General features: G+C 34.0%; 1 protein-coding gene across 1 annotated transcript; it reads right to left on the bottom strand.

Annotated features, from left to right (window-relative positions):
• Positions 1-3825: 3825 nt before the first annotated feature.
• Positions 3826-45628, bottom strand: CYLC2 (cylicin 2). Its single transcript, XM_040631338.1, has 6 exons — positions 45564-45628; positions 7659-7699; positions 6328-6449; positions 4737-4935; positions 4408-4607; positions 3826-4275 (listed from the first exon to the last, which is right to left on the bottom strand). The coding sequence occupies exons 1-6, from the start codon at positions 45626-45628 to the stop codon at positions 3826-3828; spliced, it is 1077 nt and encodes a 358-aa protein (XP_040487272.1).
• Positions 45629-51457: the final 5829 nt, after the last annotated feature.

The following is a 51457-nucleotide window of genomic DNA, read 5'->3' as shown; positions in this document are numbered from 1 at the left end:
GAAATACAAAATGGTACAGCCATTATGAAAGACAGAAGTTTTTTTTTATATGTGTGTGCTATATCTATATCTATAAATATATGACACTCAAAAAGCTGTGCAAATTTAATGTATGCAACCTGATGACCTGATTATTTGGGAAATAAGTATACACATATATACCTGTGAAACCATCCCCACAGTCTACACCATAAACATATCCATAACCTCCAAAAGTTTCCTTCCACCCTTTTTATGTATTATAATCATTTGTGTAATAAAACTTAACATAAGATCCCCTCTTAGCAATTTATTAAGCATAAATACTTGTCAGAAAACTAAACATATTCTTATCATATAATCCAGCCATTGCACTCCATGGTATTTTCTCAAATAAGTTGAAAATATATGTCCTTTCAAAAACCTGCACATGAATGTTTATAGCATCTTTATTCATTATTGCCAAAATTTACAATCAACTAAGATGTCTTTTGGTAGGTGAATGGATAAATAATCTGTGGTACATCTAGACAATGTAATATTATTCAGCGCTAAAAAGAAATGAGCTATCAAGACATGAAAAGACATAGAGGAATATTAAATGCATATAACTAAATGAAAGAAGCCTGCCTAAAAAAGCTACCTATTCATGATTTCAGCTGTATGACTCTGGAGACAGTAAAGAGTGGTTGCCAGTCATAAAAGGGAAGGATAGAATGAAACAGTAAAGCACAGAGGATTTCTAGGAAAATGAAATTACTCTGTATGATACTGTAATGGTTGATATGTGTCATTATACATTAAAAAAAAAAACATAGAATGTACACCACTAAGAGTGAAACCCAATATAAATTATGTGTTTTGGGTGATGATGATACATCAATGCAGGCTTATTAATTGTAACAAATATACTACTCTGGGTGGATGTTGACAAATAGGAGGAAAGCTATGCATGTGTGGCTATAGGGGATAAGTGGAAAATCTCTGTATCTTCTCATCAATTTTTCTGTGAACCTAAAAATGCTCTGAATATAAAAATTTAAGCTGAGAATAAATAATTTGGAGTCAGCAATATGAAGTTCTAGAAGAATTGGGTTATAGGCACAGGGAACAAGTTTGAAGCCTTGAAACCATCATGATCTGTAGTTAAATATAGAAAGAAATCCAGTGTGACAAGAGCCTGGTAGACAATTTTGCTACCACATGAAGGCAGATAAGTAGTCAGAAGCCAGATTATTAAAGCTAGAGCAAAAGAAAAGCTATGCTAAATGTAACATCTGTACACTAGAAGACTTAGAGTAATGGAGGAACATGATGATTTCTGTGTTGAGAATGGGATGCTGGGTGGTGGTGAGAAATGAAGTAGGTGTCTTTCCGTGCATGTAGCGAGCTTTGGGATTTCCAAGTGAAATATAATGCCTGATTGGACTTTCTGGTGTAGGAGTGATAGAAATGGAGTGAAGTAGACCAATTCAAATATTTTGGTGATAGCCAGGCAGGACTTAACAATAGATAAGCATGGTGAAAAAGAAAAAAAGAGAATTATGAATGACCCACAAATTTTTGATTGAATCAAAAGTTAGATATCAGCATCGTTTACGGGGTTGGTAAAAACCTGGGGAAAACTGGTTTGGGTGGAGAAGTATTGAGTTCTCTTTGGGACATGTCAATTTTGAGATGTCTGGAAGACAGTCAAGCAGATGCTTTAACTTAATATTTGGACACATGATTTTTAACTGAGTGGAAAAATCAGTACTGGATTCAAAATGTAGATTTCAACATAATAAGAATTATGTATAAAGCCATGGGAATGGAATGGAATAATTTTAGAGAAATATATAGACAGAAAAGAGGGGTTAGGGTAAAAGGCACTTCAGTTGAAACTCCAAGAGGTTGGGGGGACCTTCGTGCATTTCAGTAGATCAGTAAATGTAGGAGCTCAATTATTCTTACACTATACATTAAATTTTAATCTAAAACTTGATTTTGAATACCATGTTAGAAAATAAGGTAAGGGCTTTTTTGTTAGAGGAATAGGGTTTTTTTAAATGATTCCCTAAATCCTCATAGAAATGCTAACATTTCCAGAAAATTTTGAAAATCTGAATATAGAATTTTACTTATAAGCAGAGGGAGAGGAAGAATGAATTCTCAGAAGAGGGAAAGAATATCAGGGCAGGATTTGACTCTTGTCATTACAGCTGATTCAGATCTGCCAAGTAGGGCCACCTGGATGACCACAAATTACAGATGGCCATGAATCCTTCAGTAGTTGTTGTAGGGTAACAGGGGCCAATGTTTAAAGAGCAGCTAACCCAATTATACCTCTTTATTCATAGAAAGCCAGTTCTGGAAAACACGTGGAACTAAGAGTATCAAGGAGAAGCTTTATTTTGCATCCAGAATTTATACTGTGAGGGATAAAAGGGAGAGAAAATCACTTAGAAAGTTCTGCAACAATGTTGAGTTTATCTGAGAGAATGATAAAGTGATTTAATTGTTACTAATTGGATATTTGAAGAGTTTTGCATTTTGCTTTATGTTGCTTTTTATTTGTCTTCACATTAATAGAACTTATGGATCACAAGAGAGTTTAATATAGTTATAAGAATATAAAGTTAATTGTTTTCACAGCTAAATAATATGTAGATGCTTTCACTCTGTTAGACTTTGTTGAATTCTGGTGAATTTGGTTCTGTACTATGTATTAGCAATTTATCAGGCATCTCTTTAATATGCCTTGTTTAAATTTACCTGTATTGGTAATTTGGAAAATTTTGATTTTCATCCTGTTTTAAATGGAGAGAAGTTGGCTACTATTTTCTGTTTAAAGAAAAAAAAAAAAACCTCTAGATAAGAAAGTAATTGTTAAAGTTATCATGTATCATAAACCAGTCTTCTCTCTCATGATAAATAACTCTACTTAACTTTTTCGTTGATACTTTTAAAGTCTTCATTCTGTGGTATTCTCACTAAATTCATCAGTAATTTCTTATTAATGAGAAAGCCCAAAGTAAGTGCTACTAAATTCTGCCAAATTCCAGTAAAAACACAGTCAGCAGATTACACAGAATTTTATAAGAATGGTAGATTTCAATTCAAACTTTAAATTGGCTCAATTATTGTTTAACCCAATTTGGCTTATTATAAAACAAAACTAACTTACCAGGTGTGCTTATCTTGGCTTGGAAGTGGAACATTCAGCATCCATCAACCTGGTTGTGGCTGTTTACACTTCAGGGATGGTGGTATAGGTTCACAAGGAAATCATATTTTCTTTCCTTCTTTCTCTTTCTTTCTTTTTTAAGGAATGCTACATCTGATTTGTATTTGCATTTATTCTGAATTACAGTTTCTGAAATTTTCTTGGCTTCCCCTCATTACTCCTGCCGTTCTTTATTTAAATCTGTTGATGCAGCTTCAGACTTTGATACTATAGATTGAACATCTGCCTCCTTGGATTTTTTCAAAGTCTTTATTTGTTTATTTATTATTTTATTATTATTATTATTATTATTATTATTAATCTTTTGTATCCACAGATTCAGTGTCATTAACTTCTACATCCTGTTTGAATATTCTTTTTTGAACCTTTCTAGGGATCTTTCATTTACTCTTTCATATTCCCAGACTTAGCATAATTATCCTTCAAGTCCTTCAATGAATCATCTCTTAATTCTTCATATCTTTCTTATATTTTATGTTTTTCTCAGTCTTTCTTTGTATTCTTCTTTGTCCCATTTTAAAAATTATTTGATTAATTCTTTGAATCCCCTTGTCACTCATATTCAGTTTCAGGCTACTTTAAAATTGTTTATCAAATGCTTTTGAATTATTATTCAAGGCTTACTTGCCCTTCTTGGCATCCTTCTTGGCATCCTTCTTGGTATCCTTCTTGGCATCCTTCTTAGCATCCTTCTTAGCATCATCCTTTGATTCAGTATCTGTCCCACCGGCCTTCTTTTCATCTTTCTTATCTTTTTTACTCCCCTTTCTCTTTGCATCTTTCTTGTCTTTTGATTGATCATCTTTCTCTCCTGGTTTCTTTGAATCTTTTTTCCCATCCTTATCCTTCGCATCTTCAGATTCTGTAGACCCTTTTTCCTTCTTTGAACCTTTCTTGTCTTTCTTGGCATCTTTCTTGGCATCTTTCTTTTCATCTTCAGATTCTGTAGCAGACTCCTTGCCCTTCTTTGAACCTTTCTTGTCTTTCTTGGCATCTTTCTTGGCATCTTTCTTTTCATCTTCAGATTCTGTAGCAGACTCCTTGCCCTTCTTTGAACCTTTCTTGTCTTTCTTGGCATCTTTCTTTTCATCTTCAAACTCTGTACCTGACTCCTTGCCCTTCTTTGCAGCTTTCTTGTCTTTCTTGGCATCTTTCTTTTCATCTTCAGATTCTGTACCTGACTCCTTGTCCTTCTTTGAAGCTTTCTTGTCTTTCTTGGCATCTTTCTTTTCATCTTCAGATTCTGTACCTGACTCCTTGCCCTTCTTGGCAGCTTTCTTGTCTTTCTTGCCATCTTTCTTGGCATCTTTTTTTTCATCTTCAGATTCTGTACCTGACTCCTTGCCCTTCTTTGAATCTTTTCTTTCTTTTTTGGCATCTGTTTTTGCAACATCTTTTTCATCTTTAGTTCCTGTTTCTCTATCTTTATCTTTCTTTAACTCTCTCTTAGTTAATTTTGTCTCCTTTAAAACTGTGGGTTCTGTTTCTGATTCCGATATGCCCTTCTTGTCTGCTTGCTTGTCCTCTTTACCTTTCTTAGCTGTTTCTGGAGATACAAGTTTTTCTACGTCTGCTACTTTAGCATCTTCCTTTGGGCGATGGGTTGGTTTATATGGACGTTGCCTCCTGGCAGCTAAATACTCAGATGGTCTCTCAGAAATTCTCATTAAAGAACTGTGCATCCATAATGGTCGTTTAGGACCTTCTTTTATTTTGTCTGAATCATGTATCTGGAATATTGGTTAGAATAATAATGAACAATTTGTATGTTACACAGCTTTTATTACCACATATCAAATGCATTTTAACTTCAGCCATTAAAAGATTTTAGATTTTGATAAATAGTGGAAAAATTGTAGATGTCATAGTTTATTCTGCTTTTCCAGTTTCATTCTTTTTTGGACTAACGGATAGCCATGTCTCATTGTGGGCCTTATTTCAATTTAAAGGATCTTCATAATTCCCTTAAGATACTATGTTAAAATTGGTAGAGACCTCACTGACTAATGACATATCCGAATCTCTCTTCACAATCAGGAGACGGCTTTTTTTTTTTTCCTTTCTCAGTGTTCTCAAGAATTCTTAGAATATCTTGCGTACTTTCCATTCCTAGGCTAACTCAGAAACTAATTGTTCTCTAATATGTAATAGTTTTATGTTCAGACATATCCTGGTCTCTGTTATTTCATACACGGTCTCTGGAATTTGGAATGCCACCTATAGTTAAAACTACAACCCTGAAACTCCTGCTAACTACAATAATAAAAACTATAACATTTGGTGCACAAAAATTTGTGCAGAATGGTGCATTTTATTTTCACCTCCTAACCAGGTATTTGCAAAATCTTAATTGCAGAAGTAGCAAACTTTGGAAATGATGTTAACAAACAGTAGAAAAATAAATTGAATAAGGAAAGAAAGGAAAAGCAAAGAGTGTGAGATGACAGAATAAGCTAGGATCACTACTTACTGGAAACACTCCCTAAAATAAGCAAGAGTTGATGATACTTTTGTGAAACTTTTTTTTAAGCATTTCCTATCCCATGATGACTCTAGATTGAGAAATACTTATCTTCTAATATTCAGAATCCTAAATGCTACATTACAGAAAATGAGGAATCATTAAAACTTTATCAAGATATGATATAATCCCATGATTCTAATGAGGGAGTTTCCCCAGCCGGGGGACATTTTCTGAATGTTCATACTAACTGTAGCATTAGGATCTCCAGATTTTTGTGCTTCTTGGACACATATTTTCTATAGTGTGGGGTTACTAAAGAAATAGTTCATATGAAATAAGGGGCAATGTTTATACAGTGAAATGCAAATAAAATATATCTACTTCCTTCATGTAGTAGAATTTGAATTACCTTTAACTGTGCTGTCCAGTATATTTAAAAGCCACAAGTGAATTGAATTGAATTGAAATGTAAAATTCAATTCCTCAGTTGTACTAGCCTCATTTTAAATGTTCAATAACCACACTGGAATGCAAAGACATAAAACATTTCTGTCATCACAGAAATCCCATTGGTCAGCGCTGATCTGTAACACATATAACTATACATGGTTTCACAAGTTTAGCCCTAGTAAAATTATATGATCTTTCCAATACTCACAGGAACTGCATTGTCTCGTAATTGGGATGGTTTTGATCTCCTTTTTTTTCCTGGCCTTGGTGGTTTGGGAAATCCCAGGGCAAAGTGTTGCTGATTCCATGATTTTTTGCTTAATTCACTGACTAAAATAAGAAAACATTAAGTGTTTTAGAATAAGTAATGTTTCATCAGAACTAAAATGGCAGTAAGATAATAGATTCCATGAATGAACAAATGATACAAATTATGGCTTCATTTATTTATTTATGTTTGAAATTCTCTGCTATCAATATATGAAAATAAAAATTTATTTTCTATTTTGATCAGTTTTACAGAAAACTACATAGTCATTGTGAAACTAATATACTCTGTAATATAAATGCAAGAAAGATCTTTACTGCTTTTTTTTAATCATCTGTCTCTCCCAGTCTTGATTTTTGCTTTAGATTCTTTTGGTTAGAATACAATTCTTTGGAGATCAGAAAATATGATAACTACTTCTGTAGCCTCCAAAGTACTTAGTACAGACAGTACTTGTTTTAAAATATTCAGTAAATATATATGATTGAATCTAAATGCTAATGCTTAAGGTTCCTTTAGTTAGTAATAATTTTCCAAGCTACAAGAGTAAATGTTATACACATAAGAATGACATTGTTTTTATAAGTTGCATATTAATGAAGTAAACTACAAATAAAGAGTATGTACAGAATTGTGACTGTGAGGGAAAAGTTACCTGGAAACTATAAGAGAAATGTTTAAAGATGTTTGGGGTACTAATAGGAGTGAGAAAGATTTTCATTTCATTTAAACATGTGCAGTATAATACTTTGTATAAGAGAAAATACACGTTGTGTATCTCCTGGAAACAGTCAGGATCAATGAGAAAATATACAGAATGAAAGGCATATTTAAGCTCAATATATGAGGGAAAATCATTCAATATATGAAGTCCTTCAACATCAGATTGGTGAATTTTTGGCCAATTATAAGGGGGTTACAGTCTATCATGAATGTAGTAGAAGTCATTACAGACATGGGTGAATTGTTGATTCAGTTTCTATACTACTTTTCAACTGTAAGATTATCTGATTGTATGATTTCTAACATGTATGATTTCTAACATAACACCTTTATGTTGCTGAACATATTTGCTTAAACTTTGTTGGATTCAAAAACAAAGTATCTTTAGAAAGTGTTTGCCAAGTCCATGAGAAAGTTGATTTTTAATGATGTTCCATGAGCTACTGCTTTATCATCCTGAATAGAGGATAATAATAATTTATCCTTAAAAGTAATCATAATCCTAAAATTAATCATATTTCAAAAATAAATATTGAATTCTTTCTTACCTGGAATGTAATTATCATATGTTCCAAAGTTTATTTTTTGGCTATTAAAATAAGAGGGAAAGGTTTTAATTAATTTATATAAAATCACTGTATTTAATGATCATTGTGTGTAAGCACTTGCCATCACCAACTAGAGAAATATATTGCATTCTCTGATCTCTACTATTATATAAGATTATTTCATCCTAGAAAAAAATAGAGATGAGTAAATGTGTGTTTTTAGCACAAACTTCAACATAACTAAAACAAAGTAGATAGAAACATTTTAAAAATTACCAAATTTTGCCATATCGGTAATAGAGACTTTTTTAAAAACTGTGAATTCATGGTTGAATTATTTTTCTCTATCTCATACTCCAGATTCTCTTGAAATTAAATTTTAGCAAAGGCATCACTTTAAAAGCACAGCTTAAGCAAAATCAGGTCCTCAAAATATTCTCAAACTTAAGCAAATCCAAATCATTCAGTGGCATACTTGTATGTCTGTGAATGAGTATGTGTGTGTGTGTGTGTGTCAGTGTGCACTGTAAGTGTTTATATGGATTTTAATTTTTTAAAATTTTTGTTCTTTAGGAACATCTGAGAAATAAAAGTATGTTTAACGTATTTTTCATTTAAAAGTTTCCATTTGCTTTAGTACTATGTGAACATGTTTATTCTCACAAAGAACTCTATAATCCCATTTTATTTATTTGTAATGGAGGCATATATTAAGATCTGATAGAGAAATATTATTTTACAACATCCTGTTACATTACAGAAACCAACAAGGATCACATGTGAGTTTTGAACTTACACACACATACAAACACACATGCTCACATAGTATTTTACTTATTTTGACATTACGTAAGTATTAAGAAAGAAGTACATTGTAGAATCTAAACAAACAAACAAACAAACAAAAAACCCAAGTGAATAAACAAACAAAAAGCAGAACCCGATCCATAAACAGAGAGAAGTGTTGGTTGCTTGGGGAGGTGCAAATTGTAGGAAGGGGAGTGGAAGATAGAGGCTTTCAGTTATGGAATGACTAAGGCATAGGAATAAAAGGCACAGCATAGGGAACATAGGCAATAATACTGTAATAGTGTTGTATGGTGATAAATGGTACGGTACACTTGTGATGAGCATAGCATAATGTATAGAGAAGTCTAATCACTGTGTTGTACACCTGAAATTAATGTAACATTGTATGTCAGCTATACTCAAATTGAAAAAAAATTGAGGAATGAAGTACATTAAAATAAATATCTCAATATCTTTATTTAGGCTCTGTTTCCCAACACAAAACTTGACACATTTTTGTCACCTTATAAAAATTTACATGATTTTGGGGCACCTGGGTGGCACAGTCGGTTAAGCCTCCTGGTTCTTGGTTTCAGCTAAGGTAGTGATCTCAGGATCATGGGATCCAGCCCCACATTGGGCTCCACACTCAGTGCAGAATCCGCTTAGGACTCTCTCTGTCCCCCTATGCCCCTCCCCCTTGCCCTCTCTCTCTCTCTTTCAAATCTTTAAAAAAATAGGAGCGTCTGTGTGGCTCAGTCAGTTGAGCGTCTGGATTTTGATTTTGACTGGGGTCATGATATTGAGGTCCTGGCATTGAGCCCGGCTCAGCAGGGAGTCTCTTTGTTTCCCTCTGCCTCAACCCCTCCCCCCCTCATGCTCTCTTTCTCTCACAAATAAATAAATCTTTTTATTAAATTAAATGATTTAATTGAATAAAATTTAGGATATATAATCAAAAAGTTATCTAGTCCAGTGTTTTTTTTTTTGTTTTTTTAAGAAGTTTTTATTTAAATTCCAGTTAGTTAACATACAGTGTAATATTAGCTTCATGTGTACAATATAATGATTCCACACTTCCATACAACACCCAGTGCTCATTACAAGTGCCCTTCTTAATCCCCATCACCTATTTAACCCATCCCCCCCCACCTCACCTCTGGTAACCATCAGTTTGTACGTAGTTAAGTGTCTGTTTCTTGCTTGGCCTCTCCTCCTCTCTCTCTCTCTCTCTTTTTTAATTATGTTCAGTTAGCCACCGTATAGTACATCATTAGTTTTTGATGTAGTGTTCAATGATTCATTAGTTGCGTATTAACACCCAGTGCACATCACATGTACCATCTTTAAAACCCATCACCCTGTTACCCCCTCTCCCTACCCCTCCCCTCTGAAACCCTCGGTTTGTTTCCCGGGGTCCATAGTCTCTCATGGTTCATATTTCTCTCTCTCTCTCTTTTTTACCTTTCCTTATTTATTTATTTTTTCATAAATTCCACATATGAGTGAAATCATATGGTATTTGTCTTTCTCTGAGTGACTCATTTCACTTAGCATGGTACTTTCTAGCTCCATCCACGTAGTTGTTTTTTAAGTGCGAACATGCATTAAAATTGCCCCACCATATCTAAATCTCTAGGTTTGGATCTAGCCAATGGTCATTTATACTGTCCTGAAGAAATTTTGCTGTTCAACCATGGTTATGAACATCTCTGTTTTAAATACTCTGAAAGAGGAAACATTTCAAGTTCATGAAACAATATTATTAAAGTCGAGATCTAAAAAATTATACATAGGTATGATCCATTAATTCCTTGTATAATCCCTGGGGCATGTTCTTTAATCACCAAAAAATTGAATTAGAAATCAAAAACAAAATTATATAGAAAATACACAAATATTTTTTTTAAAATAGTTCTTTCTAAATAACCAATGGTCAAACAGAAATCACAATTCACTTATAAAAAAGAAGCAACCAAACAATAACATAGCATCAAAAATTATGGAATACTGCAAAAAGGTGAGAAGAGAATTTATAGCTTTAGTGTCTTATACTAGAAAAAAGTTTAAAACATTTTTTTAAAAGATTTTATTTATTTGAGAGAAAGAGAGAAGAGGAGCAGGGGGTAAGGGTAGAGAGAGAGGGAGAAGCATACTCCCCATTGAGCAGGGAGCCTGACCTAGGGCTTGATTCTAGGACCCACAGACCGTAACCTGAGCTGAAGGCAGATGCTTAACTGACTGAGCCACCCAGGCACCTTTAAGACTGTGTTTTAAATCCCCGCATTAAAATTAAGAAAATATCAAAATAAATTCAAAGTTAGAACAAGACAGAATCAAAGTGAAAACAAAATTAGAGCAAAAAATCCCAAATTTGATTTTTTGTAAAGATTATTAAAATTGATTAACTCCTAGAAGGACTGACAAATAAAGAGAAAACACAAATTACCAATATCAGGACTGATGCAAATTTTATAATTACATAGATTTTAAAGGATAATGGAGAATATTATTAACAATTTTATGGCGATCAATTCAGCAACTTAAGTGAAATAGATGAGTTCCATGTAAAACTAATCTACCAAAACAGACACATGATTAAATAATAAATACGTGACTAGCCTCATAATTATTAAGTAAAATGAATCCATTATTAAAAACCTTCCCAGAAAGAAAAGCACAGACCCAGATAGTTTTACCGATAAATTTTTTTAAATTAAGGAAAAATACTAATTCTATACAAATTTTTCAGAAACGAGGAAGAGAAGGATATTTTAACTCATTTTTGAGAACAATATAAATAACCCTGACACCAAAACTTCTTAAAGACATTACCAGAAATGAGTATTATAGACCAAAACCTTGTATTAACACAGACACAAAAATTCCTTAACAACTTGATAAGTAATCTTGAACTGAACAATAATATAAAATGGCAAAGACATCATGGTTACTGAGATTTACTTTCTGGAATGTAAGATTAGTTTAACATATGTAAATCAACCCATGTAATTACTCCAAATAACAAATAAAATTCATCTGATCATTTCAAGATATGCAGAAGAAATTTTGAAAAAAATAACACTCATAATTAAAAACTCTGAGAAAACTAGGGATAGAAGACATCTTCCTGAAATGGATAAAGTGTTTTGAAGTAATACTTGTTCCATTTCAAATGAAACTGAAGGGGATACCACATTGTTGAGAGTCCTTATCCTTTGAATTTATTATACATTTTAAAAGGTATCTGAGATATAGTTAAAGGCAAGAGTAAAGGCAGGTGTATTCTGTACTAAGATTAAAATTTTTCAGACTAAGAGGAAAAAAAAAACCCACAAATGCAGTGATAATGTTTACTCCTTTAAAGGAAAAAAGAAACCTTTTCCAGTGGTAATATAAAAAATAGATTTTTGTTCTAAAAAATAAAGTCCCCCATGTGTCCCTACATTAGGGTCTCAGCTTTTTATTTAGGAAACCTAAACACAGCTCCCTTTCTACATCATGAATACATGACATTCCACAATGTTAACAATGGGTACCTTCTTTACTTAAAACTCACACATACATGGAATCTAAAATAAAATGCAGAATCAGACCTATAAATACAGAGCACAAACTGATACTGTCAGAGGGGTGCAGGATTGAAGGTATGGGCAAAATGGGTGAAGGGGGGTGGTACATACAGGCTTCCAGTTAAGGAATAAATAAGTCATGGAATAAAAGGCACTGCATAGGAAATATAGTCAGTGATGCTATAGTACCATTCATTGTATGGTGACAGATGGCAGCTATACTTGTTGGGGGCAAAGCTTAATGAATAAACTTGTCCAATCATTATGTTGTACACCTGAAACTAGTGTAACATTGTATGTCAAATATGCTCAAATAAAACAATTTTTAAAAGAATAAAAAGGAATCCTGAGATTAAAAAAAAAAAAAAAAGCCTTAGAGATCCTGAGATTGATATTGAAATGATTGGATGTGTGCACTGCACCTGAAGTGAAGGCAGATTCTGTGGCATCTGTTTCCCATTCACCTTGTTAAAATGAAGTATTAGTTATTACGTTTCCTTTTATATACATCCAGAGACCTTAATTCAAAAACTAGTTATATCAAGAAAGAACAACCTTTTTGACTTGTTGCAGTTTTTTTTTTCTTTTTAGATAATTAAATTAGACAATAGTCTCAAAAGAAAAAATAAAACATAATGCTGACAATGTTTTTTGTTGTTGTTATTTTTAATGGGGAACTTCAAAAATGGAATCTAAATATATCCTGGTCTAGAAAATTTCTCGACTGTCCTGGAAAGGTAGAGATGCTATCACCAGCAACACCCAATTTAGGTGAAAGAGTGGAAAAATGCCATCTATTCCCAAAAGGTTAAATGTATTGAATGCTTAGGACATGTAAATTTACATAGGGAGTGAGAACTAAAGTATTCAGTTCGTGGCTATTTTGGGGTCCTATAAACTCTTCCCAGTGAAAATGAAAGAACTAAATTTGTCACTAACCCTAACCTAACCAACCTTAAGAAACACAGGAATTTTCAACCATACCGTTAGGTTACATTGTACCAGATTCCTGTCAATCCACTCTGCCCCTCCCCCACAAAGGGCTGTTGAGTTACCACAGACAAACTTGCCTGTGCTTGAAATTCATACATAATATAACATACAGTATATGCTTTTGTGTTTCTGGATTTTTCCAGTATAATTTTTTTTTTATTTATCTATATCACTTAAATGAATAGTTCATTCCTTTAGATTGCAGAGCAGTATTCCATTACATGATATACACTACACTGAGTTTTTCCATCCTCCTGTTGACGGACATTTAAGTTACTTTAGTTTGGCTTATTGTGAATAAAGCTGCTATACACATTTTGTCCAAGTCTTTTTGTGAACTTCTCTTGGGTAAGCTATAGTGGAAATACTGAATCATACCTATAACATGTGTATGTTTAACTTTATTTTAAAATATCAAGTGATATTCCAAAGTGGTTGTACCATTTTATACCCACCACCAATGCTGAACATGTCAGAAGTCTTACACTGTTGCTGACTGTTGGTGTCATTAATCTTTAATTTTAGCTGTTCTAGTAGGTATAAAGGGTGTAAAGGATATCTTTGAATCAGAGGATATATATTTATTACATATAATAAAAAATATCAGTTTATACATTATGTATATTTATATATGTATATAAAACTTTCCTATGGGGCGCCTGAGTGGCTCAGTCAGTTAAGCGTCTGCCTTCAGCTCAGGTCATTATCCCAGGGTCTTGGGATTGAGCCCCGCATTGGCATTGGCATCATGCCTGCTTCTCCCTCTCCCACTCCTCCTGCTTGTGCTCTCTCTGTCAATTAAATAAATTAAATCTAAAAAAAGAAAATAAAAAGAAAAACTGTCCTAAAAAAATTCCCTGAAGAATATTTTTAGTTTTCTTATCTATGTCTTGCATATATTTCAATAAATTTACTTTTAAAGTTTTTTTGTTACTGAAAATTGTACTCTTTTCTTAAATTTATATTTTCTATTTTTTCCAGTTATAGAAATATAATTTATATAATTAGATCCTGTGTCATACAATCTTATTACATTCACTTAATAGCTCTAAATAATTTTTTTGTAGATGTCACTGGATAATCCACTCAATCATGTCCTCTGTGAATAAAGGTAATTCTACTTCCTCCTTTCCAATCTTAATGTTTTATTGCCTTATGGAACAAAATAGGGTCTAGATTACAAGGCTGAATAGAAATAATGAGCATCTTTGCCTTGTTTCTGGTTTATGGAGGAAAGATAGTCAACATTCCACAGTTAAGTTTGATTTTAATAGTAAAATGGCTGCAGATAATCATTATATGTGAGTGTCACAAGATATCCTGCCAGCTGATTTTGGATTTTAGGATTCTGTATCAGATATATGCAAATAAAGCCATAAAATACTTGGCAGAATATTTTCCAGGAACTGACTGGGGCCTGAGTCACTCATATTTGCTGTAGAAGTCTCTTTTTTAAGGCAAAGATCAAGTGCCATATGGTTATTGTCTTGGTGAGGGATGGCTCTATGTGTAGTACGGTGAAATTTCCTATCTTTTTCTGACATTTTCTAGAGCAATGTTTCTCAATCTGGGATCATTATGAATCTCTTACCCCCGAAGGCATTTGCAATGCCTGAGATATCTTCATCACAATTGTGTGCATGTTTTGGGGTGTTTGTGAGTGTGTGTGTGTGGGGGGTGTACACATACCAAGTGCTGATAGTGGCATCTAGTGGGTAGAGACCAGGGATGCTGCTAACTAATTACAAGACAGGTACTCCCTGCCCCCTCCCCAGTCCTCAACTCCAGTAAGGAGTTATTCTGCTTAAAATGGCAGTAGTGCTAAGATTCATAAACCTTATTTTATAGCAAGGTGAATTCCTAGACAAGATAGTAAGAGAGGACCTTATTAATGCAGCTCAAGGGACCAAAAAAAAAAAAAAATGTACAGTGGATATGAGATCCAGAGGCTTACACTGGAAGTTTAAAAAGTTCAGATATTTAGATAACTCAGTCTTTGTGAAAACCTCTCCCACTTCCTTCAGAAACCTTAGATCTATTAACTATTAGAAATGAAAGGGTTGAGTTGACTGACACAACCTGAGTTGGAGGAAAAGGCAAGATAGGTGAAACACTTGAATGGAGTTGTTGAGATTTGGATGAACAAGAGTATTAAAGAGGAATAAGTGACGGGGAAAATTGAACTCAAAGAAGAAAATTTTCTTTATCAACTATAAGTTGATGGCCATGACACAGAAATTTAAGTCTAAAATTAAGGTCCTGTCATAGAATTCAGAGGAAAAACAAAGTAGGACATGATTTCTGCATCTCAAATTCTGTTAAGTGAACTGGAAATTGCCACTTGAATCCAAATAAATATGATAATTTGTTATTAAGGATTTTTGTGTATGCTTGAGGCCATTTGATTATGAATTTAACCACAGTTTCCTTCTATGGTAAAATGAGATTTTTAGAATTATACCAGAAAACAACATAAAGAAATAGTCATAAAACCAAAAATAAGTTTTTAACTCTTGGTGAAGTTCTCTTAAAGCCCTGCAATGCTCATGATAATAGTAATGCCATCAACATTTTATTGTGCTTAAACATTTTAAAGTAATTAGTATACAGTGTAATTCTGTAATGCTCTATGCTGGAGTACAGGTTGTTTTGTAATTATCAGCAAGTCCCTCAGCCTTTAATCATTACAAATTCATTGAATCCTTTTACTCATGATTGTCCTTTAAAGTAGTGATTGCATTATGATGAAGTAGGCACCAGTGCCTATTAAAGCCCGTTTTGTTTATTTTCAAGTTTTGTGTTTTATCTTTCCTTTAAAAGTACTGTCCAAAGAAAAACCAGGTACAGTTTCCTTTCTATTTCACAGTTCTATGCCTTCACCTTTGTTCTAAGCCTACATAATATAAAGGCTTACATAATTGAAGATCTTCTTTCCCTACCTCATTTCAACACAACATAAATTAAGCATAAGGAAACCACTATCATCAAACTTCCCTTGTCTGGATAATCTGCTTTTATTGCAAAGTACTTTTGCATACTCAGTATTTCTCAAGAGGAAATTATTACCAAAAGTTTAGCACCCTTGACCTATGCCCTCTAAAGGTCAGTAGACTCCTCAGTCACTGTGACATTAAAAAAAAAAAAAAAAAAAAAAAAAAAATTCCCATAAATTTCCAAATGGCCTCTAAGGAGGTGGTAGTTCCCCTGAATGAGAACCATGAATTATTTTCTTCTGTATATTAGAAAATACAGTATGACAAAAACAAATGAAGTAAGGATCACATTGAAAAAGACTTATCCAAAGCTATGTATGTATTTTACTGAGGTGAATGAACTAGTTAATTTTTATATCAAAACAACCTCTGATGTTGCTTGAGAATGTATATGTCTGCTAAACACATACTCTCTTGTTTATAATGAATAATAATGACCAACATCTCTTTATACACTAAAGAGGGTAAATATAAAGCTAACTGTAGCATTTCAGTTATCTTAAAACATAAAATTTTACAAAAGGACTTACAATCTTGGTACAGACATTTCCCCCACCTATGATTTGCCAGGACTTAAGCACTGTAAGTTCAAATTAATGATGTTGAGAGGTGACATCATAAAGAGGCCAGGAGCACTGGGAGTTAAAGGGGAAAATAAGAGGAATCACTTTTACTTGTATTTTATGTTCTCTAATATTTAGTCTAAGACTTGTGTTTTCTTTCATTCATTATTACTGACCAAATATAACTGGTGGCTTAAAAATAACTGCTGGTTTTACATCTTAATAAAAAAAAGCTCAATTGAATATTTCATGTACTTATAATTTATTGACTGATATGACAAAAAGATGAATCTAAGCATCTATTAAAATCAATTGTAATCTGATATTCATGTGTCTTTTGTTAAATCCTTTGCATAGCGTGCCTTTTACCTTTTCCCATCCTAAGCACCTGTGTTGCTCATAGATAACAAATTTTTAAAGAAGGCTAGGTGCTTATTAAAATTATCAACTTACTTATGGATCTGAGATAATTTTTACTACACTCACCACTCCAAACCACTAACAGATGATGCAAATACTATATAGAGTAATATTTGAACATATTGCCATTACCTAGCTCCTTTTAGGGAATTCCAGCTGATTTTTTTTCCCCCTTAAGGAATAGCTTCATTAAACTTCAGCTCCTGTAGGAGATCAACTACAAAAATCTCAGCGGTTTTAACTCAGTGAAAGTTTTTATCTCATGTCTCAGACCATACTAAGTTCTAGAGTGGCTGGGTAGGAGTTTTCCTTAAGGTGATTTAGTAATTCAGGTTTCTCTGATTTAATTGCTTCATTATCTACTGACTTAACACTATCAATGCTGATGTTTTCCTGCAAAGTGATGTCTTAGCAAACAACATATGATTTCTAAATCCACAATATTTTGTTAATATTTTATAATATATACCTCATTTATGAAAGTATATGTATCCAGTGCCTTTCTTCTATCAGCATGTAGTAAGATCTGTCATGACTGGGCAGCCAGTAATGCTTGCCTTCTGCAACATGACCTCTTGAGTTAATTTCTCATTGTCATCTTAAGTAAGTGTGTGTGATCTATTAAGATCTCAGAGAGCTAATTATCTTTTTATAATAAACTTACTGCTTTTGTGCTTCCTACTTTTCTCACTTCTACGTACAGTCTTTTCTTTGTATTCAAATAGTCCCCTTAACATTTATCATAAGGCTGGTTTAGTGGTGATGAATTCCTTTAGCTTTTGTCTGGGAAACTATTTATCTCTCCTATTCTGAATGATAGCCTTGTTGGATAAACTATTCTTCGTTGTAGGTATTTTTCTTTCAGCACTTGAATGTATCATGCCACTTTCTTCTGGTCTGCAAAGTTTCTGCTGAAAAATCCTCTGGTAGCTTTATGGGGTTTCCTTTGTATATAGCAGTTTTCTTTTCTCTTGCTTTTAAAATTCTGTCTTTATCACTACTTTTTGCCATTTTAATTACTAGATGTCTTGGTGTAGACCTCCTTGGTTGATTTTCTTGAGGGCTCTTTATGCCTACTGGATTCTGGTTCCTTCCCTGATTCAGGAAGTTTTCAGCTATTATCTTCAAAAATTTTTCTGCCCCCTTTTCTTTCCTCCTTCTGGGATCCCCATAATGTGAATGTTATCACGCTTGATGGTGTTTCTGAGTTTTCTTGATCTCTTTTCTTTTTTTATTGTTCTTTATTCTTTCTCTCATTCAGCTTGATTGCTTTCCATTACTCTGTCCTCCAGGTTGCTGATCCATTCTTCTGCTTCCTCTAGTCTATTATTTTTCCCTCTAGTGTATTTTTAATTTGTAATTGAGTTTTTCATCTCTGATTGGTTCTCTTTTGTTTTCTGTCTCTATGTTGAGGGTCTCACTGAGGTTCTCCACTCTTTTCTCAAGTCCATTGAGTATCTTTATGACCATTATTTTAAATTCTTTATCAGGCATATTACTTATCTTCTTTTTTGTTTACTCTTTTGCTGTGATTTTTGTCCTTGTCTTTCATTTGAGACATATTTCTCTGTTTCCTCATATTGTCTAACCCTCTATGTCTTTTTCTGTGTGTTAGGAATATCAGCCACATTGCCTGCTCTTGACAGTAATGGTGTTATGAAGAAGAGATCCTGTAGTGCCTTGCAATGCAATGTCCCCTGTTCACCAGAACCTGGTGCTTCAGGGATGTCTCCTACGTCTGCTGCATGAATTCTACTGTTTTGGTTGAGCTGCATTTGCCTTCAGAGCAGTTGTCTGCAATGGCTCTCCTTGCCTGTTGTGGGCAGTGTTTGGGCACTGTGTTGTTATTGGGCAAGTCCGAGGCTGCCTTGGGTTTGCATTGAAACACACCAGGCATTTACCAGAGCTGTAGTAGTGCTGAATTTCAGGACACTCTCCCTGTATTGCCTGTAGAAGCTTTGGTTGGTGGGCAAATCCTGCAGTCAGATCAGACCATTTCTGGGCTGCAGTGGAACTGGTGTGTGTGGTTAGTCTTCTCTCGTTGGGGTAGGAGTCAGTTTGAGGTAGTGCTGACTTCTGTCTGTGCTGCTTGCACACTGCCACACTTGTGCTGCCACTTTGAATGAACTTTACTGAAGGTGTGTTTGAGGGGCTCAGTCTCCAGAAGAGTTCGGAGGTGAGACACTTGGTATTAGCAAGGTTTGCACTGGTTTGCTGTGTGAGGACGCCTGGTTGGAGTGACCAGATCCACAGAAGTGTGTGGGGCAGGGTGTGCTAGCAAGCTAGGCAGAGACTGTTCACAGTGCACAGGTTCCCATTCACATCTGTGTTTTTTAGAGTGGGGACAGGGGAAGGAAATGATGCCTACAAACTTTTTTTTTTCTTAGAAGTCTCCCTAAAATCCCTGCCCCTCCAGCACATGCCCGAAAATTAGTAAATAAATCTCCCTCCTGTATACCTGAGGCATTTTTCAAACTGCTGCTTCTATGCTGTATATCAGCAGGGCTATTTATTGTGCTGTCTCTTTAAGTTCAGGTTCTCAGTTTCCCATTATCCTCACATTCTCCTGGAAATCAGCCCACTGATTTTTAAAATTCCTTGTGGTAAGCCTCAGTGATTATAAGAACTCAAGAGGTTAAGCCCCTCTGGTTTTCAAAGTGAATTCATCTTTTCAGTATGGGCCCCCTGTATCTGGTGCCTTTTGTGTGGGGTCTGATCCTCCCTTTCTCTATGCCTTTGGTGTCTCTTTCTCCTTCTGATAGTCCTGCGGGTCAGTTTGGCTCCTGCCTGTGTTTCTGCCCTTTCTACCACCTTTGATGTGGACTTTTCTCTACATTTAGCTATGGAAAGTCCATTCTGCCAGTCTTCAGGTCATTTTCTGGGTTATTTACACTGAGGTGGGTATTATCTAGGTGTATCCAAGGGACAAGTTGAGCCTAGGATCCTCCTATTCTGCTATCTTCTCTACTATCACACTTTACTCCTCTTAGTAATCAATAGAAAAAATAGAAAACACCAAGAACATAAAAGACCCAGCAAACCATCAACCAACATGTACTCGTTTACATTTAAAATAGTCCAATAACAGGAGAGTATTTATTCTACTCAGGTTTTTAAGTAAATATCTACAGCTTTCTCCAATATGAGCATATTATGAATCATAAAAAGAAATCTTGAAAATTTACATTGTACAAAGTATGTTCATGGACCATAATGGAATTAAACTAGAAAATAATAAAATATCTGGAAAGTTGCCAGCTATTTGAAAATTAAACAAAATTCTTCTAATAGTTCAGGGATCAAGAGGAAGTTACAAGTGAATTTATAACTTTGCTTAACTTTTTATTTTAACTACTTTTGAATTGCCAATAAATTATAAAATGATACAGATCCCCATGTCACATTCATCCAAATTCCCCTAATGTTAACACCTTACTTTGTAACCAAAACTTATGTTAACATCATGCACAACCAGCAAAACTGAAATCAATATTCATATAATACTATTAAAGTAACTATCAGTTTTATTCAGATTTACCACTCTTTTCACAAATGTTGATTTTCTGTTCAAGGACAAGCCCAGGATCTTACATTGCATTTAGTTGTCATGGCACCTTCTCCAAATCTGTGGCTTTCCTCTACCATTTCTTGACTTTCATGACTTTGGCACTTCTGAAGCATGCTGCTCTATTGTTTCGTAATATTCTCCATGATGTGTGCTTTCAACATGCCCTGTGCTTTTGCTTGAATATGACCTTACTTTTTGCTCCCAAAGGTTACTCTAGGCTCATCTGTGTTTTTTCTTTCTCTGGCTCTAAAATCAAACACTTTCTCCAAGGAGCCCTGGTTCTTTATGTTAGAAACCCAGATAGTAACAGCAGCTCACTGCCAGCTGTTGGTTTTACATATCTATTTATTTATTTTTGAAAATGTTCTATAGATATGTCAAATTCAAGAAGTTAAAACTGAAGAAAAAGTCTGCCACTTATCCAGAATGTATTACTTCTTTTCAATTTAAAATATTCTTTCTCAGTATCAAATTAAAACTTACTCATGCTAGAAAGCAATTTAAAAATACAAACATATACATTAGAATTTGTTCTTTTTCCCCACTTCACAGAGACAACACAATATATAGTTAATATCCAAAAATATGTGTTAAATTATAAACAATAGATTTTTAAATCATGGAATATAATCTATTGCACACAAATACTTATTAAATTGAGATGATTTTATCAATAGAGTTTTACATATTTGCTGGACTTATCATTAACTTGAAAGCAGCTCTGCATGATTAAAATAAAATGAAAACTGAATTGCTCAATAAAAAGGATGGGGATAGATTGAAAGCACATAGGAGCTAAGTTGATAGAGCTTCCAACAGTAAAATCTGGAACAATTTGAACAAGAAAATAACATGTGTATTGGACTACAACCCATAAAATAGTATAAATATCCATGAGTTCATCAATAGTAGGATAAATAAATTAAGGGAGAGAGAAGAGACAACTCTTCCTTAGAGAAGAACTCCAAGTAATAAATACAGAAGCATTGTGAGACCTAGGAAATGTCATTAGAATATGACATGAATAAGTCTGAATTTAAAACTCTGAATAGAAAAACCACAACTACAATATAAAAAAAATTATTATAAAAAAAACAAAAATCACCACTACAGGAAAATAATCATATTGCATAAAAATAAGTAACTCAGTCACATTGCAAAGTAAAATGGCAAATGTTTAAACCATTTTGATACAACAACTTTTCATATGTGATGCTTTAATAATTTCTCTGCCTATAAAATATTTTATACCTCATACTATATTCTTGTCTGCATTTGTGGAATCATCTTAAACTCTGTATGTGTATATTTAATATTTTATTGTTACAAAACTGGTCATATTTTTGTTTTGCTTCTCAAAATAAGTAATTGAATTTAGAGAATTCTCTGGATCACAAGTAGAAATACAAAAACTTCTCTCTCTATATTTTTTTCAATTTGGTCTTTTAAGAGTGTTTTGAAATTTCAGTGACAGTTTGATCAGACAAAACTCATGGTAGAGCGATCTTAAACCAAACTTGCCCTTAGGTCAGGGGATCAGGGCTCATTGAGCTCTAATGTGTGTGTGTGTGTGTGTGTGTGTGTGTGTGTGTGTGTGTACATACATAGTTCTCTAAAGAGCTTGCAGGAGTAGGATGAGAAGGGTAGGGATGAGAAAAATCAGAGTCAGCTCTTGGATCAGAAAAAGTGTAGAGCAATTTGGCCCTGGGTAGGAATGCTGGGTTGGCAGTGGTCTTAACATGATTTACAAGTCGTAGATTTAGTCATATGGCATGTGGGTTTACATCTGTATTCTTGTCCCAGCTCCTGCTGCTGTTAGAGGAGAGTATAATCTAAATCACAATTTTTGTAATTTTAGTCAGATCTTTTTTCACACTGAGTTGGTTTATTATGTAGTCTTCTTTTTTGTCAATCATGTTATGCCATGCCTTGATTTATGAACCTATAAACTATGTGTAGTAGCAGAGTGAGAGAATAAGAATGTTCAAGTATCAGTGCAAACTAAGGTACCACCTTGGCATAAATCACCAAAGTTCACAGAAGAGAGTTAAAAAATTAATGAACTAAGAAAATAGAGAACATCTAGAAAGACACATGAAAGTTATGTTTGCATTATACATATATGTAGAGGATTTTAACATTCAATGTGGAAGGACTAGACATAAACAACTCTTGATACTGTTGTGCAAAGGTGTTATCAGAAAATATCCATCACATATTCCCATGTGTGATTCATTAGCAACTGTTCTATCTCTTTAGTCATCGGACATTTGCAGTTATTTTTCTCCTGCCCATTGTAGACAAATCAGGTAAACAGTTTCTCTTATTTAATGATGCTCTATACATGTATAACAACCACATTCTGTAGTTTATGAAGAGGGCATTATAAAGAAAGGTAAAAGAGATGATTTTGCAAATGCTATCTAAACCCACTTTTTCAGAAGTAAGCTCACCAGTGTCCTATACTGGGATCTCATGGGTCCTTCATATACATCAGCCAATCAACACTAGAATGCTTCTTTAAGATAAAAATGGTCTCTTGGTACCAGAAATAATGCCCAGGATCTCAATTTTCTTAAACACTAAACTCCCATAGATAAATTCAAATATTCAATATAGATTCTAGCAATATATATACAGATATATCTGATAAACAAAGGTGATTATAAAACTGCAAAAGATGTAAAAGGTAACCTACAAAATGGGAGAGGATATTTGCAAATGGCATATCTGCTAAAGGGTTAGTATCCAAAATATATAAAGAATTTATAAAACTCAACACTCAAAAATGAATAATCCAATTAAAAATGGGAAGAAAACATTAGACATTTTTCCAGAGAAGACATACAGATTGCCAATAGATACATAAAAAGATGCTCAGCATCACTCATAATCAGGAAAGTACAAATCAAAACTACAGTGAGATATCACCTCACACCTGTCAGAATGGCTAAAATCAACAACACTAGAACAACAGATGTGAAGAAAGGGGAACCCTCTTGCACTGTTAGTGGGAATGCAAACTGCTACAGCCACTCTGGAAGAATATGGAGGTTCTCAAAAAATTAAAAATAGAACTACCCTATGATTCAACAATTGCACTACTAGGTATTTACCCAAATAATACAGAAATACTAATTCAAAGGGATATGTGCACCCTGATGTTTGTAGCGCATTACCTACAATAGCCAAATATAGAAACAGCCCAAGTGTCCATCCAGTGATGGATAAAAAAGAAGTGTTATATATACACAATGGAATATTATTCAGCCATGAAAAAATGAAATCTTGCCACTTGCAACAACATGGGTGGAGCTAGGGAGTATTAAGTTAGGTGCAACATGCCAGTTAGAGAAAGACAAATACCATATGATTTCACTCATATGTGGAATTTAAGAAATAAAACAAATGAGGAAAAGGAAAAAGAGAGAGAGAGAGAGGAGAGAGAGAGAAAGGCAAACCAAGAAACAGACTATTAACTGTAGAGAACAATCTGATCGTTACCAGAGGGGAAATGGGTGGGGGAATGGGTAAAATCGGTGATAGGAATTAAAGAGTGCTCTTGTGATGAGCACAGGGTGTTGTATGGAAGTGTTGAATCAGCATATTGTACATCTGAAACTAATATTACACTCTGTTAACTAACTAGAATTTGAATAAAACTTTTTAAAAAACTGCAAAAGATAAATGTAATGAAAATAGTAGAAAAAATGCATAATTTAGCTAGGGATAAAGTTACTCTTCAGAAAAACAAAATGACAAGACACTACAGATTAAAGTAAAATTGACATATTTACTGATTAATGATGTTCTTTTTTTTTTTTTAAAGATTTTATTTATTTATTCGACAGAGATAGAGACAGCCAGCGAGAGAGGGAACACAAGCAGGGGGAGTGGGAGAGGAAGAAGCAGGCTCATAGTGGAGGAGCCTGATGTGGGGCTCGATCCCATAACGCCGGGATCACGCCCTAAGCCGAAGGCAGACGCTTAACCGCTGTGACACCCAGGCGCCCCTGGTTAATGATGTTCTTAACATAAACCAAAGTTTTGGGGCACCTGGTGGCTCAGTCAGAACGCTTTTGCCTACAGCTGAGGTCATGATCCTAGAGTCCTGGGGTCGAGCCCCAAGTTGGGCTCTCTGCTCAGAGGGAGTCTGCTTCTCCCCTTGCCTCATGTGGGTTCTCTCTCTCTCATGTGCATGCTCTCTCAAATAAATAAATAAAATCTTTAAAAAAAATCCATAAACCAAAGTTTTTAGTATAAAAAATTAGATCTTTCTAATGCCATAATGATTTTTTACAAAATAAAATATCTCAAACAGATCTATATGCTTGTTGTTATTTTTCCTTATTTTTTTTCCTCGAGTTTAGTTAGGTTTTTGTTTTGTTTTGTTTTTGTTTTTGTTTTTTCAAATTACCAGAATCTGGATGCACATATGTGTAGGGACAGAACTCCCAATCATTTGTTGTGTAGCTATCCAGGCTTCTATTGGAAATATATATAATTCTATTTGTAGTTTTCTTTTGGTAAGATCTCTATTTCTGGTGTCAAGCATGACTGTATTCATTTAAATATATTTGTCTAATATTTCTGTGTGTGGAGAAGTTATTAGAGATTTTTGTCAGGTGCTCAGTTCACTGCCTATCACAGTTTTTGGGTTTCAGAAGGTGTCTGTGGATTTGAAGATAGAATTATTGAACCATTACTATTGAAGTAACCTCTGAATTTCCACATCAAATATGAACATGTAAATATGGAGGGATTATCAGTGAGAAGCAACTGAAATATTCTGCTTCATATAATGACTGATGCCAAAAGCAAACTTCATAGCTTTTTATATATTTGTGAATTATCAATATATATTGATGCTCTGTATTTAAAACCTGAAGATACCTAATATCCATTTAGAATTACGTGATCATAGTCCACAGGGAAAGGAAATTTAACAGATGATTTCTCTGTGGCCCTCAAGAATTTCCTTTCTTTAAGCTGATGTCATCTGTTTAGGAAGCATCAGAAGAGGTCTGCCTGGAGTAAAGCAAATGCTCAAAACACATTTGTTGAATAAATTAATAGTTGGAAACCAAATAAACTATTGAATAAGAGGTCAAGTAAATAAGTTCCAGGGTCTTCACCACTGTCTTCCTGGAAACACAACTTAGAATTTAAAAGATTAGTTTGGTCTGACCACCCCACCCCCTTGGATAGAAAAAGCTTATTCCAAAATATTGATTAACTTGTATCAGTATATAAAAGATATAACCATTCTTTTTCTCAAAATTTTATCTGTAAATATAGATATAATTATTGATTATCTCTAAGAACTTTTTTTAATTGAAGTATAGTTGACATAATCATTCATAACAATTCAACAAGTTCATACTATCTCTAAGAACCTTACGTGGCTAAACCAGTGATTTAGTGTGCTCCATTAAACTGAAGAATTAACATACATCTACTCTCCTCCATTTAATGCTAGTATTAATATGCATCTTTTAATTTGGGAATATTTCTTTAGCATATATTGGAATCACCTAAAGGACTTGTTAAATCCTCTTGGTTGGGACCCAACTCTGATTTAATGGTTCTCTGGTAGGCTTGGAAATTTGATTTTCTAACAAGTTCCCGGTGGATATAATGCTTCTTCATGGTCAGGGGACATGCTGAAAACTCTTGCTTTATACTATGACTGATAAATTTGTAAATGACTATTTATTTTTGTTATAGGAGATTGTTGGCATAAAGCAAGTCATTATTGCTATATATAAACATCTATTAGTCGTCTTTTTTTTTTTTGTAGAAAAATGAAAATCTCTTTCTTCTCTCTGTATTAAAATGAAAATCTGGGACACCTGGGTAGGCTCAGTCGGTTAAGCAGCTGCTTTTGGCTCAGGTCATGATCCCAGGGTCCTGGGATGGAGTCCTGCATCAGGCTTCTTGCTCAGCAGGGAGCCTGCTTCTCCCCCTGCCTACTTCTCCTCCTGCTTGTATTCTCGCTCTCTCTCACTTGCGCACTCTCTCTCTAGCAAATACATAAATAAAATCTTCAAAAAATAAAAAATAAATAAAATGAAAATCTACACAGGTAAATATAGGAAAATCTACATTTAAAATTTATTCATCATTTTGGAATACTACATTTTGAAATAGGGAGTAATCTGGGAAACTAAAAATTATAGATAATAATTCTTAGTTCATTTTTAATACATTTTATACTGTATTTCATGTTTCTGTTACAACCAAGAGAATGCAGATGCTATTGGATAAACAGTTTGTCATCAATGACATTTATCCATGAATCATTTTTTGGCTTGGAAAATTATCTAAACTGCATAGTTAGAAGACTGCTTTCCCTCCTTTGTGCTTAGCTGCAAATTTAATTAGCTTCAATATCTTTTTCCCCTTATAATTTTTTTTTGGCTTACTTAAGTGACAGTAATTAAACTGAGTGAAAGGGACATTTAGAATATGCAAGATACGATACGTGCAAATTCTGCTTTTTCTGCTATGCCAAGTACAGAAAAACTGGTATAAATGACAATGATAGAACAAAATACATTGCCCTGAAAAGAACTGATTTTAGCTATTGATTGCAAAATCTTCTTTTTCAACTACTCCATTCAACTCTGGTGTTAAAATACATCTGTTTTACTTGTTTGGGGACTATTCCCCAAATGCAAATATCTGTCAAATCTAAGCATCTTTTGTACTGTGAATGTCAAAACATAGTATTTTTGAATATGGGATTTTAGAGAAACCACTTTCGGTTAGATCATTTGTTACAGGATTACAGATACTCAGTTATTCACTCATACAACAGGTATTTATTAAGTTTTTATTGTATATCATAAATTATATTATTTATGATATGCAAACATGAGAATTATAGATTTCCTTGAATATAGTAAGGGGGAGAAACATAGAAGCAAGTAATTTCACACAAATTTAAGAGAAATATGATAAAAGTAAAGATTAAAAATAATCAGAGATTTATTATACGTTTTTTATTAATTTGTTTAATGAAATAGTTTCCATTGTTATCCCTATTATTATCCTGATTCCCAATAGCAACATTTGATTAAATTGCAGATAGAGGAGTTGTACTTAGGTAATTTGGCTCCAGAATCAGTTCTTTAGCCACTGTACATATAACTCATAATTTTTCTATTTGCTGAAGCAAGTTTGAAAGATTACGTGATCACAGAGAACCAGCCCTGCCCAGACAATTCAGAAAGTAATGTTTTATAAAAAGTTAATATTTAATCTGGTTTTAGGGACAAGAAGTATATGAGCATTTATAAAGCCATAGAAGTATAAACAATCAAGGAGTAAAAAAAAGTAGTTTGATGTGGAACAACTGAAAGAAAGGAAAAGGTATTGGAAAATGAGTTTGAGATTGAGATAGGATAATGTCTGTATGCAAGAAAAAGTTTAGGTGATGGTAGAAAAGGAGGCAAGTGCATGGTTTGGATATATAGCAAGACAAAATAGTGCCATGTGTGAATAGTGTGTTGGGATGAGATTCAAGCGTTACATATAGGTTCCCACATAGTGTCTCTGTCATCTTGCATGAGACATAGACAAGGGTCTTATCTCAGTTTCAGTGTTCCCATGTGTAAAAGAAAAGTAATGAACTTGATGTTCTTTTCAGGTCCACTTCTACCAAATCAACATTTTTATTGAGGCAAAAAAAAATCATGGGTGGAAGTGATTTTCGTTTAGATCTTTGTGTGTGTAAGTAAATAATTGCAACCTGAGTAATGAATGTTAAAGTTTTACATATATAGCTACATAAAAACTGGCAGCAAATGGGTTGTGTTCCTTGTACTCTATCAATATTATTAATGACTTTATATGATATTTTCTGCTTCAACTGATGTTGTAAGTGATGAACAAACTATGGAAACCAATGTAACATAAAGATAGCAGGAAAGATTTCTTATGCAATCCTCCAATAGCTAACTTGAGAGTCATGGGAAGATTTTAAGCAGAGGTGTGATCATTTGACTTATAAAAGATCATTCTTGCTACAGTCCAATGTAGGTCTTCCAAAATTACTCGGCCTTGAGGATATTTTAAGAGAATAGAGGAAGTGACACTTTAAAAGCTTTCTACCCATCTGAGTGTATTTGGGTTCAGTATTAGACTTCTTTAAGTTAATATTGGGCATTGTAAAGTTAATATTTTCATAATTTGGAAACATGATTCACAGGGTTATGGTATGGATTACATTGAGATTAGGTAGGGCAAGACAAACTACAAAGGACAACATTACAGTTTTATAAGGAGATAATGGTTTCCCTTCCCATTTCTTGTCCTCAGAATGCCCGGCACACAATAGTAGGGGGGTAATAGTTTCATGAGGGTAAGTGCTGAGTAAAAGTAAAAGACAAGAAGCCCATTAGTCTGAGCATAAGTTTTAGCATAATGTTAACCTACAAACAACAGAAGTCTCTTCCTAAATCTTTTTATCCATCCAAGAAGCACTGAGAACTACTTCTTGGAGATTAACCTTGAGTAAGAAGTTGACTATAGAATTCTGGTCCAAAATAATAATAATAATAATAATAATAATAATAATAAACATTCATCTGAATAGGAGTTTTCCTGTACTCATTTTAAAAAGTTATCTATAAAAATATGATATTAAAATTAATACATTAAAGTTTAAACAATAAAAGTGAATGATATTGTTCTTATAAAAGTTAAACATGCTCATTTTATAAAATGGAATAGTAGAAATAAGAAAACTATACTTTTCAAGATTAATTAAATTTTAACAATTGTTTCCTAGGATTGAAGGGAGGATGACTGAGGTTTCCCAAACATGTTACTCATTTTTCAAAGATGCCACAACAAATTTACAGCAATTTTAAAAGAAGAACAATAAAAGTTAAGCCAATAAAAAATGACTTAAAAGATATGTTTTTGACCTCTAGCATGTGATAGTCTATACATGAAAATAAATATATAAATATATTTCTAATTTGAAGTGTAAGAAATAGTATTACACAGCAGAGAAGGGTTGATATGAATATAAGGATTGGTTTGGGTATGTGTTCAGCGTATCTTTATTCAAAGATGAAAAATTAGACGAATATAGGTAAACGATAGTTGGTTTTTTTTTATAAAATATCGATTCACTTATATTGTCCTCAAATGCAAAAATTAGCATCCATTATTCTAAAACTGTAATAGAAACAGTAAAATGCTAAAATAATTACATCTGATGAATTGTGTTACATCAAACAGGAAAATTTTGCAGTTAACTTTTTAAAAAGGAATATAATGAGAAAACAAACAGTACAACAGATGTCTAATTGTTCCAAAGTTGTGTTTTTGTAAAATGAGCTAATTTTTGCTGAAAATACTAGATTTTGCATTCTATACATAAAATATTTAAAAAGTCTGTGAAGAGAATATACATGACATATTTATGTAGCATGAGAATATTTTCTGGGAGTTGAAAACTAATTTTTATTTTTTTTTCTTACTGACTAGACCATTTTGATGGTATTATTGAAAATTTAAGCAATCCTAATTATAAGAAGTATTTTTGTCTACATACCTGTATATTAATAGAATGTTTGAGATGTTTTATAGAGGATTAAAATAATTGATAAATCCATTTATTATTTGAAAATTACATACTTGACAACACAATCTTGAGGACATGTGCCTTGAAGATTTTGTTTTTCATTGTTGTAGCCAGTTTTCTTTTCTTTGGCTTATGTAGGTTTTTATATAGCCATTGGTCTTTCTGTGAGATGGATAATTAATTATATTGTCTTTTCTCCAAAGTAGTATTTAGATTACCCTAGGACTCTCTCTTTTTTTTCACCTAACTTTCAGTATTGTAGGATAAAAATGCAATTATACTCTGAGGGAAGAATTTAATGTTATGTGTAAAACAAAAAGGCAAGTTTGATTATATCAAAAATTTTTCAGGACTCCTGGGTAGCTCAATTGGTTGAGCAGCTGACTCTTGATTTCCGTTCAGGTCATGATCTAAGGGTCTGCTTGAGGATTCTCCCTCTCCCTCTCTCTTCACCCCCCTCCCCCTGCTCACTCACGTTCTTTCTCTCTAAATAAATAAATCTTTAAATTTTTTTTCATTGTTTTCTTACCTTTGTATTAGGTGTTTGCAAACAAACTCTGTCTTTCCCTATATTTCTTGTTAATGTTACCAAACTAATGTAAACTTCTCTGGTTCATAGTATTGTTTCCATAAATCCATCTTACTACAAGCTCTATGCCTACCTTGACAGCACTCAATTACAAAATCATCTTTTACACACGACTTTTCTCTGCAGGTCCCACTAGAACACACCTCACGAGGATTTTTAAAGATTTTATTGCTTCATTTGAGAGAGAGAGGAAGAGAGAGAAAAAGCACAAGTTGGGGGAGGGGCAGAGGGGCAAGCAGACTCCCCGCTGAGAGTGGACCCTGACACAATCCAGGACCCTGAGATTAGGACCTGAGTGGAAGTCAGATGCTTAACAGACTGAGACATCCAGGTTCCCCTCACAAAGGGGAATTTTTTTTTTAATGATTTTTTATTATATTATGTTAGTCACCATATAGTACATCCCCGGTCTCCGATGTAAGGCTCGATGATTCATTAGTTGCGTATAACACCCAGTGCACCATGCAATACGTGCCCTCCTTACTACCCATCACCGGTCTATCCCATTCCCCCACCCTCCTCCCCTCTGAAGTCCTCAGTTTGTTTCTCATAGTCCATAGTCTCTCATGTTTCATTCCCCCTTCTGATTACCCCCCCTTTCTTTATCTCTTTCTTCCCCTACTGATCATTCTAGTTCTTATGTTCCATAGATGAGAGAAATCATATGATAGTTGTCTTTCTCTGCTTGACTTATTTCACTTAGCATTATCTCCTCCAGTGCCGTCCATGTTGTAGCAAATGTTGAGAACTCGTTCTTTTTGATAGCTGAGTAATATTCCATTGTATATATGGACCACAACTTCTTAATCCAGTCATCTGTTGAAGGGCATCTCGGCTCCTTCCACGATTTAGCTATTGTGGACATTGCTGCTATGAACATTGGGGTGCATATGGCCCTTCTCTTCACTACGTCTGTATCTTTGGGGTAAACACCCAGTAGTGCAATGGCTGGATCATAGGGTAGCTCAATTTTTAACTTTTTAAGGGACCTCCACACTGTTTTCCAGAGTGGCTGTACCAACTTGCATTCCCACCAACAATGTAGGAGGGATCACAAAGGGGAAATTTTATCTCTTTTCTTCATTGATGTATCACTAGTTCCTAGTTCTTATGTTATTAATGTATAGTGTAGCTAGATATATAGGTATTGAATAAATAAAGGTCACTGGTTTGTCACCAACCTTCACTGGCCCCAAATTTATATCCTCCTCACTACACATCTCCTAAATATATTATTTCTTCAACTCAGCTACATTTTCATCACCTCCCAACTTAAGTCAACCTAAGCCCATTTCAACTGAAATTCAGGGTTTTTTTCCTTCTTTATTTTCATTATAATTAATGGTTTTTATCTGATACCTGTCTCCTTCCTGGGCTATTTAATAACTTCAAAAGTACCATTGTTAGAACATTTAAGGCTAGAAAAGCAATTAGGACACATACATTCTATTGTGACTTGACCTGCATTTCTCAGTTCAACAAAGGATTAATCTATGGAAGACCTCTGGGAAATCATAATTAATTGGTGTGGAAATGTACGTGCATAAATTTCATCTGATTCTCAAAAGAATCTATTTCTTCACAAAAACCAATGATTTGGAAAATTTTGATCCTGACCCACAACAATATACTTTCTGTTTGTCTTGACCATTATACTGATATAGATATGAATATGAAAAAAATTTATTGTAAAAAATTATCCTTGTTATGCATGAGCCATACTTTCATTTTCATTTTCATTTTCATTTTCATTCTATTCTATTCTATTCTATTCTAATTTCAATGCATTCTAGCTTATCACTTAAATTAAAATACTGGTCAGAGATTATTAAACAAAATCGGTAACCCAGAGGCAGGTCATATATTGCAGTCTTAAAAACACTGATCCCCTAGCACATCTTCATCTTAAAAATAAGGAGAGACAGACAATTGAATTAGATTAATTAATAATGATGGCTCAAATTCCTAGTCTTAGCTAAAACTGTATATTTCTTGGTAAGGGAATGATATGCAGCCTTACAGATGGTTATTATAATACAGGTACCTGGATATAGATTTACTCTGTAATGACTTTATGAAAAATCATTATATCTTAATAATTCCCACAACAATGTCAAATACCATTCACACCTTCTTGCAAGATTTTTGAATAATAAAAATAAGCTGTTCAACTTCCAAAAATATATGTGAACTGTTATTTGTATTCATTTATGCATTTATTCCAAGAGGATGGTTATAAATCCTCTGTCATTAATTTGTCACATAATTGCCTACAAAATGGAAGTGCTCCTTTTGTAGTACTTCAACAATACAGAATGAGTAATTTTTTAATTAAATGCAGACTTTTGTTTAGTACATATGGATATAGATTTCTACAGCTGCTCTTCTGAGTGTTCCTTAATTCTTAAATAAATAAGATTCATACTTATGATGTACCCAAGTGCTGATATTTACAGTAGATCTATATTATTTTCTACATATGTGTGAAAGTATATGAAGCCAAAAATCTGTTTATAACTGGTTTCATATCTGAGAATTTATCTATATGAGTTATTTTTGCACAGCTCTAGAATTTAAAACTTTATTACACCTGTGATCATAACTTTAAATAATTGTTAATTATAACTAATGCTTATGGTTGTTGTGGGAATTAAATACAATTTTATATGAAGCATGTCCCTAGCTAGTGCTTGGTATATAATAAATGTTCAAGGATTATTTTTGGGGGCAGTTTGGAAGTAAAATGTTAAATATGGTTCATAAGAATTATTTTTTCAATGGATATAAAGGTTCTATTATACAAAATGAGTAAGTTATAGAGATCTGCTGTACAGCATAGTACCTAGAGTTGACAGCACCCTATTGTGAACTTCAAAATATATTAGGAAGATAGGTCTGATGTTAAGCCTTCTTACAACAAACAAACAAACAACAACAACACACACATGCATGCCCTTACACCAAAGAACACAAGGGAAAAAAAATCATTCCCCTGCTTGTCCAAGAAGACCACCTGAGAAAATAGCTAAAAATGCTTATCTGTACTTTAACTTCTAATGCTTAAATAGAGAGTGAATCATTCCTAGAATGGAAGAATACTTGACAGAACCGTAAGTATGATATGAAAAGAGGAAGAAAAGGAAAATTCATTTATCACACCAATATGGATGTATTACACTATTATTTAATGCCCACGGTTTAGCTATTAGTGTCTTACCAATGTCTGCAGATTCGAGAGAGGATGAGATACTATCCCTGTCCTCCATTTCTTACAGTCTAGTGGTTTTGGGGGTGATATATAAGAAAATGAACAATGACAAGATATTGTAATACTAGTGTAAAAAGTCTGTTGAATAATCTGAACAGATAAGGTGCAGCTTTGTTTTACTCATCATTTTCTTCAAACAAACTATTTCAAATCTCCTGCTTCCAGTTTTTAGGATATTTCCAGTACATCCAGTAATTTAAAATTTTCCATTTGGGGAAGGAGATGTCATTCTCCCTTTATTGCAGGCATTCCAGATACCTAGAACAGTTCTTTTGGAGATATTATCTCTTGATAATGGAGCAAGGTAGGCACAATTTAGATATAAGTAGTCAACAAAGTGTTATTAGCAAAAGTGACAAAATGAATGAAAGGTCTTGTCAGAGTTCTTGCATGTCATCCTCAAAACTACCAGAACAATTTGGCCCTTTTCAGAGAATGAGTCCTGACTGGTTACCATAACATACCTCATTCTCTGAGTTGCTCTAGCAAACAGGTGAAAAGAGACAAATGTTTACTACTTTGGATTTAGCTAAACAAAATGAATTCATCAGAGGAAAGTGTTTTCCATTGGAGGATAGGAAGTTATTGTTTGTCTAACTGAAATGAGGCATTGAAGAGTTTAAGAAGAATGCTGATAGGTAAAGTATAGAATATAGACTTTGTACCTGAAGAAACTAGGAAACCATAGTCATAACATAAAGAGCTTAGTTATCTAGGAAATATTTTGTTTCTCCCTAAAATGAATTAAAAGAGGGAAAATGTCACTGGTGTGTTATGGGATATGTCACTGGTGTGGTATGGGATAGTATTGATGCCTTGGTTTTGATTTAATAATCAAAAAAAGATTTATGAACCATGGTCCAGGATGATTGTTGAATGATGAACTGCTGACTGAGGATGTGTGTATCTTTTGAGAAGTAGGAAAACAGTGTTTTCTTGGTAACCATACTCATAAAAGGCTTTAATAGTTCAATAATGACTCAGCCCTACAATAACATGTTCATCTCTGCTTGCTTTGTGTCAGACATAAATTTCCCATTAGTTCAGTGGATTTGTTGATTACATCTCCTTCAGCTTGTATATAACCGGTTAGCTTTGTGTAAGAATGATTTATTTCTGAGTTTAGGTTTGTCTAAATGGAATCAGTATCTTCAAAACAGATGAGTTCCTATTACTGCATAAACATGAAACAGAAATTGCTAGAAAACCTGAAGCAGTCTTTGCTGCAATCCCTGAGTTACCTGCAAAAAGAGGTGGTTTAAAAAGTCATAGTACACAAGTCCTATGCCGTTCAGTTTCCCCAGAAATCACTTATAAGTTACAAAAGAGAAGGATGGAAAACATGAGGTGGCTGCTTGGTATGTGTTTCATATCCTAATTTTTGTCCTAAGAAATTATGCATTTGTATTACTCTATAAGCATACACACACACACACACACACACACACACACACACACGCATTTAGAGTTTGTATGCCTACATTTTAATACACTGTCTGTCTGTCTGTCTATCTATCTATCTATCTATCAGGGAGAGAGAGAAGAGAGAAGGATCTCAAATATTTACTTATCCTAAGAGTAAAAGCTATAATTTTCAATGTCAATCATTTTTACTATAAGCAAGATAATTGAATCACTTTGGTCGTTAGAAGAATAGAACATGTATGTCTTCAGAGCATCACAGTAGATGAGCCTGTCTTTATCAGCCATTCCTAAGGCAGAGGCAAAGTCTGTACTCTTGAGACTTTAAAGCCAAAGGGTGGGGGGGGGGGGCTTTCATGGCTAATGGTTAAGAAAAAGTGATGGGAGTTTCTAAGTATTACTTAGATAAAAAAGTTAATAACTTAAAATAACCCCTTTCAGTGGATCACAGTTTATTCTTAAAGATCTAAATTTTGTAGTCACGTAAAGGCTAAAACAGCTAAAGTATAAAACTCCAAAGAGAAGGGGTGCCCGGGTGGCTCAGTCATTAAGCATCTGCCTTCAGCTCAGGGCGTGATCCTGGCGTTATGGGATCGAGCCCCACATCAGACTCCTCTGCTGGGAGCCTGCTTCTTCCTCTCTCACTTCCCCTGCTTGTGATCCCTCTCTCTCTGGCTGTCTCCCTTCAAATAAATAAATAAAATCTTAAAAAAAAAAAAAAACTTCAAAGAGAAAATACAGGGGAAAGTTTCATGACATTGGATTTAGCAATGATTTTTGAATATATGACACCAAAATCACAGTCAACAAAAGCAAAAATAAACAAATGGGACTATATAAAACTAAAATTTCTGCATGGCAAAGGAAATGATCAACAGAGAAAAAATGCAACCTATGCAAGGGGATTAGACATTTGAAAACCATAAATAAAGGGTAAAGATCCAAAATATAGAAAATTCTTACAACCCAATAACAGCAACCAAAAAAACTAAATGACTGACTTTAAAAAAATGACTGAAGGATTTGAGTAGACATTTTCCCATTGAAGATATGCAAATGATTAGAAAACATATGAAAATATGTTCCATATCACTAATCATCAGGGAAATGCAAATCAAAACCACAGTGCGATATCTCCTCACACCTATTAGGCTGCTCACTATCATAACAATGAATCATGAAACACTACATCAAAAACTAATGATGTACTGTATGGTGACTAACATAACATAATAAAAAATATAAAAAAAAACAGACAGAAAATAAGTGTTGGAGAGGATGCTGAGAAATTGGAATCCTTATTCACCATTGATGGGAATGTAAAATGGTGCATCCTCTATTAAAAACTGTAGGGGCGCCTGGGTGGCTCAGTTGGTTAAGCATCTGCCTTCGGCTCAGGTCATGATCCTAGGGTCCGGAGATCGACCCCCATGTCGGGCTCCCTGCTTGGCAGGGAGCCTGCTTCTCTCTCTGCCATTCCCCCTGCTTGTGCTCTCTTGCTCGCTCGCTGTCTCTCAAATAAATAAATAAAATTTAAAAAAAAAAAAAAAGAAAAACTGTGTATATATCTGGGTATATAATCGAAGGAAATGAAATCACTATTTCTAAGAAATTTTTAAGTGATTTCTAGTGATCACTATTTCTAGAAATTTCTAGTGATTTCTAAGAAATCACTATTTCTAATATCTGCTGTGATATTCCTTGCAACATTATTCACAATAGCCAAGATGTGAAAGTAACCTAAATGCCCATCAATTGACGAATGTATACAGAAAATATGGTGTATACTTATGATGGAATATTATTCAGCTTTAAAAAAGCATACTATCATATGCTACAATGTGGATGAATCTGGAGGTCATTATGCTAAGTGAAATAAGACAGTAAAATAAAAATATATATATATATATACATATATATATATAATTTGGATAGGATATCTATATCTATATCTATATCTATATCTATATCTATATCTATATCTATATCTATATATGGCATGATTTCCTGAGGTCTCTAAAGTAGTCAAACTCTTAGAAAGTAGAATGGTGTTTGCCAGCGCTGGTCTATATATGGCATGATTTCCCTTATCTGAGGTCTCTAAAGTAGTCAAACTCTTAGAAAGTAGAATGGTGTTTGCCAGCGCTGGAAAGAGGGGTAAAAGAGAAGTTACTGTTCAATGGGTAGAGTTTCTGTTTTGCAGTATGAAAACATGTTACAGATATGTTGCACAACAATCTGCGTATAGTTAGCACTGTTGTACTGTGCATTTAAAATGATGTAAGTGGTAAATTTTGTTATGGGTTTTTCCACAATAAAAAAGAATACATATTGCCCTTCCCTTTGATATAAAATCTATTGAGAATTGTAAATCAAAATATGAAAATTCACAAGAAGATTTAAAAATGTATAGCATACTGGGTGTTATATGCAACTGATGAATTATTTAATGCTACATCTTAAGCTAACGATGTACTGTATTCTAGCTAATTGAATTTAAATAAAAAATTAATAAAAGCATAGAATTTTAAAAATAAAATGTATACTATGTGTCTATAAAATATACCATAATAAATTTTGATTACTAGAAAGATACAATTACATTGGTAAGACTATAAGAAATATACTATTATTGTAAAATGGAGATTGGCCGTTTTATAGATAACTAGCCAGTCATTTGTTGATTTCTATACTTCAAATATAATGTATTTTTATCCTCATAAGCCTTACCTCCTAGGATGCTTCATTTAACAGTGGCATTGCTCCTTTTCCTTAGGCAAACCCCATTATTCAGTAATCCAAACCTACATTCTCAGAAGTTGTTGTTGTTGTTATTTTTTTTTTTTAAGATTTTATTTATTTATTCGACAGAGAGAGAGACAGCCAGCGAGAGAGGGAACACAAGCAGGGGAAGTGGGAGAGGAAGAAGCAGGCTCATAACGGAGGAGCCTGATGTGGGGCTTGATCCCATAACGCCAGGATCACGCCCTGAGCGGAAGGCAGACGCTTAACCGCTGTGCCACCCAGGCGCCCCTGTTGTTATTGTTTTTTAATATATTATCCCTTCAACAGCATTTACTGAGTAGCTACATATCAAGTTGTTAAAATCATTGCAAGGTGGAATAGAATATTCCACTTTCCACTGTATTCCGCTGTAATTCCACTGTATTCTACTTTTGTTGAATTGAATTTAGAGAGTATGGCAAAATGAACTTATCATGCATTCTTACGGTTTTTATTCATAATTCCTGTCCCTTTTCTAAGGCAAATGTGAGTTGCAAGAATTGAGCCAGAAGAAATGTATACCATTTATCTCTCATCAGCCTTTCCGATTTGATGAATTAAGCTTAATCTCAAACTCTAAATACCTATACCACAACATCAATTCTCAATGGAGTACAGTTGAATTCAACAAATACTTACTGATTACTTTATATTAACCTGGCACATTGTACTGTGAACTGGAGTTAGAAAATGGAGTAATCTTTGACCTCAAGGAATTTTGTGTAAATGGGGATAGCTTATATATGTACGTATAGGAGGAGGAAGAGGGAGAAAGAGAGAGTTGGAGAGAAAATGTATTGTCACTGAGGAAGGATTCAAACAAAAAAGAATTACCTTACCCAGAACAACGTGATATTTGAAATATTATGTAAATATTTTACTAGAGAATTATGATGTATATTGTGTAAGGACAATACCAGACTCACATTGTAAGGTCATTGACTAACATAAATTTAACATAAATAATACAGTCAAATTGCTATTAGACATTTTTGACTGATTTATTAACAATATGTGTCCAATCCTTTTGTTTTACTTTTATTAAAATATGACCATCATGGTATTGAAATTGCTACATCTCAAAGGATATTTTTTAATATACTATAAGTAAAAGTATAATTGCAGGAAATGGTGAAGTTAATTCATATTTTTAAAAGACGACCTTTTAAAATATTAGTGTTATAACTTCATAAATTGTTTCAATTCAGGAGATGCCATATGGTCACTCATATCAGAAACTGGCATAAAAATATATGGGCTGAGTTAAAAAGTGAGGCAGAAGTTGCATTAGAAAAAAGGGTGGGGAAAAAAAAAAGCATCCATTCTCTGGATGCTACTAAATTGCTAAAGGAGTGTTTGAGCTCTCTGAAAACTGATCCATTAAATTACCAATTGTCAAGCTAAATCAATCTATAACCAACTGTATGTTAATATATATGCAACATATTGTATTGCATACCATACATATAATCATTTTAAAATATGTTCTTTGCCTTGAGAAAGTGTATACTCAAAGCAGGAAAAAGCAATGTTTTCTTGAGTAAGTTGTTCAGAATCACTGGAAAATATGCAGTGCAAGCTTGATACTTTGTAGAGCAGCTGTGTGTTTTGCACATTTTTACAGGTTGGTGATGATTTTAAGTCAACATTGTACTTTTAAGCATTAATTCATTTTGAATGTTATAAGTTTGGAAAAGAACAAAATACAATTTTTAAATTGCCCAAAATATCTTCAAGGAGTATAAAATACTGTTAGTAGTTTAATGAAGTGTTTGAGTTATTTACACATGCACACACACATGCACACAATTTAAGTAGAGCAATTAAGAAGAACCTTTTAAACCAGAGGAGACCTTTGTGCTTTCTTCATTTATTCAAAGTTTTGTGAGGTACTTTGTTAAAAATTTGAGGTTTCCTCCTAAATTCCCTGTAGGTTTAATTTTATTTTGAATTATTTTAAAATGTTTGTCTGAACATTTTCCTTTACATTTCTATTATTTGCTTAGAAAACAGTATGTTTCTCAACATATAATTTTTTTTTAAAAGATTTTATTTATTTATTTGACAGAGATAGAGAGAGCCAGCGAGAGAGGGAACACAAGCAGGGGAAGTGGGAGAGGAAGAAGCAGGCTCATAACAGAGGAGCCTGATGTGGGGCTCGATCCCATAACGCCGGGATCACGCCCTGAGCCGAAGGCAGACGCTTACCGCTGTGCCACCCAGGCGCCCGTCAACATATAATTTTTAACTAATAGCATTACTAAACTAGTTCATTAGTTTTGCTATAGATAGTTCCTCTTTTTAAAGTGAAAATTTTTTGTAAGATATTATTGGTCTTCACCTGAAGAATACATTTTATTTGTTTTTCTTGACTTTTTTAAACTGTTTTTAACATAACTTTCAGAACAATGATAGTATGATTTTAGCAGCCATCCTCATGTTGATCTATATTTCTTTTTAAAGATTTATTTAATTAAGAGAGAGAGGTGGGGGAGGGGTAGAGGGAGTGGGACAGAGAATCCCAAACAGACTCCCCTCTGAGCACAGAGCCCAACTCTGGGCTCAATCCCAGGACGATGAGATCATGGCCTGAGCTGAAATCAAGAGTCGGATACTTACCCGACTGAGCTACCCAGGCACCCTCGCATATTGATCTTTACACTATTGGTTACTATTACTTAGGGTTAGTAAATATCCCATTATTCTCAATTCAGTGCTTGGAAAAAAAAAAAAAAACCAGGAATGAAGGTGATGTGATTTATCCAATACTTTTAAGTGTCTATAAAAGTGTTCGCTCAAGCTGCCAAAACAAAATACCACAGACGGGGGCTTAAACAACAGACATAGATTTTTTCATGGTTCTGGAGTCTAGAATTTCATAACAAAGGCGCCAACAAGTTTGAATTCTGGTGGGAGCTATCTATTGTCCCAGCTTACAGATGGCTGCTCTCTACCTTTGTCCTCATATAGGCCTTTTCCTACTTGTTTTTTAAGAATACAAGAACTATTAAGGGAATTCACACTTCATTTATCCTGTAGTATGAAAGTATTTCTCATACTATATTTTATTAATTTTGTTAATGATTTTTTGGCATAAGGAATTCTTAAAATCATGTCTATTTCTTCAAATATAAAAGTCTGCAAGTGGAATTACAAAGACATGCTTATTCCAAGATTCAATAACTGTATACTCTTTTTGCTTTAAACTACAAATCTCTCTCTTTATATAGAGATGATTGAAAGGATAGTGTATATATACGCCAACAATCATATAAGTATACTTATTTAAATTAATTATGAACCATATAAGTATACTTATTTAGATTAACTGAAATGATTATTTTATAAAAATTAAGTATCCATGTGTTTTTTTGTCCCATATTTCCTCAGTTTTCTCATTAGCGAAACATAACATCTATTTAGTTATACCTATCCTTCGAAAACAAAGTTTCTATATTCCAAGTTAATTTTAAGAGGCATTGTTAATTCAGGTGTATTGAAATGTGAAAAAAATGATTTAGTAGAGTTAAGGAAAATGCATTTTGAAAGACATTTGAAATAAAGATGCATATGGGAATCTATATGGAGGAGTATAATGAAAAAAAAAAAAGATTAGGGTGGAGTAGGATTGATGGTGAAAGAAGTATTATTTGGTACTTAAGGTAGGTAGTGTTTAGGCCTAATTGAAAACTTAGCATATATAGGAATCGAGGGAGTGGAACTCATTTCTAATGAGCAAAATGCAAATTAGTTCTTCAGTAGGATATCATTTTATCATTTACCACTCAGGATACAACTTTTTCAATCAGAGTTCAGGAGAGTGTTAAGATATAATCCCTTAAGGCCTTGAACATTTGTAATGAATTAACTTCTCTCCAGTTCATTTAGAACGGTACTCATTATATTCCATCCTTGGGAGAATTGAGGAGATTGTCACTCACTTCATTTTCTGTGTTCTGTGATTCGAATAAGAAACCTATTTGAGAAATGCTGTGAGAGGAATAATTTTAATAATTTGCTAATATACATTGAGGAAGGTGTTACATGAAGTAAATTAGTAAAATATTCTCATGAGAATTTGGTAATATTCAGGAAAATAAAAATTCACAAATTCTTTGGTGTAGCAATTTACCCCCTAGGCATACATTTTTGGAAACATTTTCATGTAGATGAAGTTAGGGACAACAGTGTCTAGATTACTAGAGTTTGTATGGGGGAGGGGTGAGCAGAAGGAAGGAAGTAAACTAGAGCTACATATTTCTACATGCTAAATTATACTTATTCTTTTATTTACATTTTCCCTTTTACTTTTTTTTTAAGATTTTATTTATTTGAGAGAGAGCAAATGCATGTGAGTGCAAGTAAGGGGAGGAGTGGAGGGAAAGGGGGAGGGAAAGAGAGAATCTCAAGCCCACTCTGCACTGAGCATGGAGCTGACCTGGGGCTTGACCTTGTGACCCTGAAACCATGAGCCAAGCCAAAACCAAGAGTTGGATGTTCAACTGACTGAGCCACCCAGGTGCCCCTAAATTTCCCCTTTTAGAAAGTGGGAATAGGACTATTACTTATATCACTTTATTTCTCATGCTTAGTAATTGAATAATACTACCCATTCTCTTATTAAAAGAAAAAAAGGAAACCCTCTAAATATTTTGCACAACAAAGGTAGAAAATGCTACAGTAAATACTATATTTATTCTGATATATTTACTCTGTTTTATATATTACTTTATTTGATAGTTAACATATTTGATCCTGTATCTGCCTGTCTCCTTAATTCATGCTCTCTCCACTTCTGAATTTGCCAGTTCTTTTGAAAAAAAAAAAAAAATAGGCGGAATTGGATTGATTTCAATGTAACTTTCAAGTTTATTACAATGAATTATACTTTATTTACTATTACTGTTAAACAATATATTGAAATTTAATGTTTTCCTTATGCCTGATACAATTATACATATGTATTTTCACAAATTTATATGTTACTTCTTACCTTCTGTTTATATAGACCAGATTTAGGATAGTAGATAAAATTGCATCTTAGCACATTGAGTACAGTTAACAAAAACATTTATAATATTCATTAACTTTCTCTGATTTTAATGCCATTTTATTGATTTATTAAGATAAGGGTCAGAATTTTTTCAGGACCTAATATATGAGAACTTCATCTTTAATATATCTTAATACATACTTTAATTACCCCTACTGTTTGCTTATGATGACTCCAGTATATTATATCTCAATATTAAAGCTGCCGTATATTTTAAGGACAACCTCTATCTTTAAAATTCCAAGGAAGTTATTCTAGTGAATGAAATCTGCTCTGCATTGTTTGGAATTCGTGACCAATTTTAACTTATACATGGAATATTGATATTTTCTTTTATTTCTTCATTGTCACAGTGACCTTTCAGTCAGCCCATCCTACTAAAAATCATCTTTGTCTAAGTATCTCTATCACTAATTCATATTTCTCTGATTTCTAATCATAGTGTATATTATCTGCATTAGAAAAATGTTCCATCTGGTGTTGCAGTGTTGGAATTTCTCTACCATTAACCTGTGCATCTTTCAGGTTTCACGTTCACTACCCCTCTAACCTATAAGCTTTTTTATTTTTTAATTATTTTATTATTTTTTATTATCATGTTCAGTTAGCCAACATATAGTACATCATTAGTTTTTGGTGTAGTGTTCAATGATTCATTAGTTGCATATAACTCCTAGTGCTCACCACATCATGTGCCCTCCTTAATGCCCATCCCACCCAGTTACCTGATCCCCCACCCACCTCCCTTTCCACAACCCTCAGTTTGGTTCCCAGAGTTAAGAGTGTCTCATGATTGTCTCCCTCTCTGATTTCTTCCCATTCTGTTTTCCTCCCTTCCCCTACGGTCCCCCATTCTATTCCTTATGTTCCACATATGAATGAAATCATATAATTGTCCTTCTCTGCTTCACTTATTTCAGTTAGCATAATCCTCTCCAGACCTGTCCGTGTTGATATAAATGGTGGCTATTCATACTTTCTGATGGCTGAGTCATATTCCATTGTATATATGAACCACATCTTCTTTATCCATTCATCTGTTGAAGGGCATCTCAGCTCCTTCCACAGTTTGGCTATCGTGAACATTGCTGCTATGAACATTGGGGTGCATATGGCCCTTCTCTTCACTACGTCTGTATCCTTGGGGTAAATACCCAGTAGTGCAATTGCTGGGTCATAGGGTAGCTCTATTTTTAACTTCTTGAGGAACCTCTGTACTGTTTTCCAGAGCGGCTGTACCAACTTGCATTCCCACCAACAGTGTAAGAGGGATCCCCTTTCTCCACATCCTCTCCAACATTTGTTGTTCCCTGCCTTGTTAATTTTATACTTTCTAACTGGTGTAGGTGGTATCTCATAGTGGTTTTGGTTTGTATTTCCCTGATGACTAGTGAAGTGGAGCATTTTTTCATGTGTCTTCACTTACTCTTTTAGCTGAGCAATCTTGTCTCAGTTCTCATGCAAATATAACTCTGAGAATACCAGGTTTTATTTACATTTTTTTTAACCTCTCCACTGGTAGGTCTCCTCATGAGGTTTTTTTGAATTTCAAGCATTTCTTTTCTATCCAGGATGAAATGGCCTTTCCTTTTGTCTTTCATGTGCTGTAACTTTTTTAAAAGCTCATTTCTTCCAATGTTGATGCCATCTGAAGTAAGGAAAGTATGTGCTGCAAAATGTAAAATAAATCATCATGCAAACTATCAAAGGTAGGCCTTTTTTCTCTGTTCTAGTTCTTTACTTTAGTAATGATTACAATTTCAAAAATAACGTAAATAAAAAATGTCCGTGCACTTTATATTAGAGATGTCATATTTTTGTAGGGAATAGTGATGAGGAATTGAACTATGCCCAGTTCACACCAGTGCCCTTTGGAATTTATTTTAACATGAAGTATTGAATTGTTCAAACCCAGCTTCAACTATGAGCTTTGCAGAAAGAAGAATGCACAGCTGTTGGGTTTTAAGCCATAAACCTTCAAAGCACATTCTACCATAGAATCCTTGGTAGGTAGAATCTAGGTAGAATGCCTCTGGAGAGAGGCATTGTTATCCACACATTATGGAAGAGGCTTGTCTAGACTACCTTCTACTAAGAGTTAGAGCTAAGAGTCAGATTTAACCAAGTTTAACTCTAAATCCTGCACTACTAACTACTATGCAATATTGTTTCCCATGTGACCTGTCAACAAGGTCTCCCTTCTAGACTCCTTCACTCCTCATTAAGCCCAAATTAAGGTAATAAATTTGAAAGACAGGGTAGGCATAGTGTTGTCAGTACTATCTGGTCTCACCTTAAGGTCACCTGGCACAGTGCACTAAGGCCCTTGTGTTTTACTACACTTGTAATAACAGCCATCTTCACCGCATTGATGTGATTCCAGCACATATGATTTTCCTTTACCACGAGGCACTGGAATTTCAGTTGCAGTTTGCAATTTATTTATGCATTCAACAAATACATGCCAATTAACTTCTTTTTCCTGAGTTTCTAGGAGAGCAATTTTTAAAAGTCAGCCATGAAACTTATGATACTGATGAATCTACTACCCACAGTTTCCTTTATGGCCACCAGAAATTTTCCTTTAGGACTAATCTAGATGAGAGATTGTGATGGATGAATGTCCCACAAGCTTCTACATGTTCAGTACCATCTTTTAGTTATCTAGTCTTTTGCAATAGGAGCCAAATTTTTCTAATTTTGAGAGTGTCTCCAGCCAACTTCACTGCATCATAATGTTGCATTTATGTAATTTCTAATATAATTTCGCTCGAAAAGATTTAAAAGTACTCAAAATCCATGTCTCTTGTGAGAAAAACATTGAAACTGGTAGAGTTTAATCTACTGTAAAAACTGTAGTAGTAGTGGAATCGAGATTAAATTAGTGACAACTGCTTCAGATCCTTTTTATAATTCTCTTTTCCTATGAGTGTCTGCCTTCAGTCCTTCCTTCTAAAACTTCAGTTAACACCAGAACCATGTGTAAAGGTCCTGTTTTCTATAATACTTTTATAAAACCTCTTCACTCTTTCTAGTTATATGGGACCCCTTTTGTGATGGTTAATTTTATGTGTCAACTTAACTAGGCTAAGGGATATCCACATAGCTGCTAAAACATTATTTATGGGTGTTTCTGTTAGCATGTTCCTGGAAGAGGTTAATATTTGAATTTGCAGACTGAATAAAGATTGCCTCACAAATGTGGTGGGCATCATTCAGTCCATTAAGGCCCTGAATAGAACAGAAAGGCTGAGGAAGGCCAGATTTTCTGTTTGAACTGGAAACATCTATGTATCCTGCCTTCGAATATTAGCACATCTGGTTCTCGGGCCTCCAGACTCTGAGTGGGACGTTTGGCTCCCCTGGTTTCCATGCCTTTGGGTTTGGATTAGAACTACACCACTGATTTTCCTGGACCTCTAGCTCACCATCAGTAGATCATGAGATGGTTTTGGGTTCAGAGCCTGGCTCTGTTAATTCCTAGCTATAAAACTTTGGCTTTATAAGTTATGCAACTACTCTGCCTCAGTTTCTTCATCTGTAAGATAGGAATATGTGATAATAGTACCTACTTCTTAGAAGTGTTATGAGATTTAAGTGTTTTAATTATATAGAACACTTAGAACAATAGTAAACCTATAAAAAGCTCCTAGTAGTTACTTTTTATTATTATTACTATTATTTTAAAAATTTATTTATTTGAGAGAGAGAGAGAGGGAGCGATGGTGAAATAGAGCACATGCAAGTAGGGAGAGGGGTAGAAGGAGAAGGAGAGAGAGAATTTCCAGCAGACTCCCTGCTTAGCAGGGAGCCTGAGGACAGATGCCACTGATCTCAAGACCCTGAGATCATGACCTGAGCTGAATTCAAGAGTCAGAAGCTTAACCTACTGAGCCACCCAGGCACCCCGTTGTTATTTTATGATTACACATTAGATTTCATAGGGATGTATTAATGGAAATTTGCATTTTGTTTTCAAGTATTCACTACAAAATTATTTTTAACAGTTTATATCAAATATCTCTCAATTCTAAAAACATTATAAACATCTCTCTAATTCTCATTCAATATTTGTATCAGTCAAGATTGTCCAGAGAAACATAATAGGTTATGTATGTGTACTTGTGTAATATATATATATATTTATTATATATAATCTCTAAATATATCTAATATATTATCTCTAAATATATCTGTTATATATAATTTCTAAAGATATCTATTTTATATATTCTCTGAAACATAATATCATTATTATTTAATAGATTGAATCTATTGATGGGTTCCCTTTTCCTGGGTGTCTTCTACTAGAACATTCTCATCTTCATCTTCAACCTTTAGATAAAAGACAAACATCTTTAAAGAATTTTCTTGGGGCACCTGGGTAGCGCAGTCGTTAAGCATCTGCCTTTGGCTCAGGGCGTGATCCCGGCGTTCCCGGATCGAGTCTCACATTGGGCTCCTCCTCTGGGAGCCTGCTTCTTCCTCTCCCACTCCCCCTGCTGTGTTCCCTCTCTCGCTGGCTGTCTCTCTGTCACATAAATAAATAAAATCTTAAAAAAAAAAAAAAGAATTTTCTTACTAGACCTCATTCCTTGTTCCATTTTTATATCCTCAATAGATGTCAGTTGACATGTTTCACACTCTCTGCAATTTCTCTTGCTTGAGATATCAGAAAGTTCTTTGTTATCTTATTCAGTGTAATTTATACTTTATATATTTTAAGTTTTCTAGATTGTGATACTTTAAATTAGTTTCCTTTCTCAGAAAAGAGTTATGAAAAAAATCCCTGCAAGTTAGAGATGCCTTAGCTGAAATAATTCATTGTTAAATTTGTAGTAGATGGAATGGTAGGTAGTCTTTAAAAACTGATGCCCACCCAGAAACTCAGAATGTGATCTTACTTGAAAATAGCATCTTTGCAGATGTGATTAATGTAAAGCTCAAGGTGAGATCATAATGGATTAGAATGGGCCCTGAATCCAATGAGTGTCCTTATAGAAGGTAGAACAGGACATACAGAGAAACACAGGGGAGAAGATGATGTGAAGATGGGGGCAGAGACCAGAGTAAATGTTTACCACCAGAGGGATGTTTCTACAAGGAAAGGCAACAATTGCCAGGAAGCCAGTACAGCCAGACTTAAGGCATAGAACTGATTCTCAGAGCCTCCATAAGGAATCAACCCTGTTATATCTTGATTTCAGAATTCTAGCTGCCAGAATTGGGATAGAATATATTTTTGTCATTTTAAGTCACCAAGTTTGTGGTAATTTGTTATGGAAGCCCTAGAAACAAATACAGAATTCATTACATAAACATTTACAAAATAATTGTTACCTGCCAGGCACTGATGTGTACAATGGGTATGTGAAATTCCATAAAACCCAGGACTAACCATCAGTTAAGTTTAATTACAATACACTTGGGGAATGACAATAATATAACAATTTGCTAACTAAGTAACTGAGTTCAAGCAATGAAGTAGCAAAAATTAAAAAAAAATCTTTTTACATTTTGTTATATACTGCCTTATTATATTTACATTTATTGGCATTTTGTTGATACTTCAGACGTTTAAAATACAGTCAGCTTCCTCTACTTATCATTAACACCTACTGTTCTTTCTCCACTAAAGAATGAATAATATCTTGTGGGTATAGATCTGTAGCTTTAAATGAAATAAATTGATATTCTCTCATCAGAGAAGATAATGATATTCAAAGTTATAACTAAAATAAAATAAATAGAATGAAGTAATCTGTGTTGGAAGGAAAACATAATGTTTTTCTCTTAATTCAGTATCAGCCAAGTAGAAGAAAAATTATATGTAAACAGATAAGTTGCTGGAACTCAAAGGTTTAACAGTGCTTCACAGCCATGTAAGCTCAAGTACCAGAAAAAATGAAACACAATTTTAAGTTCTGGGGATACTGGAATCAGACCTGAAATTCTTCATCTCACTTTCTTCTTATTTATATATGTATATGGCTCAACTTTTTCAAGAATTAAAAAAAAAAGGGGGGGGGACACCTGAGTGGTGCAGTCAGTTAAGCATCTGACTCTTGGTTTTGGCTCAGGTCATGATCTCAGGGTTGTGGAATTGAGCCCAGCTTTGGGCTCCACGTTCAGTGTAGAGTCTGTTTGAGTTTCTCTCTTCCTCTCCTGCCTTTCCCCCACCTCTAAAATCAATAAATAAATCTTAAAAAAAGAAAAAGAAAAAGGAATTTAAAAAGTTGTATGAAGAGTCAGTTCACATTTTCTTTGTTTTCATACTTTCAGGTTAAATGCAAATATATATAATACCATCTATTTGGATATTCCTGTATTTGGAATTCAAGTTTAGATTTGTTTTCATCCATTGTGCTAGAAATAAGCATGAAATCAATAAATTAATATATTTCCTCACAATGTCCTCTCACTATTTCTTTCTCTGTTATCTATTAAAAGACATAAAATAAACTTTGTGGGGGCGCCTGGGTGGCACAGCGGTTAAGCGTCTGCCTTCGGCTCAGGGCGTGATCCTGGCATTATGGGATCGAGCCCCACATCAGGCTCCTCTGCTATGAGCATGCTTCTTCCTCTCCCACTCCCCCTGCTTCTTCCCTCTCTCGCTGGCTGTCTCTCTCTCTCTGTCAAATAAATAAATAAAATCTTTAAAAAAAAATAAATAAAATAAACTTTGTGGTTTTTTTTAAAATAAACTTTGAATGTAAGCAGATGAGAGTAGTTTCTTGTTAATGGAATGAAAGAAGATACAATAGAGAAGAAATGTGCTTAAATGCTAAATGGAGGTCTACAGCAATTATGCAAATTTTGGAGTACATTACTTCCTCTAAAGAGAGATACTGGACATTTTGGAAAGAGGTTTGCATTTTAAAAGACCTTTCTTATAGTTAACATGTTGAGCGGCAAGGGTGACTGGACTCAGAGTCAACAATTAAGACATTGCAGCAAAGATGTAGGAGAGAAGTACTCTGATAGTGTGGATGGATCAGACAGAACCCTTTCAAAAGGAAAGAGGCATGAAAAAACCTAGCTGGTTGCAAAATCAGCAATGAATAATAGATGGGAAAAGCCTCCTTTGTTATTCTTTTCTTGCTTAGAATTGGACCATTATGGAAGAGCATTTGTTTTGATTAACGTGACCTCAGGAGAGTCATAGGAGTGACATCGATGAGTTTTGCTAAATGTTTAGGCAATGAGAAAAGGAAATTCAGTCATTACTGAATTATTCAGGGGCTGATTATCTAGGTGATAGACTTTTTTCAGATTTTTTTTTTTTCCTGTTTTCCATCTGTTGCTCACAATTGGTCATTTCACTGCTCGTCAGTCTCCTTACCAGAGGGATGGAAATTATTTTGAAACTCCAGCATCTTTAAATGCTGTATCTTGTTTGCATCTTAATTAAGATTTTGGTTGTTTTTGTCTCTGTGGATTACAGTTATCCATTTCCTAGTATTAAAGAGTATTTTAGAGCAGGAACAGCTCTTGAAAATCATTTACTCCAATACTACTAGAAAATGTTAAACGATTTGTCCCAAGTCACATAGCTGCAAGGAAGGAAAAGAATTGGATCAAACTTCAGATCTCCTCAAAATAAATATGCCATTCCTTCCACAGAGGTCACTACCTGTTTTTACTACATTATGGTAATATTGAAAATTAGCTTTAAAAAAAATAGATGCATTGGGAATTCTGTAGGTTTATTTGCTTACTGCTTAAGTCTACATCACCTTCTTAGAAAAGTTGCTCTATGTATCTTTATTTTATAATGCCAGTTTAGACTGCCTCCCATCAGACTTCATGACTTCAGGTTCTTTTCCTTTTAAGCCTGGCTATAGCATGGTAAGCAAACTTTCCAAGCTTCTTTGGTTTCATCAAAACAGGCATACAGGTTGTTCACTTTTTTATGTCAGTTTTTAATAGTTTATAGATCATCATTACAAGGAATTAAGAAATGAGAAAAAGAGCAGCTTGTTTAGAGATGATCCTTTCTTGAGATGGTAACTAGAGATTTCCAAACTGGAGATTTCACTGAACTTGTACTCTCTTTTATTCTGAATTTGGGACTCTTGTATGTGCCCCTTCTTTCTAACTACAACCCTCTTCATTACTCCAGGATTCAGTTGGGAAAAATAATAGGTGTTCTTTGCTTCTAGCATGACTGCCACACTGGAAGGCATA

This window comes from Ursus maritimus, unplaced genomic scaffold (assembly GCF_017311325.1).
Source record: "Ursus maritimus isolate PB19 unplaced genomic scaffold, ASM1731132v1 scaffold_17, whole genome shotgun sequence".
Lineage (NCBI taxonomy): Eukaryota > Metazoa > Chordata > Mammalia > Carnivora > Ursidae > Ursus > Ursus maritimus.
Note: the sequence above shows the minus strand (reverse complement) of the source record. Positions and strands in the feature narration are given on the sequence as shown.

Coding starts and splice junctions, on each gene's coding strand:
- CYLC2 (XM_040631338.1), bottom strand. CDS start 45,628: ATGGCTGTTATTACAAGTGTAGTAAAACACAAGGGCCTTAGTGCACTG. Junction 6,450..7,658: donor ATATGATAATTACATTCCAG/GTAAGAAAGAAT, acceptor TTCTTATTTTAG/TCAGTGAATTAAGCAAAAAA. Junction 4,936..6,327: donor TACGAGACAATGCAGTTCCT/GTGAGTATTGGA, acceptor CCAATATTCCAG/ATACATGATTCAGACAAAAT.